The 72,089-nt window shown below is 35.3% G+C and overlaps 2 protein-coding genes across 2 annotated transcripts; both read left to right on the forward strand.

The window, feature by feature from the left end:
* The first annotated feature begins 2,044 nt into the window (after positions 1–2,044).
* Positions 2,045–12,714, forward strand: LOC133178228 (protein dispatched homolog 3-like). Its single transcript, XM_061312974.1, has 10 exons — positions 2,045–2,216; positions 4,808–6,510; positions 7,187–7,411; positions 7,541–7,663; positions 7,961–8,086; positions 8,865–8,988; positions 9,263–9,390; positions 10,680–10,757; positions 11,401–11,571; positions 12,300–12,714. Exons 1-10 carry the CDS (start codon positions 2,045–2,047, stop codon positions 12,663–12,665), a joined length of 3,216 nt encoding a protein of 1,071 aa, XP_061168958.1. The 3' UTR covers positions 12,666–12,714.
* A 5,320-nt stretch (positions 12,715–18,034) lies between these two features.
* LOC133176481 (neurogenic protein mastermind-like) lies at positions 18,035–58,608 on the forward strand. Its single transcript, XM_061311603.1, has 22 exons — positions 18,035–18,325; positions 32,785–33,217; positions 36,784–36,891; positions 37,417–38,539; positions 39,458–39,485; positions 39,654–40,902; positions 41,112–41,305; positions 43,228–43,275; positions 43,528–43,703; positions 45,684–45,811; positions 46,218–46,292; positions 46,408–46,441; positions 46,564–46,750; positions 47,032–47,151; positions 47,532–47,708; positions 47,953–48,036; positions 48,166–48,249; positions 48,527–48,619; positions 51,820–51,868; positions 51,998–52,110; positions 52,346–52,514; positions 58,293–58,608. Exons 1-21 carry the CDS (start codon positions 18,074–18,076, stop codon positions 52,490–52,492), a joined length of 4,902 nt encoding a protein of 1,633 aa, XP_061167587.1. The 5' UTR covers positions 18,035–18,073; the 3' UTR covers positions 52,493–52,514; positions 58,293–58,608.
* Positions 58,609–72,089: the final 13,481 nt, after the last annotated feature.

The following is a 72,089-nucleotide window of genomic DNA, read 5'->3' on the forward strand; positions in this document are numbered from 1 at the left end:
TATTTTGTAAGAAAGCGATATCTAGCTTCTGTACAGAATTTAATAATTACTCCAGTCCCCAGGATCATGAAACAGACTTAGACTTAAGTCAAATGTTCAATCACCTGTGAAATTTTTATTAATTATTAAATCCATCTCTAATTTTACAGATAACAGCACTTTTGTAAAGCAAAATTGAAAAATATTTGAATTTTGGACTACTTGACTTCTACAACATTTTAATACAACACAAAGATTTTGACTTAAGCTTAAGATGTTTCATAATCCTGGGACCAGGCCAGATAACAATACGTTTTTCTTATGATTGTAAATATCTTGGGGTGGGGTGGGGGTGGGGGGTGGGGGGTTACTTCCATTAAATCTGGCTTTAAAACACTTAATGAAAGAAAAATAAGATACTTCTTTGAACAGACTTTACTCTGAATTATCGTGCCAACGCGAGTGAAATAATTTCCCACAATAACAAATACATGAAAATACACTACATGAACACAAAATTTCCAACTGGTACAAAATCACTTTCAAATGATAAGCATTTACCAGACTAGAAATAATGAGTAGAAGAATCATGCTGTTATGAGTTTTCTACTGAAATTAAGTTCAGGTGACCAAAATATATAATGCCTTAAAGAAAATCTAAGCAATTAAAATTACTTGCAGGAAATTAACGTGAAAAGTTTGAAAAACGAGAACTACATGCACCATATTCCTATTATGAGGGAAAACGTAGTCCTCGGGTTTTTTTTTTTCATGAAGCAAGATTCTTACTTCGGACAGATATTACAAATAACAAAATTGCTGACATAAGGAATGACCTATATATAGTGACCTCTGACTATTGGTCATTTACGAGGATGGTATTTACTTGTCGTTTTAAGATTAAATCAGTTAAACCAGAGACGTATAAATGAATGGAAACTTCCTGAAAAAAATCAGCCATAGTAAATCTGGATTAATGTAGGAAAATGTAGCCTAATTTAACATATGCAGATATTTTTATTAAATGTTTAAGTCAATTTGTAATGTAAGAAGATGAAAAACAATGATCTGATCAATCTCATAAATTCAGTACAGTTTACGAATCGTGAACAGGACAAAAACCGGACTCCTGGAAACACCAGAGATAGGATCAGGCGCCAAGGAGGAGTGATTATCCCCCCTGTTGACCAATAACACCCGCCGGGAGCCCTTTTTATTAATCATATAAACGTCTAATCCGTAGTCAAAATGGTATGACAGCCAGAAGGAGACTAAGCAATAGTTCAAAGTCGCTATAATGACTATAGAATTAATGTACACGGAAAATGTTTTTATTGTATGTTTTCGAATAATATTCACACAATTAAATAATGCGTAGGATTATATCATTTAATAATTAACTGTTATATCTGCAGATTTGTCCCCACTGTGAACTGACCTACATTGTGTTATGGTGTAATTTGTCAACAACAAGTTCACAAACTAAGAGCACACTGTATAAATTATATTAATTAATATCGAAATAAACACATAGAAGGACTTTGTTCAATTTGATTCAAATAATCTTAAAAGGATTGTTCCAGCCTACTTTGATTTGATGAATGCCACTAAACCCACAGTAAATAAAAAACAATTACTTTTTCCTTTAATCTTTTTTATCCAAATAAACTCATCCACACTTGAATGAAAGTTAGTTCATGGTGACAATGGGTGATAAATAAGCAAAAGTAATTTATTATTTTTACTCAGGGCAATTAATTAAAACCCTTCATAGATTTGTTTACTTAACTTACATGTTTTTTAAAAGCCCTATTCACTGTCTAAGTAATATATCATGAAGTACGATGCTCAGCCAGGTCAGTTAAACCAAGATAATCTACAAATACAACACAGCATTCAATCTCTGACTATAAACATGTAAACCAAACTACCGAACACTGCTTTTTAAACAGAAAATTCCGATTTCCATTTATAATTTTGAAATCAGTGTGAATTAAACATCGCTCACGACGGATCAATTTAATAAAACATAAAAAAAAAGTACGGTGAGTTGCTATCTTTCAGCATGTCTACTGATTCCACTGACCGGATGAAAAGTTCCGAAAGAGAGACTGTCAATCAAGATCCCGGTCCTGTGAAAGGTCCGAACAGAACAGAGGAACTGCAGAAAACCTGGGAGGAAAAGAGGCCAAATTTTTACTGCAGGATAGTGGTCAACCACCCAATGAAGTGTTTCGGTAAATCTGGGATTGAAGTGCTTTGTCTATGGTATTATTCGATTACCTAGCTATGTCAGAGATTTTTTTATTAATTTCATCTGCCATCTATGAAGCTTAGCATGTCTGTCCGTTGTTAATTCACATTTTTAATTTCTTATTTAGAAACAGTGGGCTAAGAACAAGGTATGGTTTTGAACAATACAAATCTTGCCCTGTGTTTTTCTTAAAAATAAAAGTGATGTAAAAGATTAAAACTCATGCTTTTTGAATTATTGAAAATCCATGCAGAAAGATCAAACAAATCTTTTTTCTCACATGACCTTCCAAATGCTAATTGTGACGTCATAATCTTGTGCATTTTCCCGTATTTTCTTAAAAATTTGCAGAAGACACCAATTTTCAATGGAATTTTCTTTCAGATAATATTGTCCACAGGTATCGCCCATAAAGATTTTGAGATATGTGATTTTTCAAAGAATTTTAGACAACATATCTAAAAATTAACGTGAGCGACGGCTGTGGACACTATTTTCTTAAGGAAAATAACCCTTGAAATGGGTCATTTTGAGGCTTTTTCTGTTTAAAATAGAGAAATGCATCAAATTAATGACGTCATATATCCAGAATGGTACTCCATCATGCTATATTCTTTCCTGATTCATTACAGTCATATACTCAACTAATATCTAAGCCAGTTTCAAAACTTTTTGAAAACATTAAATTTTTAGGGCACAATAAAGCTAAAACCATACCTTCTTCTTTGAACTTTCTTTAAAGCGTCCTGAAATTAATGGTAACCTAACAACAAAGCTTTATGATAAACGTGATGACTTCAACTTTTCAATCGCCAACTTCCCTTACTTATTTAGTGCTATACCCTTATCACCAGCATATGGGGTTGATTCGATACGCAAGAGCATGCTCTATGTACGAACAATTTCTAAAATCAAAGTACTCAAAAGTATAGAGAGCCGGGCTCATTTATAGAGCAGTGACCAGTACCGTACATGAAATAAATGTTATATAAGAAGTTCAGAAAATATTATTACATGCATTTAAAAAGTTTTTAAGACACAGGGAAAGCAGGTTTTAATCACCTCCGTATAAGACTGTGTAACCCCAGTTTCAGGATATCGCATTACATTACGCACATTCCATTTCATTGGAACAACATTCTCCAGATTATTTCGTACCATATTTTTAACATACAATTCGCAATACTATCAATTCATTTATTGTCATCTTTGATTATTTTTTCTTTTATTTTCTTTTTTTAAATTTTAATTTAATATGCTAAACATCGCAACATTTACCTAACAGGATCGGTTGCTTGACATACTGACAAGTGCGCATTACTATATGCACACTAGCGAGGCAGTTCAAGTTTTCCATCATTCTGTAAATAGAGGTTGTCACTATCTGATTGTGTGTCGCACGTGGCTTTTGTGTATAGGTTACGTTCACTCTCACAAAGGTATTAGCTTTCCTTAAAAGCTTGTCTGACGTGAGAAAAACTAAATTTTTGATATTGAAAATTTAAGAAAGTTTAACCCAGCATCATCAACATGAAATTTTCTGAGAATGGGAACTGATTTAATCTGAAACGCATAATGTTTATATTGGCGGTTGTTGTGTTACCATCCGGTGATTTTTCCGCGCAGATCGGCTATCCCGTAAGCCGGGCCATAGCTTACGCTATGTAACCCGGCTAACGAGATAAGTTATTGACAAACAAATTGATGAAACAAGAATATCAATAGTCTCATTTAAAGTCAGTATTTTGCAAGTTCTATGGTCAATACAATGACCTTGTCAGCAAATGCAATCTATCATTAAGTCAAATGCTGATGGATGTTTTTTCATACTAATTGTTAGACCATTATTTACACACTAATGTTTACGGATATTTCCGTATTTCCCAATCATGACAAGTAGTACACGGCGGGTGTGACCGGTCGGCAGGGGATGCTCACTCCTCCAAGGCACGTGATCTCACTTCTGATGCTTTAGAATTTTAGAATCCGTGTTTGCTCTGCTCCTGATTTGCAATGTTTGAATGGACTTTTGAGCTTGAATACTGTTCGTTATCTTCGTGCATATTTCGGTTATAGGAGATTAAATCTATTTAAATGAAGAATCGTGATTCTTTCCAAGTTAGATGATTAGTCGACGACAAAAATGGGGGTATGATTACTCAAAAATTACCTTCTGAAGGTTCACCGGGCTACAACAGACAACATTCATGCAAAAGCTAAGCTTTATTGTGAAAAAATGTTCAAATCATCAGAAAGGTCTCAAGTTTACTCTTTTAAAGATGTATTATTGGAGTCCTCGTCTCAATCAGTACATTAATAGATTGTAATTGCGAATACAAGGAGTTAAATTAAGTACATGTTTTGTTGAATTTTATTTTCACGTGACACTTTGTGTTTTGAGATCAGATGAGCGTTGTGGTCAGTGAATATACTGTGCTTTAAAATTAATATTTGTTTATACATTTATTTAGTAACACACTTATAAAGGAAATCACTATTATACCCACTGTTCATTTTTTACCCATTTATATAAAAAAAAAATGTACATGTAAATCTCATATTTTCCAATTTCAGCTATAACCCTTATCTGCCACGTTGCTATGGTGATTTTATCAGGAATCCTTTTGGGAGCAGGATTTGACCTCTTTCCTACGAACTTTAAGCAAATTCCAATGGAGTTGTACGAGGTTCCCTACAAACTGAGAGAGGACGCTTGGTTCGATAGAAACGACTACAACAACAGGTTCACACGCACTCTACCTAACCGTGGTTATAGCACTTACGAAAGGGATCAACTCTCTGAATACTCATCAGTATTGATGTATTACGATACAGGTACGGGAAATATCTTCACCAAAGCCAATCTGCAAAAAATGAAAAATATAGAACAAGAATTAGCTAGTACGCAGTCTTTTCCTTCAATCTGTATGGCAATCAACTCGTCTTTGTCCTGTCAACCTTTCAGGTCTGTTCTAAGATATTTTGATGGAACATTCATGCTAATCAGTGCTACCCTTTATGATCCTGAGTTTAACAACATACCTGCCGTGCTATATGAAGCATATACAAACAATAACACAAAGGAAGATTTCAAGTATTTCCTGCCCATAGGATACAGCTTGTCTTCTACGCATGCGCATGGATCTCTCACGCGCTCAATTTTGCCGGTTGGATGTTCTCTGAATGGCACTACAGAGTGTTCGAAAACTTCTTGGGTATCGGAAGTGTTATATCATCTACAAAATGGTATTCAGGAGAAGCTTGAAAATGACGTAACAGCATCCACAGATGACTTCAACTTTTATTTCTTTTCTTATAATTTATGGTTTTCCGACCTTATCCGACAAGCTATTTTAGATATGTTATGTGCTTTTGGTAGTATGTTTGTTATATTTTGTTTCATGCTGTTTCACACTGAATCTTTTTGGATCGCTGGTTTTGCAATTATCAGCATTCTTGCGAGCTTTCTAGGAACAAACATTATATACACAGGCATATTATCATTTAAGTATTTTGGTTTCTTTCATATTGCATCAATTTTCATTATTTTGGGTATAGGTGCGGATGACCTTTTTGTGTTTTATGATAACTGGAGACTTACGGCTTTTTCTAAATATCCAAGTCTCGCACATCGTCTGTCAGATGCTTACTCAAAATCCGTCACAAGTATGTTTATAACGTCACTCACGACGTCATTGGCATTCTTCTCGTGTGCGATTTCTCCACTTCTGGCCACCCGATCGTTTGGTATTTTCACTGGACTTCTTGTCATTTACAATTATTTATCAGTTATCTTATTCTTTCCTACCGTAATAATCGTTTATCATTTAAAATACGAAAAGTGGACCTGTCCATGTTGTCGGAAATGCAAGAAAGATGAACATCCCTCGGAAGAGACAAAAACTGAAAGATCTAATCAAGTGTTTAGTATTACTAATGTGGAAGATATTGATGTAAGCAACACTAGTGGAAGAAATGACAACGTTAGCGTCAGGGAAAATTCCAAATCGCACACTAAGAGGCATTCCCTCTTCAGTAAAAGGGATTCCCTCTTATACACCAAGGCAAATGCAGTGGTTCCGCTAGGACTAGTCATGGGAGCGCTAAAGACATTTAACAGCAGAGAGAAACAGAGGAGAATGACAGTCTTCTTCAAGTATTACTATCTTCGATTCATCACCCACAGAATCACACGGTGTGTGGCTATTCCTATCTTTGCTATCCTGGTGGCGTACTTAGCTTACTCCGCGTCTAATCTCGAGCCAGACAACGAACAGGTACCATTATTTTATGTCTTTGCTAAAGGTTAGCTAAGGTGAGATACCAACTTGGCACTCAGAAAAGAATGTCCCAATCGTTTGCAAAGTCGAGTAGCCCGAGCATAAAATATTTAGAAATCATGTCAGCTTTTAGTTTATACAATATATGCTATACATTCAAGGGTGGTCCTCTGTTTTTCATTATTTGCACTACATGTCATATCTATATAACTAAAATCCCACACGATTTCTTGATAATAATGAATAATAATTATCATGTCTGAAATCCCACAATCCTTTTTAACCAAATATGCATCAGAATTCATTCTTCCAAATGCATATTTGTGTGATCTGTATGTGAAACATACACCGTATGCTAGATATTAAATGCTTCCTTTCAAAAATATTTATTAAATCCCAGTAAAAGGTTTTGAAATATCTTACAGAAAATCAAAATAGAATGTGAGTGTCAACATTTTTGGCAAATGTTCATTGATATAATTTGATATACATGAATATTGTTGATATGTTGCGAGATTTTTCTTATTTCATTTTGGTGTTTACATGTGATGAATATTTCAATTCATAATAAATAAATTTATTAGTTTTGGGAACCGTTGTTCAGGCACTGGTTTACTTTGACTTGATTCCAACTTTCTTATTGTGAATCTCTTAAAATTCTGATCTTTCACAGATTTTGATCTACAAGAAATCCCACTATTACACACAAGCTATAACTAAGGAATGGTATTCATTTGAGGAAAGCGCGGATACCAATTTAGTGACGGTAGTCGTCGTTTGGGGACTCTCCCTTAAAGACCGGAGTAGTTGTCATTTCTCCGCCGTTGAGTGTAGAGGCACCGAAGTGTACGATTCGACCTTTGATCCAAACCCTCCAGCCAATCAACAGGCTTTAAAAGTATGTGATAAATATTCCTGTGATTTTAATTGTCGGAAATAGGTCACACAAATGTTTTTTTTTCTGTTCACAGTGTTATTATATTTTTTCAATATCTAAATTTATTACATTGTTATTCTGTTGTTCCAGGAATTCTGTGACTCCTTCTATAACATGTCATCCTCGGACATCAGTCTGTACAGAATTAAAACTGACGACTCTGGGAACCCTGATATCAGCTGCTTCACAAGAGAATTTGACACATATTTCAAGGTGAAGAAAACGTTTGAATCCTTATAAAGATTTCAATGACCCTCCTTTTATTACTTGGTAAAGATGTCAAAAGTTAGAAAAACATTAATCCCTCATTTTTAGTGTGTAAATCACACAGACCTGTTACGCTAGCGCTTTCGCGATAAATATGTCTACATGCAAGTCTGTGTGAGTTCCTACATTCCTTATATTCTATCCAAAATACATCCAAGATTTGTAAATTTTGCAGCTATATTGTTTTACTTTTTATTCTGTCTTTATTTATTGTTTTAATCGATCAAATGATTTTTGCTTCAGTCTCTTTCTATAGGCGGATTAGACCTGTCTCTTCCCTGGGATTCTAATAAGACGTTATCATTTATGAACAACCTCTCAACATACTACAATACCACTGGTTATTCCACATATACTGACTTCTTATCGGTAAGGATTTGTATATATGGCAAAGGACATGAATGATTTTTATACTCTCCCATTAAAACTTGGATTGAATGAAAAATTAACTCTCTGCTTCACTTTGATAGTATTCTGCTTGGTGCGTTTTCAGGTTATAAAAGCTTGAAGTATCGTTCAGATAGTTTTTTTTTTTTAAATTTCTTGTGCGATGTCGTATAATCAAGATCATAATTTGCACATGTTGTATGACCTTCATCCATGGTGATATCTCAAAATTTCAAATATATTAATTTTCTCCAAATCTCTATAAAACTTTGATCTAGATCATACTTTACGCAAGAGCTACTTTGTTTAAATGAAAAAAATAATTTGTATATATACAATAGGTACATTGTATTTTCATATACATAATACATTCAAAATTCAAATTTCATTGGTTAGAAATCCTTATCAAATTAACCGATCAGCGAAAGTATCAAATACTAGTACACTAATCACTGCAGATCTAATAATCGCAGCAAATCTATTGATCAATTTACGCGAGAGATCAGCTGATCAGTGAACATAGCAAATCTATTGGGCAGCTGATCGGTGAACATTGCAAATCCAGTGAATATTTACCGCAAAAGTTCAGATGATCAGTGAACATGGTAAAATTTAGTGAGCAGTTAATTTGGAAAATGTACTAAGTAATCAATGAACGGGGTAAAATCTACATGTATGAACAGTGACGTCAAAAACTTGTGAAAGTGGCAAAATATGTAAAAATGTACTGGTCACTGAATGCGGTGATTTTTGTTTTCAGATTCCTATGCAGTACTGGATGTATGCGGGCTATTCTGGGAACTACACGGCAGACTATGGTGTGTACAATGATCTGTTTGGAGAAGAAAAGACAACATTCAGCAGACAACTTAAAACAGATAGCTGTAAGTCTACATGGGGAAATTTTCATTTGCCTCCATTCTTTGTGTAGCCTCCATGAAGAAAATTGTTTCACGTTTAAACACCACATGCTGTGAAAGTCTCAGCGCTTAATTAAAATGCATATTTTTTTCAATATTCTTACTTTTTATACAGTGTAACAAAGGAACATGTAATAATATATTGATCAACTGAATTGAGCAACATGATGTTCTTTATTAAATCAACAAAATTGAACCTTGATTCACTTTCCATGTTCATAAAATTTGTTTTCTCTAGCGATATATTACGGAAATAAAATAAAGTATATCGGCGTCAGCGTGAAGACGACTGTGAACAGAAGAACGACGGGGTATTCTACAGGTATACCTATAGTGGAGCGATGGGAGAGCCTCATTCAATCCAAGGTCTGTAGCAGTAAACTATCGAGGTGATCCGTGAGAGGTGGGGGGGGGGGGCTTATTCTACAGGTATACCGATAGTGGAGCGATGGGAGAGCCTCATTAAATCCAAGGTCTGTAGTAGTAAAACATCGAGGTGATCCGTAAGAGGGGGGGGGGGGGGTACTCTACAGGTATACCTATAGTGGAGAGATGGGAGAGCCTCATTAAATCCAAGGTATGTAGCAGTAAAACATCGAGGTGATCCGTGGCGCGGGGGGTGCAGCGGAGAGTGAGGCCTTGTTCTGTTAGTGTAGCACATTTAATAAGAATTTCGTATAGTGCCATAGTGACGTCTCATCACCTCTCAGTTATGATGTTACAGCTTACGACATCGCCTTACGAATAGAAAGGAGCGAAAGGAAAATTCAGTTTGTTGTAGTTGGATATGGAATTTATTAAACAGTGGGACAGGATTTTTTTTCACGAGTGCGAAGCAACTACAAAATATTGAATATCCTCTACATACACAATAATTTGGTTAGACATTCAATAGTCCGAAATATCTGCCTTTTTTCCAGGCGTTTTCACGAATTTGAGAGACGTGCCGGGAAAACGTCAGAACCGGCAGATATTTCGGACTATACATTCACTCACCAACTGCATTAGTCTCATTTTACAAAAAGATTTTTTTTTAGAAAAACCATTTCTAGTAATAATAAATACATGTAATTTAATACAGTGAAAATACAATTCTAGAAAATAAAAATAAATTCCCATATCTAACTCCAAAGTACTGTCTCGCAATTGTGAAGTTAATCCCCATATCTAACTATAAAACATTATATTTTATATTTATATTAACATTAATTTTATTTTTGGTTCTCCCTTTTGTGCCTATATTGCCTACTTTTCGTAACGCATCGGTATAGGCTGTGATGTCACAGATAAACGGCTGTGGTATACGCACATCATATTCATATTGAAGTTGTAAATATTAATTTTAACAACAATTTTGAGAGACTTTATTTTGGTCAGTGCTGATTTATATGCTTTGTTCACTTATGCTATCTATAGGGTGTATTTTCTTTAACAAAACAAATAGTTTTGCTGCAAAGTTGTAAATTTCGCCCTGTGACAAGGGCACCAGTGAGACTATTGCTTTTATTCATCGGATAAATTACAGTATTTCATTGGTGAAAATTTAAAAAAAAAAAGACACTTAGATGAATTTGGCTTACCTTACCGATACATCTATGAGGCAGCATTTAGGCTTGGTTGATTCCATTTTGTATAAATGTCTACCTTTCTTGTAGATGAGTGCCATGCCTGTTGGCGTCAACAATGGATTCCAGCAAACCAGAGGAACGTGGCATTTGTTTTACGTCATCCAGGTCTGCAAACTATATGTATTTATTAAACTATTGTATTATCATTATTGTATTTTCTTATTGTTATTTAACTCCCCTTTGTTGTATTTTTTCCTGATCAGTTGTTATTTCCCCCGTTTTGTTGCAATTTTTCCTGATCAGTTGTTATCTTCAACATTTAGTTGTTATTTTCCTGATTAATTGTTATTTTAACCGAATAGTTTATTTTCTCTGATAAATTCTAGTTTTACCCCAATTAGTTGACATTTTCCTAATTTGTTATTATTTTCCTCGATTAAGATAATATTTTCCTTTATTATTAATTTTGTTTTCTTCCCTTATTATTATTTCCCCTTTTAGATGATACATGTACCTGATCAACACACAGGGCTCACGGCGGGTGTGACCGGTCATCAGGGGATGCTTACTTCTCCTAGGCACCTGATTAGTTGTTACCGTTTCTGATTAGTTGTTAGTTTCCCTGGTTGGTTATTTTGCCTGATTAGTTGTTATTTTCCTTGACTTGTTGTTATCGTACCTGTTAAATTATTATTTTGCCCGATTAGTTGTTATTTTCCCTGATTAGTTGTTATTTTCCCTGATTAGTTGTATCAAGCGACTGCAGTCCCTCTCTTAATTTTCAGGCTGTGTTCTTTTATATTTGCAGACCCTTGTACAGAACGCCTTACTTGGAATCGTGATCGGGGTGTGTATCGCCTTCCCCATTCTCTCTTTGTCCACCATGAACGTCGTGATCGGTTTCCTCGCCACCTTCTCTATCTGTTGCACCACTGTCTGCGTCATTGGGGTCATTCCACTGGCCGGCTGGAAACTAGGGGTAGGTAGTTTTTGTGGGTTGATTAAAATCCTCTATGGAATCCCTGAAAGAAGAAATACGCGATGTGACTGATCCCACCTCTGAAATTTCAGAGGTTTGTGATTTCAACAATTCAACAAATTTAGTATCGGCTTGTTTGGTTTCTGGTAGATGTGATAAACTTTTTGATAATTTGTTTTGTTAGAAAATTTGTTAAATTGTAATTTTAACTAATCATATAATGAAAACAAGACATGTTATATATGATATATAGAGATAACGAACAGTAATCAAGTTCAAAAGTGCATTCAAACAATACAAATCAAGAGCAGAGCAAACACGGACCTCTTTAACAGGTGCCATGGAGGAGTGTGCAGCACCTTCCGACCGGTCACATCCAATGTGTCCTCTTTAGTCATGATAGTGAAAACACGGAAAAATCCGTGGACAATTCAGTGTGTAAATAATGGCCTAACAATTAGTATGAAAAACGTCAGTCAGCATTTGACCTAATGATAGATTATATTTGCTGACAAAGTCATTGTATCGACCATGACTTTAAACGAGACTGTTGATATTCTTGCTTCATCAACCTGTTTGTCAATAGCTTGGCTCGTTTAAGAAATTGTTCAAAAGTAGAGCATGCTCTTGCGTATTGATTCAACTGAGAGGCTTAAACCCCATATCCAGCATATATACATGTTTTTATGTAAACATTCATTTGGAAACTCTTACTCTTCATTTTTCAGTTCATGACGGCGTTGAACATGTGTTTAGTAGTTGGTTTGGCTGTGGATTATGTAGTTCATTTGGCGGAGGGATACACATTGTCTGTTCACAAAGACAGATACAACCGGACACGTGACATGTTGGAAATGATGGGTTCTTCGGTGTTCTTCGGGGCCTGTACAACTCTTGGAGCATCTCTTTTTCTTTTCGCCACGGAAATTCAATTTTTCTTGCAGTTCGGAGTGTTTATGTTCTGCACAATCGGATTCTCTCTAATGTTTTCTTTAGGATTATTTACATTACTAGTTGGACTAATTGGCCCACAGAATAACACAGGAAATTTAAAAGTTTTATTTCAGAAGTGTCGATTAAGATTCCAAAGATAATGCAGGGTTCGTCTTTCTGAGTTGGATTCCGAAGAAAATTTGGATAATAAATTGTCAATGCAAGTGTGTCTGCTATTTTCGAACTGGACTGCAACCGGCTTCATGAAGTATGTATCGTGTGTCCAGCCGAGCGGTCTATATTTTATGTTGACATGAGCCCGGTTATTCCCGGGAATTTGCAGCTAGTGCAGATGATTTACAGAACAAAATAATTGCGTCTACCTGACACAAACTCAATAAATTTACTGTGATAAATCAAATTATGTATTGTCTTAATAAATATATTTACTTCGATTCGCACTTTTAATAAGAAGAATATTTGCTTTGTCCTAAAGTTTTACCCATGTCACTGGACAAATTGTCTTACATGAAATGTACTAAGGGCCTTGCGACCAAAGATCTCTTGTCAACTACTCTCTCACTATGACTCTGGAAACCTATGCAACCTTTATTTCCATATGTCAAAACTACAATGGTCAAGTTTCAAAGTTTCAAGTTTTATTTAAGACAAAAAACCATCTGGAATATATGAATACAAATGAAAACTATTAACAAAATAAATATTCAAACACGAATGCATGAATAAGTGGCACAAATGAAACTATATATAGGTATACTTCAGAAAATCAAGGTGTGGAAGTCCTCTGTTAGTAAAGAATATACATGTAGTACAAAATAGCAATATTTAGTAATATTATTTGAAAAAATAATTACGGAGAATAAAAATTTTGGAAAGGACGTACATGTATTCGGAATTTCAAAAGAATTGACCTATATAAGAGAGTACAATTTCCCGGAAAAAGTCACACGTGTGTAACTCATGTTCATTATTACTTTTTACCGTATACATACTCATACTAATTGTTAGGCCATTATATGCATACTGAATTGTCTACAGATTTTTTCCTTTTTTCCCGAACAATATGACAAGGAGCACACGGCGGGTGTGACCGGTCGGCAGGGGATGCTCATTCCTCCATGGCATCTGATCCCACCTCTGATGTTTTAGAGGTCCGTTAGTTTGCTCTGCTTCTGTTTTGTATTGTTCAGATGTTTGAATGGATTAATGAGCTTGAATACTGTTCGTTATATCCACATTTCATTTTAACCACTGAACATGTATCTCTTCTGGTGGACAGTCTGTCCCCGAGGATACTTGTAGTTCGGTACTTATTCAGGTATTCATGAATAGTACACAATATAACGAAATGATACTAGCAGACGCGTCTCCCAGTTTAAAAAGGTGTCACCCTTTTGAGTCTATAAAGGACACAGACTCAAAAAGTAAAATCGGTGTCCCTCGGATAATCCTCGGGGATATTAATCATATGCGATATGTGCAGTCTTCAGATTCCCAGTTTTGGTATAAAACATACCGGTAGTTCATCAAAAAAAAAAAAAAGAATGTAAAGATTCTATTAGAGATATATTTGAAGATTCCTTTCCAATCCCATGTCTTCTATTTCAAAATTTCTGTGAAAAAATTGTAAAAGCTGAAATGTTTTGCTTACTAACTCTTCTTTTACTAGTAATCTTAAGGACAGGGATTCTATACCAAAACTTGGATAGAAAATCTGAACTGCGAATCTTCTAATGTTGTCTACGGAATAAAATGTAATCTTCGTGGGCTTATTTATGTTGGTGAAACCAAGGATTCACTTAATAAAAAAATATTGGGGCATAGATTTCAAATAAACAATGGGGGTCTGCACTCTGCAGCTTCTTCACAAGCACTATAATTTGCCTGATTATTCTATTTTATTAAATGAAAGTTGAAATTCTAGAAAAGATTAATCAACATACTAAAAGCTCATCACTGAGTACACCTTTCTGCAGACAACAAGAAGTATATTGGATTTGGAAACGAGGCACAGTTTTCCATATGGATGCAAGGACAATGTCGATAGCGTTGGGAAAATTTCCAGTCTACAGTGTAGCAATGTGAATGCTATGAGGCTTTTTAATATTACACATAGACATAAGCGTAGTCATGGACATCAGTCCTGCAATAAACCTATTATAAACGATGTCTCCTTTGATACACTACTACCTTATGTAAATAAGTGTAAGAGTATCCTAGTGGTGTCTCAAGAATATCCTTGTGGAGTCTCAAGTGTATCTTTGTGGTGTTTTCAGGTATTTAAAGGTAAACCAGTGGTGTCGGAAGAATATCCTTGTAGTGTCTGAAGGGTACAGCGTATCCTTGTGGTGACTGAGAGTATCAATGTGGTGTCTGAATAGTATCTTTGTGGTGTCTGAGAGTATCAGTGTGGTGTCTATAAAGAGTATCCTTGTGGTGTCTGAAGAGTATCAGTGTGCTGTCTGGAGATATCCTTTAGACATCCGCCATCGAAATTTGCAATGGGGACAAAAATGTTGCTTGTGATGCGTGTGATAAATGGTTTCATGGCTTGAAGGATTGAGTAGAACAGATTTGAAGTATTTACAAAAGTATCCCTTGTCTTACATATGTGAAAAATGTTGCAAAAGCGCAGATGTTTAATTTGTTTGATTTTGAGAAATTATTGGATAGGTTTCGCACAGCATGCAAGTCTGTCGACATAGAAAATGGGATGAAAATTAGAAACAATTTTCATGCGCTCACTACAGTAACGGCCTAACTTTTATTGAAAAGACAGGGATACTCAAAAAACTTTAAGGGTGAAATGGTTAGGGACTTTGTAGCCAAACAGTTATCGAAAAATTTTGACTACATTCCGGTAGTTGTTCATGGGAATTGCCTTTGAAATTTCAGTCCGCATTCAGGGGGATGAGAATGTTGGCATCAGATATGACATCCTCACAATGTCAAGGTTTTGTGATTTCGGAAGCCCACACACAAAACCTTGACATTTTGAGGATGCAGATATGAGTCAAAACGTGTATTTTAACTGTCTTATAAAAAGGATTTCTACATCAAATTAATAATCATATGGGTGATAAGTTAACTTGTGTGTCTTTATGAGGAATCTTTTCAAGACTGTTTTCTAATTTTTCGCTTTTCTTGGCTGACAGGCTAGGCAATAGCCGACCACAGATACTTGTGGACAGGACCCCCCCCCCCCCCATTCAATCCCGATGTTTGTTGCAGATTTTTTTCACAGATTATATTTATGACATTTATTCATCATGTGTTACGATGGCCGACAGCGGCCGCCACTTTCTGATTAAGAATATTGTCATTTTGTACAGCGTTTTTGTCAATTTTCGTTGACATATTACAACTAAACTGGTAATGCTATATGTACATGTACACTTTTTACACTGACAATTTACACCAGCGAAAAACATTAAAATTCTTTCGTGTGATATGAAATTTAGGTACATAAAACAGGTGGCTTGAAAGAGATGAGGAGCATTTTAATGATTTTCACCCTCAATTTGTCTGAGATATCGTAACCCAGTTAATCCTAGATTAGACATAAATCGTCATTCTGTCACTTTGTTGTATCATTATAAAAAGATATTCTTGGGATTGTAATTAAAAAGGGGGATAAAATTAATACGTTTGTTGTAATGGATATATCTCGATCCTCAAAGTGTATGAGACAACTCGATTCTACCTATTATGCAGAGGTAGAAAAACAGGATTTAGTAGCTCTACATGTGAGCATCCAATCAAAAGTTTATGGAATGTATCAAAAACCAAACTTTAGATACGGAAATATACCCGTTTTTAAGCAAGAATAAAATGACAACCTTAAATGTGGGAGTCTGTATTTGCTCTCTAAATACATAAAAATTAATAACTAAATGCTTGAAACACTTTTAAAGGCCAACGCAACCTCTCAAGACTTCCACCTGGTCGGCCAATTATTTTTCAATGTGGCACGGGAATGAAAATATAGGTACATGTAACTAATGTGATCATTTCCTCGTGCGCATTGTTTAAAAAAACAAAATTCATACATCAAAGACACGTCCGATTATGAACAAAATCAAATTTCTGATAGACCTGGATAATTTCATACTGGTTACCTATGATGTGACCAGCAGGTACACTAACATGGAATTTTATGAATTAATTACTACAATCTGTCGAGAAAGCATATAATATTAAATATCTAGAAGACAATACTAATCTGTAATCACCCCGACCTTGCTGTTCTGCTAGAACCTTAAGCTTATCACCTTCAAGTAAACTGTTTTATGTATCTTCATTTCATATCACAAGAAAGAATTTTTATGATTTTCTCCAGTGTAAATTGTCAGTGTTAAAACTATATGGACATATAGCATTACCAGTTTAGTTGTAATTTGTCAACGAAAATTGACAAAAACGCTGTACAAAACGACAATATTCAGAATCAAAAGTGGCGGCCGCCGTCGGCCATCTTAATGTGTACCATGGGAAAAAATCGTGAAAACCCCAAAATAACCGTTCCACACAAAAATACCCCACTTTATTACATTTTCAACAGTGAAATACTGTGATTTATTTATTGAATAAAAGTGATATTCTCTCACAGTGTGAAAGAATACCAAAATGATATTCTCTCACAGTGTGAAAGGATATCAAAGTAAGTAAAAAATAATTTCTGCCCTGTCATAAGATAAATATAGTAACTAAACATCTTGATAGAGCTAAAACTGCAATTTTCTTCCCAAATATGTTGCTAAAATCCATGCTATGTAATGTTTTCAATCTCACAACTGCAAAGCTATGACGTCTCAACCGCTCAACTATGACGTCAAGCCTAGCTATGACACTGTGTTAAGAAAAGACAGAGGCAAAGGGAAAATCAAAGAAAATGTAATAAACAGAAAATTCAATGTTTTGTAGATGAATATGGAATTTATTTCACTCGTGAGACAGGATTTTTGATATTTTCAATCGTGCTTCGCACTAGTGAAAATATCAAAAAATCCTGTCCCACTCGTGAAATAAATTCCATATTCATCTACAAAACATTGAATATCCTCTATATATATACATTATAGGAGAGTGAGTATTTTTGAGTGGAACGATTATTTTGGGGGTTTCACGATTTTTTCCTATGGTGCACGTGATGAATAAGTGTAATAAATATAATTTGTGAAAAAAATGTCCAACCTCGGGAGGTTGAATTGGTGGGGGGGGGGGGGGGTCCTGTCCACAAGTATACCTGTGTTGTCGATATAACGTTAGGCGAATACTGGAAACCTCACATTTGTCTGGGTTAACTCCCCCTCTAATTATTAGTAATATGTAGGAGATGATTTTCAAATACCCCGAATCCTCGTAATATTTTCAAGAGACTCTCATATTAAGTGCATATCGGAAAAATTCGGATAATCTGTTTTACAGTATATGCCTTTCAAATACCTGTCCGAAATCTACAAAGAACGACTTACTTGTTACACGCCGCGCCGCCATTTGCACAAACAACATTTTCATGATTTTGCATTTACTTCAACTTTAATCCAATATGTACCCTAACTGGAGTAATGTACAAGGAGGATATGGACTTTATGGACAAATGGATCCAAACTACCAGCAGCAGTTGTTACAATGGCAGCAGATGAATCAAGTAGGGGGACAACAATGGGGGATGTATGGTCAGTCCGCACAGCCGCCTCTGCCAGCCGGTGGTGACACAAAGCCCCCACCACCCGAGCCCCCAGCCGACGAAAAACCTCCACTCCCTCCGGATCCACCACCTGATGGGGGAGAAACTAAGGTGTGTATCTTGCTTAATTAAAGTAGTTAAAATAAAACGAGCGTTTTATCGTCAGGAGTCTGCAGTTTCACTTCAAACACAGGCACCTGACGAATGGATGTTGTAAACCTAGTTAGAATAATCTGTGTTTTTGGGACAAGCACTCACCACAGTTAGAAAACGTCCCATATAGTTGCAATATAGCAAATGGGAACAGATCTGCGCCAAAATGATTTTGATAAGGAGTTGCGCTGAAAATAACTACCAAATTAACAGGTTGGGCACACCCCACCAAATGGTCATTTATTCCCCGTTTGGTGGACAATCTCCTATATCGGAGACGAATTTTACTGACCAAATGGTGGACTTTTTTATTCTATTCCAAATTTTTATTAAAATAAAGCAAAAGTGCATTTACTTAGGTATTGGGGAATTTTAGTGAACATATTCCTCGCACAATTAACATAATTCGGTCGATTTTCCATGTGCAATTTCTCCATAACTTATTATTAATAAAAATGATACCCATAGTTGTCCGTAACAGCCGAACTTCTTGATCAATCGATCAAAAAATTTTTGATTGTGTCTAGTAGGATAAAAATTCTATTTTATCCAGTGGTTTAACTCTTGATTAGTTAAGTTTCAATCGCTTTTTGGATCTTCGTCAATAATTATTTCCATAAAATCCCCTTAAACACGAGCTCCTCATTACTTTACTGGTATGGTGGGCACTTATTGCTATAAAGTTAAATTTTTCCAGACTTGAACGTAATATCTGTTGTTATTTTTCTTTTAGGATGAAGTTGCATATTCCATGCGACCTTTTGTGGTTTAATATGTATATTACTGATGAATTTAATATATTTGATAAATAATTTTCAATAAAAGATTTACAAAGTGACTTTTACAATTATGCTTGTTTGCGTTCTAAGTACATCGTTTTAAAACAATAATTATATCATAATCTAACTTCATTTACTATTTTTATAGAGAACAAAGCTATATAGTACAAAATAAAACGAAATAAAGGCAAAAACTTATTTTTCTTTTGATTTCCTAATTGAAAATTGACACAAATGTGCCTCTGTAATAAAATCTGACTTTTGACCACGTTAAAAAAAGATAATCATTTTTATTGGTTTGCATTATTTGATTGGTTGCCCGATAATCAAAATAGAAAGTAAAGAACATGATTGACAGGTGCAGCATCGTCGGAGAAGGAGGGAATTTTCTTTTCAAGTAAAAATGGAGAAACATTGCACTTGTTCACGTATGTGACATTTTTTTTCAAATTTTTGAACGACTCTGCGCAAAAAATTATACGTTGAATTTCCGATTTTTTTTCACTCAGAACACTTGTAAATATCTATATTTTATTCCACATGGTTTAAAATTATGCGCCATTCCACGCCATTCTATGGAATTGAACACAACCATTTTTCTCTCCCAAATGGTCAGTATAATTCGTCTCCGATATGGGAGATTGTCCACCAAACGGGGGATAAATGACCATTTGGTTGGGTGTGCCCAACCTGATTAATAATAACAAACCTTTTTGAGATTGTATGCCTTTTAACTTTGAAAATAATCCAACTATTGTTCTTAACATTTTTTACACACCATGTTAACATTTGGAACTCTCTGGATTGTTCCTAGTAAATGCACTGAGTAAGCATGGCATGGATTTATCTAGATATTTTATTCGATTACCCTTTTCATGTTAAAGGGGAAAAATGAGAATGACTGATCGACATAAGCACTGGTATGAATATACAAAGGGAGTCCCAAGACATGATCCCCTTGGAAATTTCAGATAAATGTAGCATTCTGAGAGCTAAATTTGGGGTCATTTCCAGAACTATTAAGAATAATTATATTTTAAATGTTACATGCTTGTATAATCAGGGAAATTTCTGTAACTAAAACAGGAGTTTTTACATTTTTTTTCAAAGGGGAAGGGTACCTTTTACCGGTAGTTAAATCAGCATTGATAAATCCTTGCATGGTAAGACAGGTTGTAACCAATTTCCCAAATGGGATATAATAGCCCGTTTGGGGTAAAACTAAAAGAGCCCAAAGGCCATCATTAAAAATCTTTGTTTCCCCTGACCCGACCCTAAAATCTCAAGTTGGGTAGGTAGATAGGTAAATTATTTTTTTCTCACAAAAGTTTTGCAAATACATTCTGAAAAATTGAATAATATCCTTATAAGTAAGAAATAACAAAAGAAACCTATTTTTAAACCGAATATCATACAAATGAAATTTAAAAGCAACATGTATGGTAAATTACTGAGTAATTCACAAATATTATTCATTTGAACTAGTGAATTATCTCATACCAGTGTAAATTTATTGAAATCAAATATTATACAAAAAGACAAGATATCATATTCAGGTGCTTACACAGGTAAATATATTAAGGGCCTTGTGTGGTGCAGTGATTGAAGAGACTGTCGTGTTTCATTTTTGAAGTCAACGTAATTTAGGAACTTATTTTGAGTCAAGGGTCCTAATGTGGGACGTGGAGACTGGTCAGTTGAATGAGACCATTAAAACGTAGGTCCAGTGTCGTTGGCACTTAAAGGATCCCTTACTGATGCTCAAGATGATCAACAGCCATAAGTGCCGAGTAAAAGTCTAAATTTGAAGCCCTCCACTAGGCAGATGTTCAAATGTTGTCAGCCTAACAATTTTTAAAGGGATTTTAAAGGAAAGAAACAACCTATTTCTTAGGGCCTAACTAAAGAAAAATACACCAGACGTCTCAGGAAGCCATACCAAATGCCAATTTTAAAGATTTCAACATAATTTGGAAAGTGTACATGTATAAACAATATTTACTTCAACCAAACCATATCTATAAATGATAAAAATACCATATATCTAATGTTTTAGTCACGAAGTTTAACCCATAGATAAAAGGAATGAAGAACATTCGAATTCGATTTTATTATCAAGCTGAAATGATTATACAAAGACATACCGGTAATTATTTACAACTTCCATGGTCCCATATAGTAAATGAACTGTTTATTAGATCAAACAGTGAAATTTATTGAAATGTAAACACAAGATGGGCCCCTCATCTGCTCATGAGGCAGGCTTTGCCATGTTTACTACATAAGTTAATTTTAGAAGACACATTTGTAAATACCATCGAAGCACTCTTAGTCATGGTATGATTCATTTAACATGTTTAATTCACGAAATGTTTCAAGAGTGTAGGATTCGAATAAGACATATTAAGATTGATACATCGCCTTTGTTTTATAACACCAGCTAACCCTCTGTGACCACATGTTGTGGGTGCCAAATCAGAGTAGAACAAAAATTCTTATAAAAAATGGATTTTGATGAAATTTTATTTTATAAAGTTAATAAATAAGAACAAAATTATTTGAATAATTTTGTTAAAAAAAAAATTTCAGTCAGCTCGATTTCAGTGGGTCGGTTGCATTAGGGGAAACAAAGGTATATTTTATTTTGGCTAAATGGGATATAATATCATTTTAATGCTTAAACATTCCAGCTAGTGTACCCCCCCCCTTCCTTCTGAGAATTTTTTTCTGAGATAACTTAGCAAATAATGATCAGAAATATACATGAATTCCTAGTCTATCATACCAATACTTCTATACTTGGTATCATTTTCTGTTTTTTTTTTTAAGTTTTAGACATAGGCTAGCGTGTTTACGGTATATAAAAATACCAAAGGTGAAAAACAAAATCTTGTAAATTTAACACACAGGGTGCATGGCTTCGAAGGACATAAAATTTTAACATTAAATTCGTTAAGTTCAGGGAGATGTTGTGTTACAAGCCCCTTATAGTCACACCCAGTCAAAATGTCTTATTTGTCCTAGATTCAGGATTATTCACCAGACTTCCTTTCACTGGCAGCCAATCAGGTGGTCATCATGTACTACTTTGTTTAGTGTAATGTAAAATCCAGCAGGGATTTACAGTACAGGCCACGAGTTTTCCCCGTTGCACGGTGGAAAACACACCGTGTGAAATGCTCTGTGTTACACCGTGTACACGGTGTAGCACGGTGTGTGTGGATTTGAAATACACAGGTAGGCACACCGTGCCGCACCGTGTCTAGAAAAATCCCTGCTAATGTACCCCGTGTCGCACCGTGCCCAAAAAATTCCCTCCGTGCCGCACCGTGTCCATAACATTACAGAGAAAAATAATTTTGTTCTGATAAAATATTTTAAGATTTTAAAACAATTAGCACATTGATTTATATGTAGTGTATAATTATCGTTTTCTAATCTAGAAGACATTACGTGTTCTGAATTGTACTAATGATACATGTAACAGGATTAAATATCAGTAACAGAAAAATTAAATGGAGTTCAATTTACCGTTCGCCCAGAAGTTCATATTTTGTAAAGTTGTTTAGTTACTTTTTAAAATTATTACTTGGATTGAAATTTTTAATGTCTGAAGAATTTAATCCCACGTAATCACGTAACGAAGAAATGGCATGATCAGTGTTACATGTGTTATACGATCTGAGCTGCATGTATTTGTTTTAGTGTACAAACCAAGCATTTATATTCTTGTGTAGTGCACATTTATTTTGTAAATCTTATATTATTCTGAATTTATAAGCGAGAATCGAGAGCAAAATTCCTGTGTACAATAATGTGCGTATTTTTCGTAACAGAATAAATTCTTTACATAAACTAGTAAGTATAAATTCTGTTTTAGAAATCCTTTCAGTGTAAGAATTTAATATGTTTTTTCCTTAATTATGTAAAGAAACAATGTCAGAGAGATAAAGGAGAGAGAGAGAGAGATGCTCTTAACCCCCTTTCATTTCACATAAGTCTGAAGAAAAAAAAATCATTTAATTCTTCGTTTAATAATGCCGACGCGTATTTCTACCGACGTTTTTTTTTTTCTTTTTATAAACTAGTATTTATGTTTTAAAACCCTTTCAGTGTAAGTATTTTATAAGTTTTTCTTTAATTGAAAAGTGTGTAAAAAAAAAAAAAATCAGAGAGAGAGAAAGAGAGAGAGATTCTTTTAACCCCCTTTCACATAAATCTGTTAAAAAAAAAATAATAATATTAATTCTTCATTTTATTTACATTACCAAAGTCACAATTAACCATTCTATAATACTATTTAAATTCTGCAACATTGTTTCATAGTCAACCCAGTTGCAACATGTTGTTCTTGGTTACACACGAAATCCTCGTGCTATACCTGTCAATCAAAATCGCACGACGCTAGATGGCCCAGAAAGTCTGTTTACACGGAAAGTCTTGTGATTTGAAACATTCTTATGGTCAGTTCCGAGTTCACACCTTTCTTAAAAATATATTGGGACAGAGCCGGAGGGCCGGGGGCGCTGTGTGTTTATCACACCTTTCGTCTTTTACCACATCAAGTGTATAACTCACTAAACTGACTTTCAGCGAAATTCATCTACCGAGTTACGCCACCACACGTGTACTTTGGCTTGATTACAAACTTACTTTGTAAATTATTCCTTTTCAGACACATATAAACATGTAACCTGTTAGATTATGGTTGTTTTATTTCAAAATAATGTAACATAAAAAAAAATCAGCAGACTCTCGATTAATTTAGAAGGGGAGGGGGGGGATAACGAACGTAATAGCTTGAAAGAGGCCAGGGATTTTACTACATGTAACTATATATTTTTTTTTCTCTAAAACCATGATAATAACTTTACAAAGACTTTGATCATAAGAGAAGCTTTATTCTATGCATGTACATCCCCGAACTACATTCGCTACATGTAATTGATTTTTTTTTTTCGCAAGCCGTTCGACACATTTTTCATTAAATAATTTCAGGATAAGGTAATATATGTACAGTATACCAAAACTCGACTTTTTGTGTGTGTGATATATATTTACCTCCATATTTTACAACATTACAGACTGCAATAATCCTTAAATTATCAAAGAGTTTATGAATTATGTGCTTGTATCTGACACGTTTTAAATTTTATTTTAGGTATTTTTTTTTTAGAAATTCTCTTTATGTAGAAATGATTTATAAAATAAAATATGCATCTGATAAATACCACATATGAATGCATACGTGCCAAAAAAAAATAGATGAAAATGACTGTAATTAAAATGAACACAGCTATAATCGAAAGAAAAGACAACCAGGTAATTTATTTACGAAAGTGTAATCACTATTCCTTCTAAGCGTTATAATAGTTTACCGAACATATTTTTTCTCTCGTATAACTAGGTTTTGAAACACGACTTACATGGATGTGTGTACACATTTGAAGACTTTGCCTTTTCGGTGCTGGGCACGAGCACGTGGATCTTAGATTTTAGGACATCTTATTTGTTCAAATATCTGTATATCGATAATGAGGAACTAATATTTAAGAAAAAAGTAAAAAAAAAATTATTTCAAAGGAAATTGATATAATTGATTAAACAACGACAATGAATACTTTTTTTAAGTTCTGCGTGATATCTTAATGGGACACTGTGATACACCGCGCGTACACACCGTGTTACACGGTGCGCAGCCATCCTAACTTCAAAGACGCCGACATTAATCGAGGTCCACGCAAAAGCGTGGACTTGCGGTCCACGGGGCCCCGTGTTTTTCGGGGAAAACTCGTGGCCTGTACTGTATCAGCCTATTTTGGGAAACGCCATTTTGGGAGAATTGGGAAAAAATTATTGGCTATTTGATGAAATTGGGAAAAATTAAAAATGCTGCTTAAATCATGTATTCAGGTGCAATTCATTTAACATTTCAGCATAAATTCTAATTTGAGCAACCAAACAGACAATTAAATATGATCCAACTTCATCAAACAAGATCAATTATGAATTAAATAGACTAATAAAAGTAAAATTGACTTCAATGAGTATAAAGTATTTACCTATACAATTTAGGGTAGTACATGTGTGTATGAGATTCCAATTTAGGTCATTATAGAATCTGTTTATGTAGATTATAAACTAGCTTCTGCAAAAAATTATACTAAGTACACATTTTCTCAAAGTCCTCTTTTAACATGTATTAAACCATTGAAAATATATTTTTCTATCAAAAATAATGCCTACAGTTCTTACCATTCACTTGTAGATCAATTGAGTAGGTGGAAATAACTAAATAAATCTATATAATTACACAATATCACCATTTTCAGAAAAACAGAGGAAATTTGGATTAAAAGTTGGCGATGTTTTTACAGTGTTTTTGAACGTGTTATGACTGTAGCTTTGCTAAATTAGTTAAAAAGATGAAAATTACAGACAATCTGAGAATTTTACTCTGTGATTTTCCAAGATAATTAAATATAAAAGCATTGTTCACCAATTGGGAAAAAATACTGCCAAGTTGGGAAAATCTGAAGTCATTTTGATTGGGAATGGGGCCAAATTTCAGCCCCTGAGAAGGTATTGATAAATCCCTGTCCAGAGATAGATAATTGGAACTCCTTGGATGTTTTCCGCAACCAACGTTTAAAACCTCCTGTTTGGCTGCAGCAATTTTTTTCCCCTTAAATAACTGCAGGTACCAATAAATGGTACCATTTCCAATGCCAAAAAAACGTTAATTTTTCCCAATTTTGAGACTAAAAATTCCCAATTCAACTGTTAAAGAACAAAGTGCGATGACATTTTCTCACTTCCTCTTAAATCGAAAGTATGAAATGGCAAGGCACCCAGCGTCCCAGGTTAAAGTTTTTGGTGCAGTTTTCTTTTCAGGTACTTCTGTGCCCTATATTAATCAGAGATGCATGGAGGATGCTTCTAGTATGTTTCATTGTACCAGTCAAGGTTTCAGATGCTGCAATTTTAGCTGAAGAATTACCATTTTAATGTTTTTGGAGCAGGTTAAAGTTTTAGAGCAGGTTAAAGTTTTTGAAGCACGTCTCATTTCCAAGTAGCTATAAGCCCTATATTGAACAAACTTGCATGGATGATACATCTAAGAATGCACACTACTGGACTTGCTTTGGATGCTGGATCTGACCGTCATTTTCCGGATGAGTGACCAGGTTGAAGTAAAATTTAAGAGCTATCTGAGCCAAACTTGCATGGATGATGCATCACATGATTAACACTCTCAAACTTGCTTCAGATGCTGGATATGACTTACATTTTCTGGATGAGTGACTAGTTTAAAGTTTTTAGGTAAGTCCATTCCCAAGTAACTGCAAGCCCTATCGGACCGAAGTTGCATAAATGTTCCATCTAGGGATGCACACTACTAGATTATTAGTTTGGGGCTTTGCTTTACTTAAAGAAAACATTTGTTGAGGTGAGCTCTGTAATCTCTGATTACCTATGTTTGACAACTTGAAAGCATGAAAATGTAACAACGAGGGAAAGCAATGATTGCTTGTTCTTTAAAACATGCAATAATAGTTAATTAAGTTAGAATAAATGTAAAATAAATATACTTTGTTGTTGTGACAGAAAATTCCTTTTTAGGTCACCTGAGTCACTCAGGTGACCTATTGCTATCTGTTTTCGTCCGTCGTCGTGCGTCGTCCGTCGTGCATCGTGTGTTAACATTTGAACATTTTCAGCTTCTTCTCTGAAACCGCTGAACCAATTTCAGCCAATTTTTGCATATGGCATCTATGTGTGAAGGGGAACAAAATTTGTGAATTTCATGGTCCCTGCCCCCCTGGGGCCTGAGGGGTGGGGCTAAAACCATCAAAATTAATGCAATCTTTAAAAATCTTCTTCTTTACTCCTGGACATCAAGCAGTCAAACTGTTGACATGATTGTAATAAGCATTGAGCCCTCTACCAAAATTGTGAAATTCATGGCCCCAGGGTCAGGGGTTCTGGTGCTAGGGCGGGGCTATATAGATCATATAGTGAAAGTGCATTATTTCTTTGAAAATCTTCTTCTCTACTCCTGGGTATTATTGAAACTAATTGAATACATAGTTATGATAAGCAAGGGTGACTCTACCAAAATTGTGAAATTCATGGCCCCAGGGTCAGGGGTTCTGGTGCTAGGGTGGGGCTATATAGATCGTATAGTGAAAGTGCATTATTTCTTTGAAAATCTTCTTCTCTACTCCTGGGTATTATTTAAACAATTTAGATACAGAGTTATGATCAGCAAGGGTGACTCTACCAAAATTGTGAAATTCATGGCCCCAGGGTCAGGGGTTCTGATGTTAGGGCGGGGCTCTGTTTATTACATAGTGAAAATGCATTAATGCTTTAAAAATCTTCTTCTCTACTCCTTGGTATTATTGAAACAAATTAAATACATAGTTATGATAAGCAAGAGTGACTCTACCAAAATTGTGAAATTCATAGCCCCAGGGTAAGGAGTTTGGTGCTGGGGGGGGGGGGGGGGGGCGGGGGGGGGCTATATAGCTCCTACAGTGAAGGTGAATTATTTCTTTGAAAATCTTCTTCTCTACTCCTGGGTATTATTGAAACAAATTGAATACATAGTTATGATAAGCAAGGGTGACTCTACCAAAATTGTGAAATTCATGGCCCCAGGGTCAGGGGTTCTGGTGCTAGGGTGGGGCTATATAGATCGTATAGTGAAAGTGCATTATTTCTTTGAAAATCTTCTTCTCTACTCCTGGGTATTATTTAAACAAATTAGATACAGAGTTATGATCAGCAAGGGTGACTCTACCAAAATTGTGAAATTCAAGGCCCCAGGGTCAGGGGTTCTGGTGCTGGGGGGGGGGGGGGTATATAGATCATATAGTGAAAGTGCATTATTTCTTTAAAAATCTTCTTCTCTACTCCTTGGTATTATTGAAACAAATTAAATACATAGTTATGATAAGCAAGAGTGACTCTACCAAAATTGTGAAATTCATAGCCCCAGGGTCAGGGGTTCTGGTGCTGGGGGGGGGGGGGCTATATAGATCATATAGTGAAAGTGCATTATTTCTTTGAAAATCTTCTTCTCTACTCCTGGGTATTACTTAAACAAATTAAATACATAGTTATGATAAGCAAGAGTAACTCTACCAAAATTGTGAATTTCATGGCCCCTGGGTCAGGGGTTCTGATGTTAGGGCAGGGCTCTGTTTATTACATAGTGAAAATGCATTAATGCTTTAAAAATCTTCTTCTCTACTCCTTGGTATTATTGAAACAAATTAAATACATAGTTATGATAAGCAAGAGTGACTCTACCAAAATTGTGAAATTCATAGCCCTAGGGTAAGGGGTTCTGGTGCTGGGGGGGGGGGATATATAGATCATATAGTGAAAGTGCATTATTTCTTTGAAAATCTTCTCCTCTACTCCTGGGTATTACTTAAACAAATTAAATACATAGTTATGATAAGCAAGAGTAACTCTACCAAAATTGTGAATTTCATGGCCCCTGGGTCAGGGGTTCTGATGTTAGGGCAGGGCTCTGTTTATTACATCTAGTGAAAAAGGATTAATGCTTTAAAAATCTTTTTCTCTGCTTCTGGGTATTATTTAAACAAACTAAGTACATTGTTATCATAAGCAAGGACACCTCTTCCAAAATTGTGAAATTCATGGCCCCAGGGACAGGGGTTCTTGTACTAGGGTGGGGCTATAAAGCTCCTACAGTGAAGGTGAATTATTTCTTTGAAAATCTTCTTCTCTGCCCCTGGGTACTATTTTAACAAACTAAGTACATTGTTATGATATGCAAGGATGCCTCTTCTAAAATTGTGAATTTCATGGCCCCAGGGTCAAGGGTTCTGGTCAAAAGGTGGGAGGGGGGCTCTATTGATTATATAGTGAAAAATCAAAATTTCTTTGAAAATATTCTTTTCTGCTTCTGGTTAAAAAGCAAAGAAGCTAAGTATATAGTTATGATGAGCAAGAGTGCTTCTTCCAGAGCAGTGAATTGCATGACCCCTGGGTCAGATGTGCTGGTATAAGGGTGGGGCTGTTGATAATGTAGTGAAAATGCATTAATTCTATTAAATAATCCTGTCAGCTCCTTAATGTTAAGCAGTTAAACAAAGTGATTACTTATGATGAGCAAACTTGAAACTTCTGGTCCCAGGGTGAGAGGCTCTGGTGTTTCTCGGTGGTGAAGGGAGGGGGGGGGGGGGGCTCTATTGATAATATAGTGAATCTGTAGTGAAAATGCATTATTTCTTTAAAAATTTTCTCTGCACTTGGGCATATCAGAGGCAAAAAGTGTAAAAGTTGTAATAAGGAAGGGTATTTTTACCAGATTTTTGAACATCTGGACCATTTGGTCAAGTGTTCTGGTCCTAGCCAGGGCTCAATTAATTTGCATTCTACTGAGAGGAGTTATTCCCCTTTGCCATTTACTTTTGATAATTAATCATTGTAAATAATGTACTTGAAAAATTAATAAAATAAGAGAATTATGCAAGAACTTTTATTGTATAATACAAAAAGTATTTTCATAGTTTTAATGATCATGTGGACTTGTAAGTAATAGATAAATAAAAATGAGACAAAAATAACTTGTCTTATTAAATGTTCATCAAAGACCAAGAGAGGCCAATGTAAGAGATTACAACAAGGAATTAAAATAGTACAAAAGCACTGATAGTTTGTTAATATACTATATGGTGATAGTGATAAATGGGGAACAGATTAGAACCTAATTTATGAACTGTTAATGAATAGTAGACTAATTATTTTGTTGATCCTGATCACCCTATTTTTCTTGCTTTTGGGCATCAAAGCTTCACCTTTCATTTCATTTTAATACTCTATGGATCCTCTAAATTGTTGTATTGTACTCAGGTGACTGTTAAGGCCCTTGGGCCTCTTGTTGTTCTATCAGTGTCTATTTTGATGTTATTTTCACAATTGAATTGGTATTGGACCCATTCCCAATCAGTAGAAAAAAAAATCGCTGGGCTGCCAATGAAAGAAAATTGGGAAAATACTGTTAACTTAAATCTAGGGTAAATGAATAGTTTTGACCAAGTGTAAACCTGTAAGGCTTGTAAAACAACATCTCCCTGAACTGCCTCTTGTATAAATTTTATTGGTTATGTTGTACATGTATTAACATTGAGAATCTCCCTCAAAGCAGGGCACCCTGTGTGTTTACAAGATTTTGTTTCTTACCTTTAGTATTTTTATATACCGTAAAGGGACAATCTCTACAACTTGACAAAAACAGAAAATGATATCAAAGTATTGTTATGATTGACAAAGAATTCATGTATATTTGCCAAGTGATTGTGTTTAAAATAATTCTCAGAAGGAAAGGTTACACCAACCATTCAACAGCTACATAAGCACATAGCATTATTCACATACATTCATACCTTCATCTGGTTGGGACTAATTGCCCAAATGGGATATAAATTTATAGTGCAAAAAAGTTTTTTTTTATACAGCTATAAATATTTTGAAAATGAGGAGTAACTTTTGGTTAATAAGTTCTGTATCCTCACTGTTGAGGTATTCTCTATTGGAAAGTTGATGGTTTTTTATTACTCCCTTATGATATGCCTAATAAAGCAAATCAGAAATTGACTAAATGTAGATCCAAACCAGGTCTCACTTTGATTGATGTTAGGTCTGATGCGATATCATAGATATGTTTGGGATGCACAGATGGTATTTTGCAATGAAAAGGCTATTAAAATGCCCAATGGCATGCTATTAACTTAAAGCACATTTATCACCTTTATTACCAGATTTATTTATTCATTCAAAGTAATATTTTAGTAGTACAGTATTTGGTTAATATGACGGAACAAAACCTGCATGATTCGACGTCACAAAACTCCCTTTTATCTCAAAAATGCTCATAACTAAAGTAAACTTTAATTCCTTTTTTAAAAAAAAAAGTAATTACACTTAACTTTTACTTAAGAAAAAATAACAGAATTTACAGATGCAAATAATTCAAAATGAGATGTTTATATATTTTTCATATACATGCACTTATAAAATTTAACTTCAGGGGGCAAATGGGATTACATCATGTGACCCTTATGACAATATTGATTTTTTATACCCCCGCTCCGAAGGAGAGGGGGGTATACTTTTTTACCCTTGTGTGTCTGTCTGTCTGTCCGTCTGTGTGTCTGTCTGTCCGTAACAAATTTTGGTCGCAGTTTTCTCAGCAACTACTCATTGCAGAAGCTTGAAATTTTAGCACAATCTTTGTTTAGGCATGCCATATGGTGGGATCTATTTTTGTACAAATTCGATGTCAACTTCCTGTTTATCCGTGCGTCTGTCCGTACCATACATAACAAATTTTGGTTGTAGTTTTCTCAGCAACTACTCATCACAGATGCTTGAAATTTTAGCATAATCTTTGTTTAGGCATGCCATATGGTGGGATTTATTTTTGTACGAATTCGATGTCAACTTCCTGTTTATCCGTGTGTCTGTCCGTACCATACATAACAAATTTTGGTCGTAGTTTTCTCAGCAACTACTCATCGCAGATGCTTGAAATTTTAGCACAATCTTTGTTTAGGCATGCCATATGGTGGGATTCATCTTTGTACTAATCTGATGTCAACTTCCTGTTTATCCGTGTGTCTGTCCGTACCATACATAACAAACTTTGGTCGTAGTTTTCTCAGCAACTACTCATTGCAGATGCTTGAAATTTTAATACACTCTTTGTTTAGGCATGCCATATGGTGGGATTCATTTTTGTACGAATCTCATGTAAACTTCCTGTTTATCCGTGCGTCTGTCCGTACCATACATAACAAAGTTTGGTCGTAGTTTTCTCAGCAACTACTCATCGCAGATGCTTGAAATTTTAGCACAATCTTGTTTTGGCATGCCATATAATGGGATTCATTTTGGTACAAATCCAATGTCAACTTCCTGTTTATCCCTGCATCTGTCTGTACTATACATAACAAATTTTGGTCGCAGTTTTCTCAGCAACTACTCATTGCAGGTGCTTGAAATCTTCACACAATGTTTGTTTAGGCATGCCATATGTTGGGATTCATTTTTTACTAATCCAATGTCAATTTCCTGATTATCACTTTGTTTATCCATAACTGAACTTGTGTATTCACATCAGAGCGGGGAATTATTAGTGAGCATTGGCTCGCAGACTTCTTGTTTTAATGTTTAGATTACAGGGTCGATTACATTTTTTTGGGGGGGGTTCTAGGTTGGTTTGTTTAACGTCCCTTCAAGAATTTTTCAGTCATATTGAGATGCCACCACATGCGAGTGGAGGGCTGCGAATTCAGACCTGTACTGGGCACTTATGCCCATTGAACAGTGAGGATCTTTTTCATGCATGCACCTACTGCAACAGGGGATCTTGGTTAATACAGTCTCAAGCGAAGGGAAGGTCTCAGTGTCCCGCAGTGGGATTTGAACCTGAGACTTAAGGATCAACTCCTTACTCCGCAACTCTAGAATAAGATTTAACCACTTTTGTTACCATGTGGGCGACAGACACAAGAATGAAAATATAATCTAAACAAAAGTACTTCATCATTGTAACAAATAAATTAAGACGGAATCAAGTTCTTATTTTTTTATCAGGAGAAAGAAATGAAGCCCATGTCTGATGCAGAAAAACAGAAACTGACTCAACTGCAGCAACAAGCAGCACAATGGCAACAGCAACAAACTTGGACACAGCAACACAGGGCAGGACAGGGATGGGGTCAACAACAGGGAGGTATGCAGCAACAGGGTGGCATGTATCAACATGGAGGCATGCAGCAGCATGGTGGCATGCAACAACAAGGTGGCATGCAACAACATGGAGGCATGCAGCAACAGGGTGGCATGCAACAAGGTGGCATGCAGCAGCAAGGAGGCATGCAACAAGGTGGCATGCAGCAGCAAGGAGGCATGCAACAACAAGGTGGCATGCAGCAGCAGGGAAGCATGCAACAACAAGGTGGCATGCAACAACAAGGTGGCTTGCAGCAACATGGAGGCATGCAGCAACAGATGTCTGGAGCCTCAGGTTGGTTTTCACAAAATTTGTGTTTATATATATGTATTCTTGTGTATTTTTACAGAATAACAACAAAGCTTATGAAAAAATAAGTCATTCTATTAGACAAAAAATCATTAGTTAGTTTCTCACTCCAAAAATTTCAACTTCAAATGTGGCAGGAAGATTTTTTTTAAATCAGGTGATATCTCTCTTATCAACAGATGATACCAATTGAATCTTTTCTATGTTTTACTTTTATGTTATCTAATAGTCAATTTTATTTTTATAATGTCAAAACTTTTTTATATATAATTATGACAGAAGAAATAACTGATGTATCTTATAGAAAGAGCTTTTTAGAGGCACTGCAGAAAAAGGGAATAAATTTTCTTTTTAAACTTTGAAAATTATCATACATGTCAACCTACTATGGTGAAAAAGGGGGAGATTCAGACATCAAAAGAGGTAGCATTGGCGCAGTGTTTTACGCTTCGAGTTTGAGATATGTTTGTAGATATTGCCTCAAATGACTACTGAAGTAATTAAAATAAAATATCAAGTGCTATTTTAAAAGAGGACAAAAACACTGTTTACATAAATTACACAAATAAATATTTTTAGCAAAAGATGTCATTATATAATTGAGATCTAAAACTTTTTTGTATTTCGTTAAAAAAATCTGGATTTCCCGGGATGACAAAAGTGAAAGTAGAGAGACAGACCTATTTTTGTATTCATATGAAGCAGAATTTATTCAAATTCTTAAACACAAGAAAAAGAAATCTCTTGCTGTGGCCTTCAACTCAACATTTAGATATATCGACAACATATTACCAAATAACAATAATTATTTCCATTCATATGTCGATAGGATATATCCCAGTGAGTTTGAAATAAAAGGTACCACAGAGTCTGACACATCTGTTTCATATTTATATATTTTACCAGAAAAAGATGTTAATGGTAATCTAACAACAAAGCTTTATGATAAATGTGATGACTTAAACTTTTCTAACAACAAAGCTTCATGATAAATGTGATGACTCAAACTTTTCAATCTTCAATTTCCCTTACTTATGCAGCAGTATGCCTTAATCACCTGCAAAGGGGATGTATATCTCTCAGTTGATTCAATACACAAGAGCATGCTCTACGTATGAACAATTTCTAAAACGAAGTAAGTTCTTGACAAACAAGCTGATGAAACAAGAATATCAACAGTCTTGTTTAAAGTCATCATTTCATAAGTTCTATGGTCGATACAATGACCTCGTCAGCAAATAAAATCTATCAAGTCATATTCTGACAGACATTTTTAGCTCACCTCGACGAAGCTTATGCTATACCTCCGGCGTTAGCGTCGGCATCCCGGTTAAAGTTTTAGAGCAAGTCCATTCCCAAGCAACTATAAGCCTTACCTGGACCAAACTTGCATGGATGATGTATCTAGGGATGGACACTACCACACTTGCTTTGGATGCTGGATCTGACCTAGATTTTCCAGATGAGTGACCAGGTTAAAGCTTTTGGAGCAGGTCCATTCCCAAGTAACTATTAGCCCTACCTTGACCAAACTTGCATGGATGATGCATCTAGGGATGGACACTACCACACTTGCTTCGGATGCTGGATCTGACCTAGATTTTCCAGATGAGTGTCCAGGTTAAAGTTTTTGGAGCAGGTCCATACCCAAGTAACTATAAGCTCTGCCTTGACCAAAATTGCATGGATGATGCATCTAGGGATGGACACTACCACACTTGCTTCAGATGCTGGATCTGACCTAGATTTTCCAGATGAGTGACCAGGTTAAAGTTTTTGGAGCAGGTCCATTCCCAAGTAACTATAAGCCCTACCTGGACCAAACTTGCATGGATGATTGATCTAGGGATGGACACTACCACACTTGCTTCAGATGCTGGATCTGACCTAGATTTTTCAGATGAGTGACCAGGTTAAAGTTTTTGGAGCAGATCCATACCCAAGTAACTATTAGCCCTACCTGGACCAAACTTGCATGGATGATGCATCTAGGGATGGACACTACCACACTTGCTTCGGATGCTGGATCCGACCTTGATTTTCCACATGAGTGAATTTTAGCCATATTTTAACCATTGGCAAATTAGCATGGATGATGTAGCTAGGGATGGTCACTTCCAGACTTGCTTTGGATTCTGAATCTGACCTACATTTTCCAGATGAGTGACCAGGATAATTTTTTTGGAGTAGCTATATAACATTATGGCCTGTTATGATTAAACTTGCATAGATGGTGCATCTAAGGATGAAAACTTCCAGACTCACTTTGGATGTTGGAACTGACCAAAATTTTCTTGATTAGTAAACAGGATAAACATTTTTTGAACAGGTCTATTTCCAAGTAACTATAAGTCGTACTTAAACCAAACTTGCATGGACACTGATCTTGGGATGTACACTAAATAAAAAAAAAAATGTGAAATTTGCCTTACTTAAAGATAACATTCGTCGAGGTGAACTTCGTAATCTTTGATAAGCTATGTTTCATACTAATTGTTAAGCCATTATTTACACACTGAATTGTCGACGGATTTTTCTGTTATTTACTGATCATGACAAGGAGCACACGACTGGTGTGACCAGTTGGCAGGGGATGCTCACTCCTCCATGGCACCTGATCCCACTTTGTTTTTGAAGGTCCGTGTTTGCTCTGCTCCCAATTTGTATTGTTTTCATGGACTTTGAGCTTAAATACTGTTCATTATCTCCATATTTCATGAATGCTGATTCCCTTTTCACTTTGATGAATGAAGTCACACGTTTTCATCTAGGTTCTAGAATACTGTGTCTCCCTTTTTCTTGACAGGATGTTGAGGAAATTTGTCGTTACTAATGTAATCGAGGAGATGTGTGCACCAGTCATCGTCAGAACGTGTGCTTGAAATCTGTGTTAACATCAGTATGAAAAAAAGGCATTTTATGCTCCTTAGTATTAAAAAAAAAAGCATTTTATGCTCCTCATTATGAAAAAAAAGCATTTTATGCTCCCAGTTCAAATCATGCGAGATCATTACAATCCACCAAGATTTTATGACCGAGTGGCTTCAAAATGGCTACCCAAGCGAACCAAAAACAGATTTTGTAGAAAAGCTGCAGATATTTTAATAAAAGTGGTAGGTGGGAGATGGCGTAGAAAAGCGGTAGACTCCTGCCTAAAGTGGTAGGGTTAACGTGTGAAAATACGCTAGCACATAGACAGGGCTCTAATAGTGACTAATTTAGTCACTATGGCGCCTAAAATTTTTGATTGGCGCCTAAAATTTTTCTATAAGTCGCCAAATTGTTTTCTTAGGCATGTCATGGGTCCCTATATTCTATTAACTTTTAAAGTTGGCGCCGTACAAAAATGGCCTGGGGACTAAAAATTTGCATTGGCGACTTTTTTTTTTTTTTGATAAGGTGCCAGCTGGCGCCTAAATTTTAGAGGCCATTTAAAGGCCTGATAGAGAAAGCTTTTATTTACAATATCTTTCAGCTCAATCTACACTTTATGAAATTAAAGCTAGAAATGGTGTTCTATTGTTAGTTACTGGTATAATTGTTCATTGTAGGAAATCTTCAACAAAGGATAGAAGCTGTTTCACAAGAGGAGAGAGATTTTGATGTGCAATACCAGCAGTGGAAGAAACAGTATGATGACTGGAGGGAACAAAATCAGAGTAAGTAGGAATCAATGATGGGAAACTCGGGAAATAAGAAATCAGAGCAAGTAGGAATCAATGATGGGAAACTCGGGAAATCAAAAATCAGAGCAAGTAGGAATCAATGATGGGAAACTCGGGAAATAAAAAATCAGAGCAAGTAGGAATCAATGACGGGAAACTCGGGAAATCAAAAATCAGAGTAAGTAGGAATCAATGACGGGAAACTCAGGAAATCAAAAATCAGAGTAAGTAGGAATCAGTGACGGGAAACTCAGGAAATCAAAAATCAGAGTAAGTAGGAATCAATGAAGGGAAACTCAGGAAATCAAAAATCAGAGTAAAAAGAAAATTTAACCCAATCACAATGATGTACAGTTAGATTTATATATAGCCCAAACACAACAATGAACAATTTATTTTATATATAACCCTTTCATTAAGATGCACACTTAATCTTATGTATTGCCCATTCACGATGATGTACAATCAATTTTTATATAGCCAATTCACAGAGATGTACATTTGGTTTTGTATTCTTAGATCATCCAAACAAAGATCAATTTCATCAATATGAACAACAGTGGATGTCATACCAAAAACAAATGGATGATAAAAGGGCAGACATTCAGAGACGAAAGCAAATGCTATATCAGGAACAGAGCCAGACAGGTGCTCCTCAGAGCCAGGCAGGTGCCCCTCAGAATAAGGCAGGTGCCCCTCAAAGTCAGTTTGGAGGCCCTAGAGGTCCAGGTCCTCGGGGAGGAATGAACCAGATGTCAGGACCTAGAGGTGCCCAGATGAATAGAGGAGGTCGACAAGATTTCCGTCCAAGAGGCCCTCAGAATCAGATGAATCAATTCAGGCCCCAAATGAATCAAAATCAAGGACCCAGAGGTAACTTCAATAACAACTTTCAAGGAATGAATCAGGAGGAGGATTATGAGGAGAAAGGAATGGATCTGGATGAGGATGAAGATTATGAAGAGGAGGGGAGCCAGTTGATGAACCAGATGAATCAGTATGCACCTCGAGGACCACATGCTGCAGGCCCTCGTGGGCCTCGACCAATGGGAGGAAATGATAGATTTGGTGGAGGTCAGGAACAACAGAATTTTGGTCGAGGAATGGCAAGAGGTCAGAGACCTCCAAGAGGTCGTGGTGGAAGAGGTAACCAGCGAGGTGGAAGGGGAGGAGGTCCTGTCCCTCTGATGAGTATGGATTTCACAAACCAGGACCAGGAGGAGGGATTTGATGGAGGGCAAGATGAGACAGGAGAGGAGCAGTATGGCAATTCTTTTGAGAGAAATCCAAATAATGTTCCCATTGGACAAGGCAGGGGTGGACCTAGGTTTGGGTTTAATCGTGGACAAGGAGATGCAAGGTTCAGATTCCAGAGAAATGATCCAAATCAACAGAACCTCCAGCAAGGCTTCAACAACCCAAATCAGAATCAGAGGTTTGGTGGGAGGAACATGCAGAATCAAGGACCAAGGTTTGGATTTCCTGGAAATCAACAGAGCCAGCAGAGGGAGGGATGGACAACACAGCAGGAGGAGGCTAAAAGTCGACAGCAGCCCTGGCTTCAGAAACATCTACAGGGAAGGGGAGGAAACCAGTCCACTGAAGATATGTCACAAGAACTGAAGCAGGAAATACAGGAAGGGTAAGTCAGATCAACTAATCACATTTCTACCCTCAAAAAACAAATTTATTGAAGGGAGAAATTTTGTTCTAATCCGTAACTGGATGTTAGCATTGTCTTACAGTTAATAGGGTGTCATATTTTTACTTAGTAATTTATTGTGGAAATCTTAAATAAAATTCTTATGACCATCAGAGCTAAATTAGTCATATTGATTTGTAAGCATCTTAAGAAGTGAAGATTCAAGCCATTGACCCTGGGGCTACTAGGTGGGATCACAATAGAGGTCTTAAAAATCTTAAGAGCAGCAAAACACCAGTTAGTCACAATGAGATACACCCATCTCCATACCATACAGCATAGATTCACAGAGTAGTTAAAGTTTTTAAATCATTGTCAGACATTTGGTCTGACATAGCTAAAGGTTCTGTCAGACCTGACAAATTTTGTCAGACCTTTTTTGTACAGAAAGAAATATAATAAACTGCACCAAAATGCCCTTTATTCTTTTCAAAGGTTTTCTGTCTGGCACTTTCGTATTCTCACCCTTTAACAAATCTGATCAGGCATGTGGCCTTTTTTTGTTATTTTTTACCTTCACCTGTGTAAGTTATTGGTCTACACAATTTTTTTACCAGCCTTATTGATAAGACCAGTGGTTTTTGACAGTTCTAGATTCAGGTTTCATTTATGTCTTGAGGTGGGGCCGAAATGTGTGAAAAGTTTACATGGGAATTAATAGGAAAATGATTTAAAAATCATTTCTACTCAAGGATAGCATTGCAGAAGTGATGATTAAGGTGAAAATTGTTGCCCATGGACCTCTTGTTATTTTCTAGATGAAGATTATTTTTAATCAATTTATAAAGACATTATTAAAGTCTTAATAACATACAAATTACACAATCATCATGATAACAACTTCTATTTTGTTTTCAGATCAAATAGTCAGACTGAAATCTCCAAGGTAAAGTTTATAATTTTGTCTAAATTATACAAAATTAAATGTACATGTTATTTAAGTATACTTCCCTGTTGGAAATCTTACTAAAATTTCTTATCTTTTGACAACCTTCTATATCAGTAATTTAATACTAAAAAATAGTTCCATGTTGTTTTCTTTTCTTTTTTTCAGAGTGGAGCAACAAATATATCTAGTGAAATAGAAAAGCTGAGAAAACAGCAAGAAACTCTCAATGAACTTAAAAAGTTAGAACAGAAAGCAAGTGATTCTGGTGAAAAGAAAGATCAAGAAAAAACTCCAGTCAAATTAGATTCAGATACTTCAAAGAAGGATCCAGGTTCCCCACTGAAAAAGCCAGGTCAAAATAATGACCCTAAACTACAAGCTGTGGATAATAAAGCAAGTCAGCAGCAAAAATCTGATGAAAGTTTGAAAAAACAAGGTCAGCTGCTTGCTGAACAAGAGCAGAAAGGCCCAGGATCACAACCTCAGGCTTCTGGTCAATCAGCTCCAAGGATACCAGGTCTTAATCAACAGGGGCCTAGAGGACCAGGGCCAAATCAAGGGCCAAGAGCACCTGGACCAAACCAGTTTGGACCCAGGGGACCAGGACCTAATCAAGGACCTAGACCATCTGGGGCAGGGCCTAATCAAGGACAAGGTCAAAGACCCCCATTTCCACCTCAGAATGAACCTCGAAGTGTTGCTCCAAATGACAAAGGTCCAAATCATATTGGTCCAAGAGGGCCTGGGCCAAACCAGCAAGGACTGAGAGCATCTGCACCAAATCAGCAGGGTCCAAGAGGCCCTGGACCAAATCAGCATGGGCCTAGACCATCTGGGCCGAATCAGCAGGGTCCAAGAGGCCCTGGACAAAACCAGCAAGGGCCTAGACCATCTGGGCCAAATCAGCAGGGTCCAAGAGGCCCTGGACCAAACCAGCAAGGGCCTAGACCATCTGGGCCAAATCAGCAGGGTCCAAGAGGCCCTGGGCCAAGCCAGCAAGGACCTGGAGTATCTGGGCCAAATCAGCAGGGCCCAAGAGGCCCTGGGCCAAACCAGCAAGGACCTGGAATATCTGGGCCAAATCAGCAGGGCCCAAGAGGCCCTGGGCCAAACCAGCAAGGACCTAGACCATCTGGGCCAAATCAGCAGGGTCCAAGAGGCCCTGGGCCAAACCAGCAAGGACCTAGACCATCTGGTCCAAATCAGCAGGGTCCAAGAGGCCCTGGGCCAAACCAGCAAGGTCCTAGAGGCCCAGGTCCCAACCAACAAGGTCCAAGGGGCCCAGATCCAAATCAACAGGGACCAAGAGCCCCAGGTCCTAGAGGGCCAGGTCCAAACCAGTTAGAGCCAAAACAGTTTTCAGATGCTTCCAATGAACCTCAAAATATGCCACAAGAGGAGGAACATCCTCAAGGTTTGGATTTTTTGCCTGTTTTATTTTTACAGCATAAGTTTTCAATAAATATGTTGTTATTTTTTTGCTTTTTAATTAGAATATAAAAAAAAAATGAAATGGTAATATCTAATTGAGTGCATTTGAGAAAAAAAAAAAACAACACATTTTTATGTGTTCAAGAAAGGTTATCTACAATTGAAATTCAATTCTGTACGTTGACTCTTAAGTTGAAGGTTTTGAGGATGGGGAGGATGTATGGCAGGCTCCATGGGGTCCTAACTGGAGGGGCCGTGGTCGAGGTGCCAGGAGACCATTCAGAGGGAGGGGAGGAATGAGTCAGAGGGAGCCATACTCTGCAAATCAGGATGAAGCCGCACCTGAGTACTCCGACCCCTATGGACATGACCAGAGACAGAGAGAGGTCAGACATATACTTGATTTATTTAACCAAGGTTGCCATTGTAAATCAAGCACAGTGTGATACAGTTTGCACAAAATTTGTAAAATTTGTGTAAATATCCTTTACATTGTTTTTAAAACCTTATTTTATATGTTTACCCCCTGCTTGAAAAGTGGGGGGGGGTTAATATTGATGGGGGTGTCTATCCTTCCGTCCATTCATCTATAAGACTTGGGGCTACCCATCTCTTATCTGCAACGTCTATATCACTGAATAAAATTTAATGAGACTTTCACAGAATCTTTATTACATAAGTCCATTGCAACCTCCTATTATAGAAGTAGTTGCAGAAAAGAGGTGGGCATCCCAATGTTGTAGAATTAATGGTAGTAACCATGTTTTGCAATTGGAAATCTCAGTTATCATGATCTGTCCAAAGAAAACAAAAAATAGGACATTGACACTGCCATTTCTTTATTTGGGGTACCCATCTCTTATATGCAACTTATACTATATGAATACCACTGAATAAAATTTAATGAGACTTTCTCAGAATCTTTATTACATAGTGCCAATATACACCTATTTTATGTGTTGATCAACAGATTTGAGGTTTCTCATAGCAAAACATGGACTTTTCCATTCTTGGTACACTTGGGGATAGCCTACCCTTATCCAAAACTCCTATTACACCTCTGAATGCAATCTAATGAAATTTTCAAGAATCTCTATTAATAGTTATTTTGCACCACCTATTTAGTGGTACTTTTCATAGCAAAACATAGACTCTGCCATTCTTTATTTAACAATGAAGATACCTATCTTTTATCCACAACTCCTCCTATACCACTGAATAAAATTTAGACAGACTTTCCTAGAATCTTTATTACACAGCACACTTCCTATTTCACATTTTGATGGGACAGATATTTGGGGTTTCCCATAGCAAAACAATGAGTATGTCATTGTAGTCAAATCATTTTGTGAGCTCTTCTTAAAGTACCACTAGTTAAAAATTCAGAATGAATTGATTAAATTGATTTTTATGCCCCTGGATTGAAAGATCCCATCAGTATATTGTTTTTGTCCTGTCTGTTTGTCTGTTGGTCTGTCGTCAACTTTAACCTTGCCCATAGCTTTTGATTGGTTGGAGCTATGACTTTCATATTTCACATGTGTATTCCTTGTGACAAGACCTTTTATTGGGTACCATCATGTTTGACCTTTTGACCTTGACCTTGAAGTTTGACCCACTTTTGCAAAATTTTATGAGACTTTAACCTTGGCCATAACATCTGAACAGTAGGTGCTTGGGGTTTCAAACTTCACATGTATATTCTTTGTGACAAGGCCTTCCTTTGGATATCAACCTCTATGACCCTTTGACCTTGACCAAGGAGTTTGACCTACTTTTGAAAAACTTTAACCTTGGCCATAACTTTTGAATGGTTGGAGCTAGGGCTTTCATACTTCACATATGTATTCCTTGTGACAAGACCTTCCTCTGGATATCAACCTCTTTGACCTTGACCTAGGAGTTTGACCTACTTTTGAAAAACTTTATCCTTGGCCATAACTTTTGAATGGTTGATGCTAGGGCTTTCATACTTCACATATGTAATCCTTGTGACATCACCTTCCATTGGATACCAACCACTTTGACCTTGACATAGGAGTTTGACCTACTTTTGAAAAACTTTAAACTTGGCCATAACTTTTGAACAGTTGCAGCTAGGGCTTTCAAATTTCACAGGTATATTCCTCAAGACAAGACCTTTCTTTGGGTACCAACATTTTTTATCTTTTGGCCTGGATTTTGACTTGCATTTGAGAAACTTTAACCTTCGCCATAAGCTGCCATACGGGAGCATCAGTGTTTCACAAACACATCTGTATGTGTATAGATCTGTATCATATAGATTTGTTTATTTTTGTTGTGGCAGGGTTTCTATGACAGAGAACGGGAGGCTTTCAGAGGGGAACCAGCAGATGTATGTCATATTGAAATCATTGTGAAAATGCGCAACTTATAATACAGAAAAAAAATTAATATCAATTTTAAATAAATATTCAGCTTTGCATTGTGAATATTAAGAGATTTTAAAAGAAAAATATTGTATCTCAAGCTTTTAACTCAAATTAAAAAATTTCTTTACATAAATGCGAAAAAAAATTTCAAGTCCAGATATGTATAGTTAGCTCATTTTATTTTTAATTATTCAGAATTTATTTCAACATTGTAGGAGTATGGCCGGTTTGAAAGAAGAGACACCTATGGAGGCCCACCTGACCCTTATTATGAACGAAGGGACCCATACTATGATAGATATGACCCATACTACAGGAGATATGATCCTTACGGAAGACCCCCACCCCCACCTGATCCTTATGAAAGGAGGCCTTACTATGATCCATACAGGTAAGACCCCCACCCATACATGATCCATACCATAGCTGACTGTACTACTATCCATATAGGTGACATGTAGACTCCCCCCCCCCCCCCCCCCACCTGCTGATCCATACCATAGCTGACTGTACTACTATCCATATAGGTGGCATGTAGACTCTCCCCCCCCCCCCCCCCCCCCACCTGATCCATACCATAGGTGACTGTACTACTATCCATACAAATGACATGTAGACTCCCCCCCCCCCGATCCATACCATAGCTGACTGTACTATTATCCATACAGGTAACACAACAATTCCCTAGCCACACTGTATTCCAAAGATAAAAGATCGTACTACAGTCCATACAGGTACCTTATAAAACCCCACCCCAACTGATCCATACCAGAGGAAACCATACTACAATCCATAGGGGTCTTGTACAGACCTCTACCCCCATCTGATCCATACCATAGGCGACTGTACTATGATTCATACAGGTATGATAAAGGCCCCCACCACCACCTGATCCATACCATAGGTAACCATACTACCTTCCATGCAGCTAACATATAGACTCCCACCCCTACCTGAATGACCTGATCCATTCCATTGATAACTGTACTACAGTTGATTTTCTTTTCCAGGAACATATTTTTGGCTCCAAAGGGAACTTTACCATACAATAATTATACCCCCCGCAAACGAAGTTTAGGGGGGGTATATTGGAATCAGCTTGTCCGTCTGTCTGTCCGTCTGTCTGTAGACGAGATTTTGTCCGGACCATTTCTTGGAAACTGTTGCAAGGATTTTTCTGAAAATTTGTACACTTATTCTTTGCCATATGAAGGTGTGCACCTGGTATTTTCATCATGATTGGATAATTTTTTTTGCATTTTACAGGTGTTTTTTTTCATTTTTATTATGTGGTTTTGTCCGGATCTGTTCCCAGAGACTATTGCATAGATTTGTATGAAAATTTGTACACTTATTATTTACCATATGAAGATGTTCACCTGGTATTTTCAACATTATTTGATAATTTTCTGCATTTTACAGGTGTTTTTTTTTTTTTAATTTTTATTGACTTAGTCATTTTGGGTTCATGTCTAAGGTTTGAGACATAGAATCTAGAACATCTGTACAAAAATGTGAACTACAGCTTAAAACTACTCATTAGAACTTAAAAAAAAAACACAAAGTATTAAAAACAGTTTTTACATTACACAGTAGATAGTGTAAATCCATTTGTCCCTTGGGAGTAATGAGTGGACATGCATCCAGTTAAAGATTAATTAATGAGTTCAGTGTGGGAAGCTGTTAGGGCATCTCTGATCAAGCAGGTCTTTTCTATATCTCCTGGGAATTGGGCAGAAAGAAATAAAGATCTCTGTTGTCTAAGTCTCTTAATTGTTATTTATGTCTGTCAAAACACATAGTTACTGGAAAAAGCCTTTTATTTTTAAAATGAGTTTGATATAAAGGTATTAAGATCAATTTAATTTTGTATAATTAATTAATATGATATTTTTTTTCAACAATCAATTTGCCGAGTGTCATGTCTCACAAAGATGACATATAGTTGCAAACTATTTTTTTCAATGTAATAAAAAACACTGTAATTACTAACATGTGACTAGTATTGATGTTTTATTAGGCTGCACCTTAGTTTCATTCATTAAAAAAATATAATGAGTAATTAAATTTTCACTCTAAATGTTTAAGCAAATTGTGAACACCTCTCACATCTAGAAAACATTAGTGATTTGGTACCTTCTCTGAAAAACCCAGCGGGGGGTATTTGTCCCCTTTGGACAGTTCTAGTTAGATATCTAATAAGGATTAAAATGGATATCAATGGGTCCCTTGTTTGTTTGAACATATCTACATGTAGTGTTATCAGAAGAACAGTTATTCTTAACTTCTTAAAAAGCAGGACAGACCAAGTACACAAATTTTACATTTCCAGTTTCTTGCTTACTGAATGTGTTATCTTTTTTTTGGTCAGTCGACCGGATTATGGACGAGATTACTATGATACCTACAGACCCCCACCCCCTACAGAGGATCGACCATACCAGAAACCCGAGGTCATTGATCATGCTCACAAATCATCAGGGGATTTCCTCTCCAGGGGTATGTCATTAGTTCATAGCTGGAACTCAGGCTTAAGGCATAAAATCAGTACATGTACATTTGCACCTATGAACTTTAATAATGTCACATACTTGAGTTATGTCAAAGTGAATCAATTGTTCTGATGAGGCTGAACTGAGATATCAAAGTTAAAAGTAATGCCTTCATTAAATGATTTTTGAATTCAATGATTTTTCAAATGTCTATTTTATTGGAAAGTGATAAAACACAAAATAACCATATCCCTGTCCTTAAAAAAAAAGAAATTTAACTTTAAAAGTATTTTGCAAAAAAAGAGAAGAAAACACATGATATACATTATACGAATTTTCATGTATAATATAGATATATCTTCAGTATTGATTGGATTCCTGATTAAAACTAATGAACTTTTCACATTTTTCAGAGCCAGAGACCCCCTATGTTGCCCCACAAACTGTCATAGATTACGGTCATGGTAGGACTGTGGAGGAAAAAGAGAGTAAGTCATACTGTTAAATTTCTAGTTAGTATTTGTAGTACACAAGTAAAGGAAAACTTCATAATTTTATTCCTCTTTTACATAATCATATTCTGATTTCTTGATTGTTTTACAGGACCTTCTTCTGCAATAGATAGGGACAGAGACAGGTCAGCACCCCATTTGAAAATTCACTTTAAAATATATATTTTTTAAAAAGTAAAATTAAAAAATGAACAAATTAAAAAATAATTTTAAAGGAGTGATAGAGTGTTTACAAAATTTATTTCAGATTCAGAGACTATGGATCATATGGAAGTCCGAGTCGAGATAGAAATGTTCACGAGCCAAGAATTGAGGTGGTGAAGGTGGAGGATCTCTTGGCTCAGCCTGGACGTAAGACGCGACCACCTCAGATCGTGGTCATTTTGAGAGGTCTACCAGGCTCAGGAAAAACCTATGTGGGAAAACTCATAAAGGTATTGATTTTTGTAAAGTTAATTAAAATTGTTTTCAAAAAGAACTGTTTAATCAAAGATGTTATAAACAATAGTTTACAAAAAAAATTATTTTTCAATTTTGGGAGAAAAGAAATTTATTTGTCAGTACCAGTTGTTTTGCTCGAAAATATTGTAATATTGTTACACTATGAAACTGTTATCTTTTAGCATGTATATTTTAATTACCTTTCTTTGCCTTGTGTGGATTCTCAAGCATCTGTGTCTATTTCACTCATTTCGTTCTGTCGGTGTGTTGACAGGATAAGGAGGTGCAGCATGGAGGTGGGGCCCCTAGGATGTTATGTCTGGATGATTACTTCATGACAGAGGTGGAAAAAACAGAAAAAGATCCAGAGACTGGCAAAAAAGTCAAGAAAAAGGTGAGATTTAGTAACTATGCTGTTGTATATGAGTTGTATAAAGGTGGGGGTGTTTTAGTAAGGTTTCTGATAAGGTCAGTATGTGTGTCAGAAAAAGTTATAAGTAAGCTTTGTACACTAATGGTCAAGAGAATATAAATATTTATATGTAAATGTATATCAAAAAGAGTCAAGTATTGAAATTACATGTTTATTAAACACAATTTCTTAGGTTTATTTGAAATGCATTCCCAGATTATTAAGAGTATTAAAAAATTTTGCATTAAGATAGAAATAAGGTTTTCAGACTATCATTTTAATGTCATAAAAATAATAATAATTAAAATTTTTTTTTTTCTTTTGTGTTTTAATACTACCGAGATACTTTTTTTTCCTAACAGGTGCTTGAATATGAGTATGAACCTGAGCTAGAGGAAACTTACAGACAGAACATGTTCAAAAGCTTTAAAAAGACGATAGACGACGGATTCTTCCCATTCATTATAGTGGACTCTGTCAACCAGAAAGTCAAGCACTTCGAGGAGTTCTGGAGTTATGCTAAATCTAAAGGATTCCAGGTAGTTATGCTAAATCTAAAGGATTCCAGGTAGTTATGCTAAATCTAAAGGATTCCAGGTAGTTATGCTAAATCAAAAGGATTCCAGGTAGTTATGCTAAATCTAAAGGATTTCAGGTACTTACGCTAAATCTAAAGGATTTCAGGTACAGAAAAATAGGCACAATCTTTTTATTGCTTGTGGAGGAGTACCCTCTACTGTTGCTGTCTATGGCTACCTCATTGTATTAATCTACTATTGACAGGTGTACATTGCTGAAATTGAGGCTGACTTGACAGCATGCTCAAAGCGTAACACACATAATAGGTCACTCAAAGAGATTGAAAAGGTATGCAAATGTCATCAATTCTGTTGTAAAGTTGAGAATTTTTACATAAAGTTTATTATTTCCACTGTTCTTAACAGTTTTATATTATGCTGATCACAACACCTTACCATCTCCTATTGTTTTTAACAGATACAAAAACAGTGGGAAGAAACCCCTAGGCATTATTTACGTCTGGACGTCCGGACCGTGCTACAGGAGGACTCCATAACAGAGGTAACGGAGGAGTTATTATGAAATAAAGAAAAACGAATGGTAGATTTAGTGATTCTTCCTAAAATGTTTGAAAAAAAGAATGTGCAATTTTCAGAAAGAGAAGTGTAAGAAAATGAAAAAAGTAAAAATGCTGATTTATTTTTGAAAGGGGTAAGGCAGTGGTTAGTTTGTGTGAATGTTTTCATTTTATCTGTAGGTGGAAATGTATTCATTTTATCTGTAGGTGGAAATGTATTCATTTTAACTGTAGATGGAAATATATTCATTTATTCTGTAGGTGGAAATGGAGGATGAGGATGATGATACCAAACCATCAGAAAAACGCCGTAAAACGGACAGCGATGATGAGGAAGAGATCAAAATAGGCGGGGTAAGTATTGTTGTAATTCTGTATCCACCGTTATTGAATGTTGTGATGAAGATTCTGTTTCAGGTTGTCTTTGGACAAAGGGTCAGCTTTGGTGAGTCCAACAGATTTTTTTTTTGGTCACTTTAGTTGAATAAGTTTATAAAAAATATATTCAAACTTTTCCACTTTTGATATTTTGTAAGTGGAAAAGTGGGTAAAGATTTGATTTTGTGCTTTTGGTCTACCCCAAAATCCCTCCTTTTACTTATGGTAGAACACAGCCATAGATATTTTTTTAAGGTTCCACCTATGTTGTTTGTGTTTTAAAATACATACAACAACAGAATTCTTAAACTGTAGAACTTAATACTGCCTTTGTCTTTGTCAAAGACTAAATTGTGCAAACTGTCAAGGATCTTAAATACTGCCAACTATTTTCTTTAAATGGCAGAGGTACCCATTATCGTTTTTGTATTCTCTGTAGTGTATTATAAGTTTTCTTTTAATACACATGTTGAAGACCACTGATTGCCCAAAATGTACCCTGTGGACAGTTTGTTTACAGGTTTACCTCTGGAAACTATGCTTCCAGGTTATACTCTGAATTTTTTTTCTGTCATATAAATGCCTTAGCATTTGAAAGGGTTCACACAAACTCCTTATGATACTGCATACTCAGATTATTTAAGGTTATTTACATGTATTATTTATGATACATGTTGACAAGAAGAAGATATTAATCAAAAAGTCATTTATAAATTCTTGTTATCATATGTATAAAGCAACATTAAACCTATGTATTGCTAACAAGATTTTTGATGAAAAGTGAAAAATTACTGACAAAAGCCATTTATGTTACTGAAAATTGCACACTAAAGAGTTCTGATTCTGTGGTATTTTTGTGCAATTACTGTAATCTGCCGTTTGATTGAAAGTAGAATTAAATGAAATCTACTGTGAATTGCTCAATTTGTGATCAATTCAAGCAATCTTAACATCTTGAAGGGCCAAGATAAATCCATTGAATACTTTATATGTATTTTCCCCATTTAAAAGAAGTGATTTCTTCATCAGTATGCTATTGTCTTTGAACATTTTTCCTGAGGGTAAATGTCACATGCCCTATGTTGAAAATTACATAGAAAAACTCAATATTTACACCTATATACAATTTAATTTTTCCAATGTCCAAAAAATATTTTCCTTTAGTGTAAAGAGGGCCCTTAAGCACCCTTAAAACATTGACTTTTTATGGTAAAAATTATTTTCTAAAGAAACTTTTGAAATAAACTTTATGAAGTGTTATGATTAGAAGTCAGTGAATTGTTACTTGAAGAAAATAAATTTTTTTGCAGCACTCTGGACAAAATAAAATGCATGTGAGCATTTTATGTAATCCCGAGTGTAGTTGATAAAGTTATATATCTTATTAACATGGGTGTTGTGGGTGGGTTTGCTCCTTTTCTGGAGATTACTGTAGATTCCTTATTTTACGCGAGTACTTAATATCACGAAATGGCTAAAGGGCATCAAATCGCGAGAAAAATAATTTGCGAATTGGTGATTTATCTAGAGATTTTACATATATTAAAGCACCATAAAAATAAAAGCGAGTAATTTTATTTTGCGAGTGGTGCTTCTCGCGTTATTATGCGATAATTTATTCCTCGCATATATTTAGGAATCTACAGTAATGGATATGAATGAAAAGACATAAAAAATGATGTTTTTCAGTTTCAATCATCACTAATTACATGTATTTAGAAATCAAAAATACATGTATAAGGACATAGAAAAATGTAACTGATCAATATTTTTCTGTGTTTGTGTTTGTTACATTGGGAAGTACAAATGGAAAATACTAGTATTTTTAAAAAAAAAAAAAACTGTATGAAATTCTCGTAATATAGTTACTTCTGTTTGTACAGAATACAGTTAAAGAACAGGAAGGGTATGAGGAAAATAAGGCTTTAAATTTGAATCTTTTTCTTACCAAATGTATCACAACATTTTCTTAGCTGGCCATGCAGTAATTTATAATTAAGTAAACATTTTGAAGGAAAAGTATGCATTGTACATGCATTGCTCATGATTTTGTATGTAAGTGTGTATATATAATTCAAAACTATTGTATTTATATAAAATAATAGTTATTCCAAATTTCAGAAAGGGAGGGAATATTTCTTGAATGATAATTAGAGATGTAAGTTACAGGGTGGGACTTGGATCTGGAGTGAGTGCCAATGGAAATCAGTTTTAAAATATGTATATTTATTTTGATATCAGTTTTAAAACTGTATATTGAGATGAAATAGCATGATAAGAGTGTAAAGGAGGAATTGGGGTGGGTAGAAGAAGTATTTTGGGTGGTTTAGATGTATACTGTTTATTACAAAGAACTGGATTTCAAATTGGTTGTTGGCAGTTTTGCTGCTAAGTTGTTTCAGTGCCATTGCCCATTTAGCTTTTATTTACTTTCAACAATATGATATTCATTTATAAGTAAGAAATACTATTAGTTACCCAATGTCAACTGAGATCCATATTTTGGCACAATCCCTATTGCACCATTTCAGAAATACCTCAAAAATATATTACTTTTTTTTTTAGTCAAAGTGTGTTACATAGAAACATTGAAATCACTTATTCATCAATTACATGTACCGGTATGTCACCAGATTATCCCGGTATATTGTCTCATATACTACACTGAAATTTCATCAGTGTAAAAAGAGACCCATTTTAAATAAATTATTTTAACATCATTTATTATTTAAGTTTCAGTTTTGTTACACAACAGACTAAAACCATTCAATTTTAAGAAAAAAGTAAAGGTAAAATGCTCATCTCTCTTAATGAAGAAAGACCATTTCAGTAAAAATCCTTTGATGAAAATTATGAAGTGGAGGTAAATTTAAAAAGTTAAATACATAAGCCTTGCATGAATCACAGCAAGCTTACTGATATCTCTACAAGGTTGAAGAATTGGGAACCTTAAGGAAGGTAGAGTATGAAGCTGTAACAACATTAATTTAATCCACTCTCTGACTCCATTTATTGTTTCCTCTGTCACTAGATTTGCTGAAAAAAAGCAATGTCACGTTTATTTTCCTTTTTCCAGCTTTAAGAATTTTCTTACAGATGCAGAAAGCAGTTTTATGTCTGTATGAAAGAGTTATCTCTCTTTGACCAAATGGTGATCATGTGTTTGTGTGTTGTAGGTTCATATTAAGAAAAGCAAATGGGAAGTTGGTACAGAAGAAGAACTAGGTAGGAAATGAGGGATAAACTTAAAGTTACTAAATGTGACTAAAATTTGCCTTCTTCAACCCCCCCCCCCCCCCCCAAGAATGTGAAGAGTTGTTATATTTCCTGTGAAAAATATTTCCCATTTTACAGACAAATTGGATGGTATTGTACAAAAGAAGAAAAGAAGACCACCAACCCCTGTGTCTATTGATGAATTCTTAGGAGAGTATTACTCTAAGCCTCTGGCTCCTGGACAAAAAAGGGTGAGGAAAGAAAATTATCACTTCATCATGCATAGTAAAATACAGAATTAGGTTAACTCTTTTAACTTTTCACAAATGCGCAGAGTAGTGCAGAAAAAGGCAGTGAAAGCTCTGTAAAAACCATTGAGACAATAATCTTGCCACAGCATTGTTTCTCACAACTATTAAGACTAACACAGGTGAGAATTGCCGCCATTAATGAGATAATTTAACTGTGTTTTACATTACTGAACAGGTGCGCTGGGCAGATGTGGAGGAAAGGAAAGAACAGCTCCGTCGCCGTGAAATCGGCTTCGTGGTCGGCCAGACCCAGAGAGACTGGGAGAGAATTACAGATGATACGTTTGCCGATAGGCAACTCAATAGAACCAAATATATTTAGATTAATAAAATCTATTGAAAAGGTACCCTTAATTTATACTGCTTCTCAAGTATTGTGTTATTTTTGTATACTGAACAGTCACCTGTGTTGCATTTTCAACAGGTGAGTTGTTGATGTAACGCAAATGCCAGTGAAAAGCAAATGGGAAAAATATTTATATTAATAGCCTTATTTTAAAACAATGAATAAAGAACGCGTAAAACGTGTTTTTTCGGTTAATTTTTTGATTTATTTTTCGTAGTTTTAGTCTGCAAAACTGTGCAGGAATGCAATGCAAACGACGAACTCGTGATGTATTGAAACAGAAATGTGCAATACCTGTCTGACCGTGGGCGAGTCTTGGTGTTTGAATCGACAAATAACAATATTTTATATCAATTATTGTAAGAGGAGACTTCAAGCGTGGACAACGTGTTTTTCGGTTAATTTTTTGATTTATTTTTCGTAGTTTTAGTCTGCAAAACTGTGCAGGAATGCAATGCAAACGACGAACTCGTGATGTATTGAAACAGAAATGTGCAATACCTGTCTGACCGTGGGCAAGTCTTGGTGTTTGAATCGACAAATAACAATATTTTATATCAATTATTTGTAAGAGGAGACTTCAAGCGTGGGCAATGTTAGTTATAACAATAAAATAAAAAAGTTTTTGTTAAAAAAAAAGTTAATTTAAGCTTATAAGAATATTTTGTAGCATTTTTGAATACTTCCCCTTCCTACTTTTGCATCTTAATGCAAACTTGTATCCCTTAACCAATTTAAGATAAGATCTTGGTATTAGATATCTTATTAGAAAATAGAACTTTACTGTTATTGTGTATTACAATTTATAAGTGCATGAAGCAAACAAAGTGTGAATATGTGAGAAGTCATGCCTACCCAGAATATGACGTGCAAAGTTGTGGTAGGGATGTAAGAGAGTTTTGTTTGTGAATGAAAACCGTGAAACAGATGTAATATTTGATTGAGAGTGTTTAAACAGCTTTCTTCATGAAAGCTTATTGTATATCCATATCACTATCATCACGTCGTCATTAAATCACATCATACCTTATCATATCCAAAAGACCGTGTTTATGCCTCTTTATTAGATAACATTCGCTCAGGCTTAAAGAGAAGTCCCGGGGTAAACATTTATAAATATTGTCTTCAATATCAAAAGCGCGTGCGTGCTGTTCACCATTTACGCGGGAATCTCGTCGACAGAAGTTTAGAGATGAAGACTGATACGGACTAAGTGATAGTTATATCGGCCGATTTATTAGCCTGACTCGCCTCTTAAGAAGTCTATAATCTGTCTACTACCGACGATCATGTACAGAAACGAGAGGAGCAGAGGTATATATAAAGATAATTAATGGATTCTCGTTGACGGATCGGTTGAATGCGTTGCGTAACAAATTGTTCATCGTTTATATACATTGATAATTTTGAGTGGTACCTTTTGTTGCGTTGCACCGAATTGAATTCGTGTAAGGGGTTTAACTGCCAAGTAACATTTTTAATAGGAGATAAGAAAGAATATACTTCCTGGATGTATGATCAATATTTCAATCTAATAGTTTGTTAGGAAGATAAGATTCAATGTGTCTCCATCACATCGTGTAGTCGCCATGCATCATCAATGGGTATCAGATGTCATTGAAGACACGCCTTTCTTCGAGTTTCTCAGCAGCCAAGGATTTACAAAATGTTTATTCCCCCAGACCACCCGCAATTTGATATCTCTGATCCAGTGGGCACATAATCTTCTCACAGGCATAAACTTCTCACGTAACATCGCTCACTTTCTCATTTGCTTAAATTAGCGGCAAATGGGACAGTAATGAAACCGTCTTTCTACACTCTGTGCTTTTTTGTTGATTTGTGCCATTCACAGGTGATTTACGAGTGTATAAACTTAGATAAGTATATTTCTATTACAAGAAGTAATTATTTTACCATCGCCGTTCTATTCCATAAATCTGGCTTAGTTAACGCCAGAAAGGCAGGTGCGCACTCTGACGTATACCGTACAGATCCGCATATCATCTTACTTAGATAGCTAGAAAATGGAATCGATCTTCATCACCAATTTAATTAAATATAATCATCTTAAAGTAGTCTCATTCGACATGTTTTGTCGCGATGCAAATTTATTGACTTCCGTTTTCAATTTTCCATCAATACAGGAATGCAATTAGTTGGTTTGTTTATTGACGAAGAATGACTGAAACAGAATATACTCCCAATCTTTGTTTAGTCATTCTTTTAAGATTCAATTGTAGTGTTTATATTTTCCCAAATTAGATTCATTGCATGTACTTATCATGATTAAATCTTGACTCCGAAGTTTGGGCTGCATGTTGCAATAAGAGTCTGTAAAGTGTCTGTGAGATATCGCCCCTCATTCCCCCACTTCCCCTAAAGGGTAATATACATTTTTATTGCCCTGCACTTACAAAATAATTTCACACTATGACTCTTTGACGCTCTGGATCATTTCGGCAATTCCCGTGTTTATATTGCGGTATAAACGTTGATACAGAGAGCGCTTTAATCTCAATTGTCCGCCACATCTGCGTCGTCTAGAACGACCAATTAATAAATCACTGGGCTGGCTTATACACTTCGAGACGCCGGCTTCCTTAATCGTGTAATTCCGCGCTATAGAAGTGATGAAGCCTCTATCCTGTGATAATCGTTGACTGGAGATCGTCTCAATAAATCACGGAAGTGTGCTTTTCGTTTAAAGAAATCATTCTTCCCAAAGAAGTGGATCATTAAGGCATTTTGGAAATAGTGTTTGTATTATAACGATAAGCTACAGTCATTTGTAATGTTCCTAGTTGAGGAACAAGAAACAGCATGTCTACTTCATCCGTAATAAATCTCTCCAGACTGCCGTCCACGGCTAATAAGTAGAAATTGGTGTTTGTTTTATTTTAATTGATTGACAAATTAACTACACCTTATTCTTTTATGTTTATAATTGGAACCAACCATTGTATAGTAGATAGGCGCCACATAAATAATGATAGGGATAGCGTGAGTCACTCAAAGACGAGAAAAAAATCTTTTATAAAAATGAAACGTCAAAATAAAAGCTACCTGTAATACGTGATACATGTATAAGTTTTAAACAAGATTAATTAAAATGCTAAAAGTAAATAAATGAGGGATTTTCCCATGAAAAATATAAGAAAATTCAAAATAAAACTAAGTCATTACTGGTAATTTGTAAAAATAATAAATGATTGAAAATTTTCCGAAACACAGTTTTTCTTACGTTTTCATACTTTTTAGGGTCTTCCGTCTTCAGCGGAAGACCCTTCTATTATTCTATTGTTTCTTTTTCACTTTTCTTATTATTATTCTTCCTTTTTTTTTTCTTTACAAATTTTGTGCAGAAGATTTCTCGAAGATGGTTCGATCGATTTGCTTCAAATTTTCAGGATTGACACCTTTCTATCTGAAGTTAATTCCGGCAATTCCGTTTCTAGAAAATAACTTCCGGTCGGAAGTTATCGCCCTTTTATCAAAATTTAGAGGACCTCCTTGTCTGCGATGGAACTCAAAAACGGCTTAAGATAGAGCGCTGAAATTTTCAGTGATGATAGAGGACGTGTTGCCATTTTGCACCTGGGTTTAGATATTTTCCGGAAGTGCCTAGTATGGAAGCTCGGTAGGGGTCGAAATTTAGGACACGAATTATGAGTGAATTTTTGAGACATTTTATATCATATCTTTTAAAGTATAATTATTTTGTTAAAACATATTGAACAATATTTGTGCAGAATGACAAGATCTTTAATATGATATCAAGAAAAAAGGGCTGACTTATCATATTAGGGGCCGAGAGGGGCCAAAACTCTTTAATCAATAACTCTTTAACGATCAATATTTTGGTATACATTACTGAAGCAAAAATGTTTATCTCAACAATTTACAACTATATATTATGATATTCATATCATATATTACATAATTAGGGGCCATAAGGGGCCAGAATGCTAAATCTTTGACGCTTTATATCTGAAAAGTGGGAAATAATTTGATAAGCAATATTGAACAAAAGATGTTCAAAATAATGTTCTTAACAATATGCAACCTCTCATTTTTTGCTTAACGTCCCCCTTAAGGAGTTGAAGGGCTGGCCCCTAAATACTTCTTTTGCAAGTATCTCAGAAACGAAAAAGAATTTCTGACTAGTTGTTGAACAAAAAGTGTTCAAAATCATGAGAGCTTTAAAGTGATATGAAGAAAAAGGGGCTGGCCCCTCAAAATAGGGGCTGAGAGGGGTCAAAAGTCTTTGAACAATAACTCTTTAACGATCAATATTTTGTAATGCATTACTGAAGCAAAAATGTTTATTTCAACAATTTACAACTATATATTATGATATTCACATCATATGTTATATAATTAGGGGCTATAAGGGGCCAGAATGCTAAATCTTTGACGCTTTATATCTCAAAAAGTGGGAAATATTTTGATAAGCAATATTGAACAAAAGATGTTCAAAATAATGTTCTAAATAATATGCAACCTTTCATTTTTTGCTTAACGTCCCCTTTAAGGAGTTGAAGGGCCAGCCCCTAAATATTCTTTTGCAAATATCTCAGAAACGAAAAAGAATTTCTGACTAGTTGTTGAACAAAAAGTGTTCAAAATCATGAGAGCTTTAAAGTGATATGAAGAAAAAGGGGCTGGCCCCTCAAAATAGGGGCTGAGAGGGGCCGAAAGTCTTTGAACAATAACTCTTTCACGATCAATATTTTGTAATGCATTACTGAAGCAAAAATGTTTATCCCAACAATTTACAACTATATATTATGATATTCACATCATATGTTACATAATTAGGGGCCATAAGGGGCCAGAATGCTAAATCTTTGACGCTTTATATCTCAAAAGTGGGAAATAATTTGATAAGCAATATAGAACAAAAGTTATTCAAAATAATGTTCTAAACAATATGCAACCTTTTGATTTTTGCTAAACGTCCCCATTAAGGATTTGAGGGGCTGGCCCCTATATATATCCTTCGCATACTTCTCGGAAACGAAAAAGAATGTTTGAATAATTGTTAAACAAAAAGTGTTCAAAATCATGAGAGGTTTAAGTGATATCAAGGAAAAGGGTCTGACCCCTTAAATTAGGTGCTGAGAGGGGCCGAAAGTATACAATCAATAACTCTTTTAATGATCAATATTTTGTAATATATTACTGAACCGAAATAGTTCATTTTTACACTCTTTGTTTAAATAACATGGATGTTGATATCATATGTTACGCAATAATAGGTCTATAGGGGCCAGATTGCATAATCTTTGTATATATCTCGAAAAGGAAGAATATTTTGATAAACAATATTGAAGAAAAGACGCTAAAAATAATATTCTGAACAATGTGATGCACTCTTTCATTTTTTGCTAGACGTCCCCATTTAGGACTTGAAGGGCCGGCCCTTAATATATCTTTTGCATATATCCCGAAAACAAAAAAGAATTTCTGAATAGTTGTTGAACAAAGAGTGTTCAAAATCATGAGAGCTTTAAGATGATATCAAGAAAAAGAGGCTGACCTCTCACATTAGGGGCCAAGAAGGGCCGAAAGTCTTTAATCTATAACCCTTTAATGATCAATATTTTGTTAAACATTACTAACGCAAAATTGTTCGTCTTAACAATTTATTTATATCATTATATTTGAACGAAAATCTCAGTCAAATTCTTATCTCATCTTATCAAAAATCGGACGGAAGACCCACTCGTTGCTCGCAACGAGATCGCATCTAGTTTTTCTTATTTTTGTATAGGGGTGTGCAACAGATACAGATTTTTCTAAAATTGCTGATTTCGGAAGTGTTTTTTTATTGCGATTATATAGTGTCTCCTGAAGAATGCAGAAAACAGAGTGAAAGGAAGATGGCCTAAAAGGAATGTGTTTGAGCTGTAACCGGTTTTATGAAAACGAGACAAGTTTTAAAATTGTATTTGTTCATCATTATTGTGTTTTGTGTTAAGAGTATATATGTCAAACTCAATTCATTTTATCTTAACATATAGAAATCATGTGGATTTTAAAATCTGTGTCCTTGGTTTGTATGATTATTGTGACTTGTATTAATTTTCTATACATGTACTTAAATAAATCTTAACTCCTTTTTTCATTTAAACTAAATCAATAGCATTCAAGAATTACGAGTCACATTACAAAAAAAGTGCAAAGTGTTTTAGTTGCTTGATGCACGTAATAAAAAAGCACAATTTATATTTCAGACCTAAATCCTTTTTTTGGGGGGGGGGGGGATACATAAGAATAATATCAAATAAATAAAACTATATTATATTATAATATTATACATATATTAAGTTTTATTTTTTCCAAACCCATTTTAGTGAGATTTTATACGAACAACTTGAAATGAACTAGTACGACACGATGTTTCAAAGTCTTCGGGAATTTATAATGTTAATGTAAGACATTACCATCAGGCGCATGAGGGAGTAGTTATTTGTAGAGATCACTCGAGTGTGATTTCAATTGATTCCGAACGTATGATCACTGACGGAACATCACGAAAATTGTTGGATTTCTTTCCAAAGTAGTTGTCATTTTAGTAATTTTAAATTTCCATAGACTTTGATTTTGCTATTGAGTAGATAAACTGTTTGAATCGAGGGATAATTTATTAGCTAAAAGTTTGGAAAATATTCTTCATTAAACCTTGTTTGAAGGCAATGTTCAGTGTACTAATGTATTTTAAGGTAACATGCAAAAAGTTACGATGTTGGTTCCATTGAACTTTGCATTGGTTTCTTAAGCATTATATCGAACAATTGTTAAATGTATTTTTTGAACAAAATGACTATGATAAGATCTTGAATGAAATATGGAGATGTTTAGTAATGTTATGTGACTTCCATGTAGGCTTACCAAAAAGTAAATAAAAAGAAGTTTTATCTACAAAATCTATAAAATGTGACTTTTAAAAAATTCTATCTTACTCCTAAATTCATTTTGTATTCACTTCCCCACCTCCTCCCCTGACCTCCCGGTAACAATGTGTACTTTATGAAGATTCGTTTTAACAAAAGGATAAGTTAAAAAAAAACATCATGACATTTTGGTTCTTATTCTGTGGGTAAAATAGAATATCAGTGCCACATGCAATCATAGAAATCTGCCCATGAATTTCTGATTCCCCCCCCCCCCCCATTTTCATCCATAGTTGACCCAGGTAACCCTTTAATGGAGAAAGACTTATTTGTATATGGAATAATTAGGGGAGAAGAAGCATTATAGTGAAGTTTAGTTTACTTTTAGAAGAAACTCATTACAAATATTTTAATGAAAAACAATTGAGATAAATTCGTTCCGTGTCCTTTATTCATTTTTTTTATGACACCTGTACGTTAGATACTCGTTTGTAATACTGAGTACATGTAAATGTGTACAACAGTTTGATGTGAGGACACTAAAAAGACATAAGTTGTCGTAGGAGGATTCGCAAACTCAATAAAAATATGACATCCATAAGGGAAGAGGAATGATTTGATTCAGTTACATGGATCAAAAATAGTTGCGGAATGTTTTTTTTCCAATTCTGGATCAATTCTTCCCTTCAGTGGTGGACTTGGTCGGTTACATGGACGATGTACTACCATTTCATCCATGACTTAGACGTTCTGTTATCCAAGGAAGTCACGATAAATTTGTGCTGTGTGGGACTGAATGTTGTTGCAGCGTGGTTGTCCACAATTTTAAATGAAGGGCAAGACATGTAGAACATTTTCCCTGAACTGTTCTTTAAGATATACTAGGAGTGTTCTTCCTTGAACAGCAATGTCTCCCTATGCCGTGACGCAACTCCCATCAAAAGAACAGTGTTGTACAATGCAGACGTCCTTGAAGCCTCCAACTTTGCAGTGCTTCTCATCTGGTAGCTGCTTCTTTTGGAAATATGGTTTGCAACACTGAACTTTGTCATTTTAAGCTCTATTGGTCAGAGACCAGAAGAGGTTATTCGATTGCAAGGTGTCCCTCCGTCCGTCCGTTTTTGTTTTTGTTGTTTTTTTTTGTTTTGTTTTGTTTTTTTTTTTTTGTTGTTGTTTTTTGTTGTTTTTTTTTTTTTTTTTTTTTTTTGCTTTTTTTGTTTGTTTGTTTTGTTTTGTATTTTTTTTTTCGTCTTTTTTTTGATGAACAGTCTTGCTATGGTTATCCCAAAAAAGAAAATCCTGCGATTTTTTTTTCAAAACGCTACTCCACGTACAGTTTGGGTCTGAATTCAACAATTACACAAGTAGACTACCTTAAGAACATAATTCTGTGTATCGGTAAATCATTTTGTAAAGAGTTTGTCGTTGTTGAAAACTCCAATTTATCAGGACGTTTTCCTAAAAACGCCATATTTATTTTTGTATTTTCTCCAAATACTATTGGCTTATCTCATCTGTATCTGTTTTAACAATCTGTATTTATGATTTATTTACATTGATATATGGTGGCATTGTAGGAAATGCAGTGTATCGGCGTAAAAACAACGGGTACACAAGTCATTATATGCATATTGAAAGCAAAATATCTTCCTTATGAGATGGAAATTTAAATTGTGTATTTTGACTCTTGGGACCACTGATCGTGATATCCGAGTTCCTCTTGGTTTGATGTAAGTGTATATACATCTAAAAGATGGTCTTTATACAAATTTGAATACCATTGCCTTCGAGATTGTGAGGAAGAGAGCATATATTTAAAACTTCAAGTTTATGCACCGTAATTAGCACTATTGAAATTGAAAACAGATCAAGGAATATCTTAGGAGGGAATATCGGTAATTAAATTTAAAAGACACTTCAAGTTCTCTGAACTGTCTACACAAGACGGTAGAATGTGAATACCTGTATTTCTCTGACAAAAAAAAAAAGTTCGACGCTCAGTTTTGTTGCTTGCTTCATTTTATACTTGTATTTCAGACCATTGAAATAGAACAGATTGTCTGTGCAATTTTATATTTGAGTTTAGGAGATTAATTGATTTTGAACATTAAACTAATCTGTAAATTATAAACCGGATCGATTTTTCACACTGAATTACTAAGTGGGGATTCTATTCATCCTTCAGATTGCATCATCAGATTAGCCCCTCCCCCCCCCCCCCCGCATCCTTATTTGATTCGCTAAGCTTCATACACAATTTTACTGAACACTTTTTTTTTAAAATGCAAAACTACAATATATAATTATAATATGTTATAATTTACCCCATCTCCACAGTTATACTGATTCTGAAAGTCACAAAATTAAGACTAGATCCCCCAGGTACAAGAAATTGAGCTTTAATTGAATGTATCACTAAGAAAGTTTTAAGTTATATTTGGAGGTAGAATATCGTGTACTTGGTAAGCTTCAGGACAGTGCCCTTAACAAAAAATACCGTGAGCTGATCATATATGATTCAGCAAAAAAAAAAAAAAAAAAACGGACTGTAATTTAAAAAAAAAATCGTGTTTTAGATATATTTTACACTGAGATATCCTTATAAATCAGTAGCAATGTGATACATCGTGCTTTAAATGGAATGGAATATGGCATCTAAGGCGTGTCCCTCTCGTACAGGGTATTGGAACTTTCTTCCCGAGAAATATAAGACTTTTTACATGAAAACGTTCATTTATTGATAAGCATGATAATATACAAGTTGTTATGAAAATGTCCAATATTCAGTTCAACGCCAACAATGACGGGCGTTTTCTGAACCGTCAGAAGCGGTTCCTATATACGGTATGAAATGTTTTAAACATGATCATAAATGTTTCTTCAAAGCTGTATTTTTTAAAGAGAAATGCTGAAATCTTAATTTGTGGAACATAAACTTTGTGTTCGATGAAAATAAAAAAAAAATATACCATGTTCTTTCAAATGAAATTGTTTTCTATCTTAATGTTTAATAATCCAGATCATCAACTGAATTTAAATTAGATAGTTTCTGTAACTCTGTATATTTAACACAAACGTTCATTTAATTTTACTTTCGGACTACAAACACTTATTTCACGGAAACTTTGATTTCGTTTTAAAGAACAGTTGATTCAACATATTCATATATTTATTATCTATCTCTTTAATTTAACTCTTCGGAGAAAAGAATGTCATTACATTGTAAATTTAAATGTGTTTGATTGAAAGAAAATAATGAGAGAGAAAAACTTCATAATGTATTCAATTACCAAAAAGCTGAAAGATGGCTTTATTTTTGTGAATTCTCGAAATTGTCAATAAAAAGGCATTTATAGTATAAAATACCCTGTTTTCCTCAAAGGAGGGTGACTTTGTTTCATGCACAGGTAATTGACCCCCATTTTCCCATCTGTTCAGGTTATACGTTGATACAGGTAACTCATCTACCTCTATCTTTGAGGCCAACTTAAAAATAATGTTTGTTTGCCCTCTCCCGACTCCGGATGAAAAAATTGGGTCGGTAAGTAGGTGAGAAATTTTTCTCCCAGAAAATTTTTATTTCAATGCTGAATTTTCAAAATCTATTTTCCAGAATGCGTCAAAAAAATAATTGCTTCCTTGAGATTAAAAGAAAGTTTTGTGTCGGGCCATTTTCAGCCAGTCGGTCGGGAGAGGACAAGCAGACAGTTTTTTAAAGACGGCCTGAAAGTCAATTTTGTTAATATTGCAGAGGTAACGAGTGAATTGTGAGTTTCATGGCAATTGAAAGGGCTCGATTACATGTACCTGCCTTGTGCAACGTGATTCTTTGGTTAAAAGTTATCACTTGTCACAAAACCGAGCGCTATGTTAGCGCCCGGGCATCCACATTACCCCCCCCCCCCCCCCCATATGGTGTGGAAGCATTATAAATTCACCCTATAATATACTCCTGAATGTTCATTTTTCTATGTATTTGCAGTAAGCAAATGTTATTTTATCATTGCATGAAATGTATGTATTCCAGAAGTAAGGTGTAGGACATATTTTATTTTGCATGAAATACGTATTGTTATTTATCTCAGCAAGCGTTCAGGCAATGGATATAAGGCAGTACTTTCAGAATAGAATTAACAAGTCATTTTTAATTAACGTAAAATAAAAATGGCAATAATTACTATTTGTGAGGCACATCGTAATAATTAAATTACCACACATAAACAAGATACTGCAAAAAATATGAAATACAAGGCAAACCGAACCAGTAATAACAGCCACGGCGAAATTACTACGAATACGACACGTTACAAAAATCAACCGTACCAGTAATTGTTACAGGCAAGGCAAACCGCATCCATAATAACAAAAGATAAAAAAAAATATCACATCATGGCAGGCATACCAAAATGACAACTACATGTATGCCATTCATTACCACAAGCACTTTAAACTATATCAATATTATCACATGCACGTAAACTGTATCAGTAATTACCCGAGTACAGCAAACCGCGCTTTGCTAATTACCTCAGATACGGGTCGCCAACATGGGACTGTGGTTAAAGTTTTACGCTGTAGCGTCACAGAGTAAGGAGTTGGTCAATACGTACGCCGCAGGTTCGAATCCGAATGCTGGATGTAGAGACCGATCTTTTGGAGGAGACCGTTTAAACCGAGGACCAGTGTCACTGCAAATGTTGGCATGAAAAAGATCCTTTACCTCAATGGCCAAAGGTTCCGAGTACAAGGTTTGAAATTTGCAAACTTTCCATTGGCAATCGGTGACGTCCAACTATGAGAGAAAATTTTTTGAAAAGAAGTAAAGCAAACTAACCACAGGTAAATAATAAATACAACAGGTACGACAAACCGTACCAATAATTATCATAGGTCAATAATGATCAAAGGTCAATATTGATCACAGGTACGGTTATCGATCACCGGTACAACAAACCGTACCAACACCGGAGTATGGCAAACATAATAATTATCAAAATTACGGAAACCGAACAAATAAATACCAAAAGTACCAATATTTACCACACATACCACAAACGCGTACCATTTATTACCACAGGTCAATAATAATAGGCACGACAATCGTACCTATCGGTATATATTCAGTCATTCTACGATAAATGGACCAATTCAGAGTAAAAAACATGAAAAAAATAATTGTTTCAAATAGCAAAATGAACATCATAATTCTCTAAAGGACCTATCAGTGAACTTGAAAACAAAGAATTGTCCACAAATCTGGTATCGTTAACTTTTTACAACAATTTCAAGATACCATTGATTTTAAGGTAATGTTACGGAAGTTAATGCTTGATCAAGCCTTATTATTTTTTTAAATAAAGCTGAATTTGATCAATTTTTCGTTTCTGATGTTCAGTAAAGAACGCTAAAGTATGATTCATGAAGTCTCGTATGAATCCGAATTTAATTTTTCGGGAAAATTATCGTTACGGAAGTTAATTCCCAGCAATAAAAGTTAAAATTCTCTTCAGTAGTTAAAATCAAAGTTTGTTTTACATGTAGAATATTAAACAAAAGTATGAAGCATTTCGCTCCCAAAATAACCAAAAATTTTATACCTTAAATGCAAAAACTTTCCTAAATTACCGTTTCGGAAGTTAAATTTTTAAGAGAGACAGCTGTTTTTGTCTAATTCATTTTGTTATGTCGAAAATGTAATCGTGTAAAATAGCTGACTCGCAACTAGAATCGATGATATAAGGTTCCGTGGACACTGTCAGATAAGTTTCAGTTCTTTTTGAAATCTGCATTCTATGCGTGAAATTTAAAACAAAATCGTTATGGAAGTTAATCGATCTTAAGCGACATGCTTATAAATTTGCATGAAAGGATATCTATGTATTTCTTTGCGAGAAGTGGTTTGATTTCTTTTTATATAGGATAAAAGACATTTTTAACATTCATTGCACTCTATTCAGAACGATTTTACGGCTGAAAATTTCATCTTGAAATTTGTATATAAATGAAGCGACATTAAGATTTGCAGTGGAATACGTTTTTCAACATTACATTATGTTCATATCAAAACTTTAACTGTATATATATCGGTGAATATTTACAAAACCATGTGTGTATTTTAAGTCTTACAGTTGAAATCGACCTTTAAATTTTTAATTAAGATATTACAACGGTAAATATGCAAGCGACATAAAAAATTCTTAATTGGTCATGTTTTTGTAGAATGACTGATTGCATTTAATTATCACCGGTACAACAAACCATGCCAATACCACAGAATGGCAGACCGATTCAATAATGACCAAAATTACGGAAACCGAACTAATATTTACCAAAAGTACTAAAAGCTCTTCCAATAATTACCAAAAGTACGACAAAACTACAATGAAGCGCATTGAAGTGGTAAATTTTTTCCTTTGAATGGAACGTTTGGGTCTTTCTTATAGAATGTCAATTGTTACAGAATGACAGGCTTATTTCTTTAGAAAAGAGAAAGCAATATTAGTCGCAATGTTTTAAGACACCCCACTCTGCGGATAGCAACATGCGATTTGCTGATATGGAGATTTTTTGAAGTAAGGAGAGAAAGAGTTAGAGACTTCCCGCTTCTGTAAAACATATGTGCATAATTATGAACATGTGATGTTTATTGAAGTTATCACAACACATGTATCGGTCGAACACGTGTTTACTCGATGTTTATTATGTAGACTATCAATTTGATTTGTATTTATGGACTACCTGTTCTACAGGTATTCGAATAAGCCATTTGACCGCTATTTTCCTTTCTGAAGAAATGGGCGTGTCATTATGTGACACTGAACGTTTAAAAAAAAAAGCTCAAAACCTTCCATTCAAACGGAAAAATTTACCACTTCAATGCGCTTCATTGTATTTCCACAGGTCAATAATAATAGGTACGGCAATCTTGTTGGTATTAATTATTACCGGTACAACCGTGCCGATATTACAGAATGCAGACTGTTCCAATAAATACCAAAAGGACGGAAAACTATACCGAAAATTAGAAAAGTACGGGAAAAAATGCCAAAAATTCCTAAGGTATTGCAAACCGTTCCATACAACAGTATGACAGACCATGTCATTAATGATATCCCTCACAACGGGTTGCGGAAGGTATAATGTTCTGATCATTCCCTCAGTGAGTCTGTCAGTCGGGTTCTTGTTAGCGCAACTTATCTGAAATCGCTCAACAGAATGTCGAGAAACTTTAGTGCTTACAATGACAAACTGTGTAGGTATGCATATTCACAGAAAATTCTTATTCAATTTTTTTCTGGGAGTTATGCTCCTTTTAAAGGTGGAAGTTTTGCCAATATTAGCCATACTATTGGAACAGGTCGCCCGCGTGGCGCATTGGTTAGAGCGTCTGCAGTTGAGTCGCGGAGTAAGGAGATGATCCTTACGTCGCGGGTTCGAATCCCACTGTGGGACGTGGAGACCGGTCCTTCGGATGAGACCGCATAAACCGAGGTCCCGTGTCGCAGTAGGTGCTGGCACGAAAGAGATCCCTCACTGCTCAATGGCCGTAAGTGCCGAGTGTAGGACAAAATTTGCAGCTCTCCGCCGGCAAGTGGTGGCGTCTCCATATGAGTGAAAAATTCTCGAGAGGGACGTTAAACAACATACATACAAACAAACAAACAAACTACTGGAACAGTTCGTCTTAATATTGAAACAGTTTGTCAGCGCAACTCCTCTTTAACCATCGAGGAGAAATTGATAAAACATTGTAGACAATAAGGACATATTGTTACATTTGCATATTCGCAGGGAATTTTGATTCATTTTATGCCCCTGTAATCGAAGATTCGGGGTTATATAGTTTTTGCCATGTCCGTCCGTCTGTCTGTCTGTTTGTCTGCAAAAACTTGCCCATAACTTTTGATTGGTTGGAGTTGACTTTCATATTTCACATGTGTATTCCTTGTGACAAGACCTTTCTTTGGATAGCATCATTTTTTGACCTTGATCTTGGAGTTTGACCAAGTTTTGCAAAAGTAAAACCAACTTAAACCTTGGCCATAACTTTTGAACAATTGGTGCTAGGGCTTTCACATTTCACATGTGTAATCCTTGTGACTAGGACTTTCTTTGGATACCAACAAATTTGACTCTTTGACCTTGACCTAGGATTTGACCTACTTTTAAAAACTTAAACCTTGGTCATAACTTTTGAACGGTTAATGCTAGAGCTTTCATACTTCACAAGTGTAATTCTTGTGACAATACCTTCCTTTTTATGGCGTCGAGCTCTTGGAGCTCAAACGTCATCTAGCAAGCGCCCAATTGAAATTGCGACCGAATGTGTCAGTCGATGCATCAACAATAGAAAATAATGATAGCTGTGAACCAGTTTCTTTGAAAACGCTCACAATGAATAATAGCTTGAAAATAAAATTGCATCAATTATATCTACAATTAATTCTATTGCAAAACAACGATATTATATTTTATTTTCACACAAGAAAAACGTGATGGTTGTTGCGGATGAATTTCTACAGAAAGGGTGTGTCGAATGACATGAATAACATTTCGGAACGATAACCGTGTAACACAAACGATTTACAGTCAACTCGTACCCAAACCGACTCGTACCCAAACCAAGTCGTACCCTAGGAGTCAACTCGTACCCAAAACTGTTACTTACATATACAGTGTTATACTATATACAAAGACATGTGCTATAGATTATTTAGTATACACATAATTTGTCTGTGCTGTTTGTATAATTGCATACATGTAAATCATGCTTGTTGTTTATGATGCCTGAAAGGGACCTGATTTGGAAATAAAGAATCTGCCTAGGTCCTATCTATATCTATATTATGCCAAGTTGAATTTTTCAAACAAATTTAATTTAATTGTTATTATTTTATAAAATGTAAGTAGTGTAACTAAATTGGAATAATAAATCAGATATTTTTACGAAAATATATCAAAAAGTGAAATATTTTCATTATTTATTTTATGACTTCAGTTTTGGGTACGAGTTGACTCTTTGGGTACGACTCGGTTTGGGTACGAGTTGGAATGGGTACGAGTTGACTGGATACCACACAAACAACACAACAGGCGGTAAATTAATTACAAAATTACATAAACACGAATACTAAAAGACTAAAAAGATTGAATTCTAAATCTTAGCTTTACTTATACAATCTTCTAAACAACTTTATCCTAAAAACCAATGATATTAACCAGTATTAATGTATTTCTCCGTTTCCTCCATTTCTCCGTATACCGTACACCACGCCCTATCGTAACTCTATCGTACTTGTAACAGAGCAGAGTCATGGTTGTAGTTTAGATGCAATCGCTAATACAACGCTTTGACATTGGCAATTAGAAAGAATATTATATAAATTCATGAAATCCTTCATAGTTCTTCAATTGACTGAAAAGAATTTAGCTTGAACATGTTCGACGGTGCCTGGTCAATTCGAACCCTGCTCCATTCGGACCATGACATAAGGCCCCAAATGTAATTGTGATATTTTGTTTAAAACTTTTTTTTTAATTTTGTCTCCTGAGTAAGTCACTTGACTTACTGCTATCTTCTAATTCAAAAAAGATCTTTTGAAATTGTTTTTCTTGATCGACGCCATTGAAGCCTTTGAGGCTTTTGATTTTTGGATACCAACAACTTTGACCCTTTGACATTGACCTTGGAGTTTGGAAAACTTTTGGAAAGCTTTAATCTTGGCCATACCTTTTGAATAGTTTGTGCTAGGGCTTTTCATACTTCACATGTGTATTTTTTGTGACAAGACCTTCCTTTGGATACCAACAATTATAGCCTATTGACCTAGACCAGGGAGTTTGACCTCCTTTTGAGAAACTTTACTCTTGGTCATAACTTTTGAACGGTTGGTGCTAGTTCTTTCATATTTCACATGTGTATTTCTTGTGGGAAGGCCTTTCTTTGGGCACCATTAATTTTGACTATGTGACCTTGACCCTGATGTTTGACTTACTTTTGAAAAGTTTTAACCTTTTCCATATATATTCAATGGTTGCTGCTAGCGCTTTCATATTTCACAGGTATATTCCCCGAGACACAACTTTACTTTGGGTACCAACATATTTGATTTGCATTTGAGAAAGTTTAACCTTCACTATAAGTTGCCATACGGGGGTATCAGTGTTTCACAAACACATCTTGTTTTCCTTGGACTTATGCCCCTCTTGAACTTAGAATTTTGGCCTCCTTGGATAACAATGATTTTCACACACATCTGTGAAAGGGAAAAGGATGGAGTAATTATTTTTTGTATTCATAGCATTGTCGATCATGTGGTATGTGAGCTTACTCACTTTTTCTTTCTTAACCAAAAACCGCCACGGTAGCTCAGTCGGTAGAGCGCTCGCTCCGTGATCTGAAGGTCGTGTGTTCGAATCACGGCCGCAAATGAGTCGATAAAAAAAGTAGCAACTGTTCCTTCGCCAAGCCCTCGGCACTTTGAAGTGAAAGTTGTGGGTCTTTCGGATGAGACCTTAAATACCGAGGTCCTGTGTCACGGTAGGCGTTGGCACGATAAATAACCCCCACTGCTCAATGGCCCTGAGTGCCCAGTAAAGGTCTAAATTTAAAGCCCTTCACCGGTATATGGTGATTTCTTAATTAGTACGGAAAACATCACCAAAAAATTACCACAAGAACGGAAAACCGTGCCAATAATTACCAAAGATGTTGTAGACCGTGCCAGTTATTTCCAAAGATATAGTTAACCGTACTGTATTCGGAGAACAATTGTATGAGTATACTTTACTTAATTTTTAATGAGTTACTTATTTCTTCTCTGTAAAGCAGATCTTAAGGTTTTATCATTGTGAATCTTTATCAGTAATTGAAAGATGCAATTCTTTGCATTCTTTAATGCATAAACATGACTGTACGATGTATGTGTATATTAAAGTCATATCGTGTAACCTAACTAGTATCGTATGGCAGACACTGTCTTGTTTTGCAGACTTAATATACTGTGCAACTCCTAAGGAAGTTTCTTGATTTAAGATATAGTAGTGATACATACTAATCATCTATACTTATAAATTAATAAAGTTTGCAAATAAACTCCGAAACGGGTGCACCAGAGTTCTTACTTACTCCTCTAAGAATACACACGGTACAAGATGATGTCCGTAAACTATATTTAGATTTCACTTCCATTGTAAGTATCGTACATTAAATTAAAAGTCTACTTTTATTTTCTATAAACAGCTATGAAATAGCAAAAACGTGAGCACGGTGGCGTTTCCGGTTGGCGGATCAAAGTTACTGGCAATTTTTAATGAAACTGACAACAAGCAATCGTTTATTTATTTCATTAAACGTCATTACTGAATTATTCAATCAAAACTTGATTTAAATGATATAAAAGAAATAAGTTGTGATAACCGATTAAAAAGGGAAATGTGCAAATTATTTTCGTCATTCGCCGATCGTAATATTGACGGAAGCTTCTAGAACATCATATAGCATCGAGCCCGATGTTAAAAAGAAAAACAAAAAAAGCTTTTGTGTGAATGGTCATTGAAATAATGGTAAATCATTGATAACACTGTAAGCTGTGAATATATTTATATATCGAAAGACTATTACATATATGTAGTAGGTTTTCCTAATAAATTTATCGGTAAAATTTGTATATATTCCTCACTGAGAGCATCGTGGCAACGAACCTGAAGTACAATTTGTACTTCGTAATAAACTTGCTTACATGAAAAGAGAATATCACTGAATAAGGCATTATTCAAATACAATTATGTTATATAATTTTGTGCTTTGATTAATACATTTCAGTTTTTTCTGAATACAGTCTTTTATATCAAATACTCGGCCTATTCCAGTGGCGGATCCAGGAATCTTGAAAAGGGGGGGGGGCAACCAGTTTGGGGTTGGGGTAGGGGCCCACGGACACACCAAAAAAAAAATGATTTATTAAATTTTATGTATATTTTGGACACAAAACGGGAGGGGGTTGGGCCCCCCTCTAAATCCGCCAGTGTATTCATAGGGCGTTAAATAAAAGCTAATTTTTACACAGGTACTTTTAGGTCTTGGATTATAAATATGTATACATGTACCTTATTGATATGTAAAAAAAAAAGAGGTAAGGTACAGTTTTTACATATCAATAAGGTACATACATATTTATAAACCAAGACCCAAGTACCTGTGAATTTTTACCCCAAAAAATCTATTTCTCAGTAAAATGTGCATATATACTGCTTTTATTCGTGACGGAAATGAAATAAGAGCATTTGAAGTACAATATCCATAACATAGTACATTGTATATAACAGGTTTCACAATAAACGTCAATTAATGATATTGTTATTTAAGTTTTACAGGGGGGTTGGAGACGTACTTCTACATCATGCGGGATTTTGAAAGTATTTCTTTCTGCTATAAGCCTGTAGGCTGTCAGTAGAAACTACAATATATATATTATTAGATTTTTTCTGTCGGTAGTGGTATAAATTCAATTCCCCGCGCTTGCGCGGGATTTCATCTAGTATTCTTTTACATTTATACATTTCAGTTTTAAGCTTCATTTACGTCTTCATCCTATCAATAATGATAACCTCTCTGTATAAATTGACAAACTCTCTGAAAGTGTATACCAAATATAACAATGAATGAAACTCAG

This window comes from Saccostrea echinata, unplaced genomic scaffold (assembly GCF_033153115.1).
Source record: "Saccostrea echinata isolate AGI-Se365-2 ecotype Australia unplaced genomic scaffold, CSIRO_AGI_Sech_v1 ptg000002l, whole genome shotgun sequence".
In the NCBI taxonomy this organism is placed as follows: Eukaryota; Metazoa; Mollusca; class Bivalvia; order Ostreida; family Ostreidae; genus Saccostrea; species Saccostrea echinata.

What these genes read in the sequence shown, in the direction of transcription:
- LOC133176481 (XM_061311603.1), top strand. Translation starts at nt 18,074, where the DNA reads ATGTACCCTAACTGGAGTAATGTACAAGGAGGATATGGACTTTATGGA. An exon ending in AGAGGAGGAACATCCTCAAG is followed by an intron (nt 40,903 to 41,111) that starts GTTTGGATTTTT and finishes TTGACTCTTAAG; the next exon opens with TTGAAGGTTTTGAGGATGGG. An exon ending in CTAAATCTAAAGGATTCCAG is followed by an intron (nt 47,709 to 47,952) that starts GTAGTTATGCTA and finishes TACTATTGACAG; the next exon opens with GTGTACATTGCTGAAATTGA.
- LOC133178228 (XM_061312974.1), top strand. Translation starts at nt 2,045, where the DNA reads ATGTCTACTGATTCCACTGACCGGATGAAAAGTTCCGAAAGAGAGACT. An exon ending in CCAATCAACAGGCTTTAAAA is followed by an intron (nt 7,412 to 7,540) that starts GTATGTGATAAA and finishes CTGTTGTTCCAG; the next exon opens with GAATTCTGTGACTCCTTCTA. An exon ending in AGAGCCTCATTCAATCCAAG is followed by an intron (nt 9,391 to 10,679) that starts GTCTGTAGCAGT and finishes CCTTTCTTGTAG; the next exon opens with ATGAGTGCCATGCCTGTTGG.